Source organism: Amblyomma maculatum, chromosome 9 (genome assembly GCF_055883805.1).
Source record: "Amblyomma maculatum isolate TAMU_Amacu chromosome 9, ASM5588380v1, whole genome shotgun sequence".
In the NCBI taxonomy this organism is placed as follows: domain Eukaryota; kingdom Metazoa; phylum Arthropoda; class Arachnida; order Ixodida; family Ixodidae; genus Amblyomma; species Amblyomma maculatum.
The window spans coordinates 18,854,652-18,907,470 of NC_139352.1; the positions used below are offsets into that span (position 1 = coordinate 18,854,652).

General features: G+C 43.9%; 1 protein-coding gene across 1 annotated transcript; it reads right to left on the reverse strand.

Moving 5' to 3' along the window:
* Nucleotides 1-14,742: 14,742 nt before the first annotated feature.
* Nucleotides 14,743-51,185, reverse strand: LOC146178498 (salivary peroxidase/catechol oxidase-like). Its single transcript, XM_084579986.1, has 16 exons — nucleotides 51,061-51,185; nucleotides 48,996-49,316; nucleotides 44,769-44,932; nucleotides 42,481-42,613; nucleotides 40,846-41,075; nucleotides 38,620-38,817; nucleotides 34,615-34,770; nucleotides 32,778-32,879; nucleotides 30,618-30,731; nucleotides 29,990-30,125; nucleotides 27,471-27,680; nucleotides 24,266-24,394; nucleotides 21,329-21,547; nucleotides 19,182-19,351; nucleotides 17,044-17,165; nucleotides 14,743-14,967 (listed from the first exon to the last, which is right to left on the reverse strand). The coding sequence occupies exons 1-16, from the start codon at nucleotides 51,183-51,185 to the stop codon at nucleotides 14,743-14,745; spliced, it is 2,754 nt and encodes a 917-aa protein (XP_084436112.1).
* Between the last annotated feature and the right edge of the window lie 1,634 nt (nucleotides 51,186-52,819).

Below are 52,819 nucleotides of genomic sequence, written 5' to 3' on the forward strand. Positions count from 1 at the left end.
GGTGGATTTGCGCATGGTTGAGGGGATTATGACACTTCTCGACAAACGCTATTTCTACGTTTCTACGGGCCAACTAAACACAGGAATATGAAGAGAGGAGGGTGGTGAGGGCAGCCAAAAATATGAACTCTCACATTTAAAGCAGGCGGAAGTAGACGACAAAGATAAAGGCTAGGCACAAACAGAAGCGCTAAATCAAGTTCAGAACCAAGAGCTCCGAGGGGCATTCGCGCCCCTTTGTGCCTGCTAGGCGGCCGGTGGAGCCGTTTAGTGGCTATTTCAGCCTTTCGAATCAGCTACTTTGGGCAGTCTCTGGGCGTGGTGAATTGGCAAAGTGCTCAATAGTTCCTCCTTTTCTATTTCGAAATCGCCTACTACTCCCATCCGCAGATTCATGGTCGTGTGCGAGAGTTTGCCCTTGAAGCAAGGAAAAAGCACATGACAGCTGCTGGAAATAAAGACTAAGCGCCGTTTTGGCCCGAGCCAGCACGCTCGCGCATGTGCTCTGGCAGATGATTGGGTCATCGCTGAAGAGGTAGCAATTGCACTAGCCTGCGTCGGAACAAAAGCCAAAGTGATTATAAATGACAGCAAAACAGCCATTTGGAACTTCACGATAGAAAGAGTATCAGCCGCGGCTAAGAAAATTCTGGAATCCAGGGAGATCTCAGGAGGGTCAAATAAAATGGACCCCAGGCAACGAATCGGTGTCTGAAAACGAAGCCGCTCACGCGCTCGTCCCAGGTATCTACCACCGGACGAACATCGAGCAGGTTGATAACTCATAACCCGAGGAGAGGTTAAACACCTACCGCGAGAACTGTGAATACCAAAAACTCAACAGAAAGACATTCTCGACTCAATATAAGGAGCTAAAAAACGAAAAGGCAAAAAGTCTTCGCACACTACAAGCCGGAAGTCACCTCAACCAAGTATGGCTGCACCACTTAAAAATAGAGGACAGACAATATGAAAACTGTAAACACTGCGGACACAGAAGTACACTAGACCCCATAATTTGGAAACGCACCTTTTCGCCTGGGGCAATGGCCAACATTCAAGACCCGGAAGCTTGGGAGTCCCTTCTAGAAAGCAAAAACCTTGAGACCCCAAAAAACAAGTCGACCGCCTGGCGGCTGAGGCCACGAAAAATCACTCTATTCTTGCGCGCTTCTAGTCGCGGAGTACCAGCCCTCTATTCGGGTCTGCGTACTTGAGTGGAAGAATATGGGAAGCTCCTATATTGGTGGCAATAAAGTTTTCAAATAAATAAATAAATAAATAAATAAATAAATAAATAAATAAATAAATAAATAAATAAATAAATAAATAAATAAATAAATAAATAAATAAATAAATAAATAAATAAGTGACGTAGGCCAGATGGCTGATTACGTTCTTTTTCGATTGCGCCACAGCAGCTATAAGGTCATTCAGCCGCCGTCGCCGGTATAGAATATTCTAGGCATTATAACCGAGGTAACTGCGCGCTCGCCTCTTCCTATTCACGTCACAACCATAACGCCACTCAACCGCAGCTACGCTGTAGGCGTGGCGCTCGCTCTCCGCTGCCTCTTAGCCGGTGCCAACGGACCGCCGCTTTCGTTTTGAATTTTTGTTTAGCAGGGTTAAACCATTGCTTAATTTAATTTTTTTTTTATTGTACGTGCTCGTGCTAGCATTCGCACGCATGCATACTGTCAACGTGGGAAACATGATGCCAGCTCTTTGTCTTCCATATTTATGAACAATGGAAAAGCTGAAATATGCTAAAAAATAAGCACAATCATGCAGCATCCTCTCTTACTGGACTCACCAGATAAAAAAGAGGGACATTTGAGCTCTTCCATTAACGATATGACACTTTTTTTATTGGAGATGTTTGCCATTAGGAATAGTAAGAAACGGAGTGAGATATAGGGGGAAAAATGAGTGTAGACTGGTCTGGCCTAAAAATTTGCAAATGCTCCCGATAAAGCGATTATCCAGTGTTCACTTGCGATAGCCGCATTCGAAGTCCCATCACAGGCCCGCCTTCCTGATCAAGCGTGTCTCACAGAAGTTTTAATGGAGCAAGTCCACAATAAGGGCTTCACATCACAATGTTCCAGCGAAGTGTCACAATGGGGGCATTGTCATTCACTCGCAAACGCCTATCCCACCATCGTTAGAGGTCCTTATAGCGGCAGATTGCTGGCATTAGCTACAAAGTTCGCAGCGATTAGCGAAATCAGCTGCGTTAGCTGGTTTACGTCGGTTTAGATACATCCACTTGATTTTAAAGGAAAGCTAATAACGTTTGGCAAACCGATACTTTGTTGCGATTAATTTTTGAAAAAAAAAATAAAGTAGTTGCCAAGACTACTTCTTTCCTCAGTTCTACCATGGCCCGCCAGTTTTTATGCTTTCATTTATTATCACACCTCTGAAATTCACATTTGCGAGTTCAAAACAGGCTTCAGTCAAGTGCAGAGTGTCCGAGGAAAATAATTCCTCTTAAACGAACTGCGTCACGTTTGGAGTTGCGACGATTTGCAAATTTACAAAGTATCATGAGGTGTACGTAAACGATATTTTGCAGCATAAGAAGAGATTCCAACAACTGCATGTCTGGACAAGCGCGTTGTGTACACGGGCGGACAAAAACAAAACGGAGGCTTTAAACTCTCTGTGCGTTCAATGAAATTCGTAATTGGGAAACCACTGGCACATACCGCGTCCGAAAGATCGTATCTGCGATGTTTCAGTGCATGCGCAGATGAACGCGTGAGCTAGAATGCCGTAACATGCAAAACCGCGCTTATATATTCATGAGCCAAATGTAAAAGCACGTAATGCAATCCGAAACCATATATATCAGAAAGAGTGTGTTAAGGCAGCGGATCCTTGTTCTGAGCAGTTAAGTTTAAGCGACACACAGAAACCCGAACCTTTCCTGACCCTTAGTCAATATCCTTTTATTGCCGCAAATTTTGAGCAAGGCTGAATTTATCTCGAGGCGCATGTAGTAAGTGCATGTAATTGCTTTCCTGCAACACACACTTAGCGACACAGAAACATCGCTATTCTGCTTGTTCCACATTATGCACATCATGCAGGGTGTTTCGCATATCTTGAAACAAGGATTAAAAAAAAAAAAAGCGGTGCAGTGAGGCTTTGTGAAACCAACGGCATATCGTTTGCCGTCATGTAGCGCTCCTCAGATTAATTTTAAATTCTGTTCAATTAGTTCATTAACGAAAATAGATACTGCAAAATCTTTATTATTCATTTTGGGGCCAAGCGGGTTTCATCATATTGTGGCGGAGGGGGGGGGGGGGGGTGGAAACAATCTATCCAGTTTTTTCCATCAATGTACTTACGACATGGCCGATTTTTACGGCATTTGAAGAAAGCCCGCGATATAGGGGGGAAAAAAGTCACGTGACCGCGCTCGTGCGTTAGCACTGGTTATAATATTGTATCGCTCCCAGCAACGTTTGGACGAACGAAAAATACGCGGTGACTGCCCAAGTAAGTGGCCACCGCTGATTTCGACGGGCAGCACCCCGACAAAAAAAAAAGCGAGCTTGTCTTGAATTAGGCGACTTCAGTGCACTTTCTTCCTCTTTTGTTTGGTCACTGTGATACCTCGACAAAAGTTTCGTGATTGTCGGTTGTCGGTGGCCTGCCCATCTCTTATCGCTGTTCGTGGTTCAGGCTTTCTGTGCTTCGACACAATGTGCTCACACTGTTTCGATTCTATGCTGACAGTGGCGTCAGCCGCTCAATGTTTACGGCGAGTGTGCACGCTTCGTTTATTCAAAAAGGGTTTGACAGAGCTGCAATACGGTAGCGCAAGATCGCACTTGAGTGGTATTTTTTTATATTTCGCGGGCTTGCTTCAAATGCTGAAAAAAAATGATGCCGTAGGGGGTACGCTAGTAGCAAAAACTGGGTCTGTTTTACATTAACCCTCTCTCAGGTTAATGTAGGCCACTTGGCCCTAAAGCCAATAACAACGATTTTGCATAATTCATCTTAGTTAATTACTTAGTTCAGGGGAATGCAGGAAACCTGAATATAAAATATTTCGAGGAGCACTTCATGACGACAAAAAAAAAAAAAATAACGTTGGTTTTAGCCAACTACAGTGCTACGGTGTTTTATCCTTGATTCAAGTTACGTGAAACACCCTGCATATATCAATCGCTCTGACGGTCTCATCATTTGTGAGGTCTCTGATTAGCATCGAGGTTAAAAATTCTCAGTGGTTGCCAGTGTTCATGTAGGAACTAGTTGGGGTTACAATGGTTAATAACTCACTTCAAGCCACTACCAAATGTGCATCTTGCATTGACTGCATCATTGCACGATACGTTGCCACATGCCGTTAGTCGATGTCTTACCCGCGGCAGCACAGAACACAGGCGACATTAAAACTACGTTTCCACAAAATATTTACTTTGTGGTAACAGAACACGCATGCATTCCAGCTGTGAAATAATCTAGGCGCTCCATGGATGAGACTGCAATCCTTTTTTCCCCTTTCATCTGCACATGAGAGTACTTGAGGCAGTTTTCACTGTAGCTGGGTTTCCAGATACTGAGAGGCGGAGTTTTCGACACAGCCGCACGTCAGGAATTCAACGCAACATCTTAGTGTATCTCACATATTTAAGGATGATGAGCGCACAACAATCTGTTGTTATTTTCGTACGATAGGTGAAGCTGTGAATATGGATTCGATCAGTGTGTATCACAGAAGTAAATATTAAACCAATAGCTGTATACTCACTGAGTGAGGAAATGAGTGATGTCAACCACGAGCTTCCAAAGGCGACTAACTTGTCATTCGACGGACTTAAGTAAATATTGTCAGTGCGAAACAAGGTAGCCATTAAAATGTCACGAACACCCAACTTAAAGCACTCATGGTGAACTGACAGAACGCTTGAGGAATCGTTTCCGAGAAGGTGTTGTGGCAACACCGCATGCAGATGGTTATAAGCCACATGTCGCTTTATTTGGAGCATCCACGGAGAACGAAGCGCCCTGCCCTTTCCTTCTTGTGTTTTGTGTCGTCTATTTTGCGTTTAAATAACACCGAGCATGAACAACTATACACTCCCCCCACTACTCATATTACTAGAACAAAGTGAAAGCATGCTTTCTGTAGGGCCTCTGCGGTTTCTGCTCCGGAAATTGGAATACAAAGGCAGCAAAGACATGGTGGTATACGGTGCTACAGTGTCAGGTCAGCTGTCTTTTAATGGCTTAGGGTTAACATCGCAGCCTCGAAGACCAGAAGGATTTCAGTCCACCTCTTATAGCGCCTATAAGAGCAGGTTGTTGTTGTTGTGGCTGTAGGAAGAAGGAAAAGAAAATGCACGGGCCTGCTACTGGCTCTGTAGCTGAGCCACCTCCATTGCCTCATGCAGACAGAAGAGAAAATAGAGGAGTAAGAAAAGGAAGAGGGAGAGAAAGACGCGCGCCGCAACAACAGCCGTCGTCCACCACCGAAGCGGTGACGGGTGCAATGACGGCCTACAACAGATAAAAATTCGATGGCAGGCTAGCCCCCGCCGCAAGCGGCGGTGACCTCAGCCTCAGCCCCAGCCTCATAAGAGCAGGCGGCACAGCACGGAACAAATTACTCAGTGGGGCATGTGACGTAACAAGTACATATAACATGGTCGAGTCGGAAGGAGCTGCCAACCCTGGCAGTTCTTTTCGCCTATACGGGTGAGATAGGCAACCGTATACTTCGCGATAATTTGCCCCCTCGTTTCATGCTTCGGTTTCTACACAAGCACCTTTCAAAAACGATAAATACGTTAGTGCTCAGTTGTCTGGTTATTACGGTTTCATTGATGTTGAAATCATCAGAACAATAAAGGTAGCGGCTACTCGACGCCCCATAAGATCCGTTGACTAAAAATTGCCAGAGTGAAATAAATTATTCAGACATGAGCATTGCTGTCTTTGCCAGTACTTCACATACGCGGTAACTTAACATGCTGTAGATAAGTTACGCTCACTCATATAGACCCTGTACAGAAAGAAGTTCCACCCTCTCCAACAGGTGACACAGCTAAGACAGCCGTCATTTCTGGCTTTCGAAACGCAACGTTGCGCAGTGCGGTCTGCTGATGCGCAGCTTGTGTAAGAAGGAATACCGACTGACTTTTAAACACTACATAAGTGCGGGTGCCATCTGTTTAAGGCGAAAACCTTTAATGGTTTATGCTCGCGGCCACAATCGTGTCCGTCCGTAACGCTTTAGTATGATGACGTCATTAGTGGTGTAGTATGCCATACCTTGAAATAAATGATGACGTCATCAGTGGTGTGGTATGTCGTACCTTGAAATAACTGATGACGTCATCAGCGTCCGTTAGAAGCCGAAACGTAGACACTGCTAAAGAAGTTGCGATAGCACTCACTTGCGTTGGAACGGAAGCCAGCATAGTTATTAGTGACAGCAAAACGGCTGTCTGGAACTTTGGAAAAGGAAGGGTCTCGAAGGATGCAGCTGAGAAAGGAAAGCTAGAAAGGACTGTAATTATTTGGGCCCCCGCGCACGAATCCGTCTCCGGCAACGAGGCGGCGAACGAGCTAGCCCAAGCTCTCTACTTCCGGGCAGCCGTAGAGCCGCCTGATTAAGATGGAATGAACGAGAGGCTTCAAGCGTATAAGTAAATTTTAGAACACTACAAACTGAGCAGAAGGTCCCTGTCACCACCGGACCGAACGCTAAGTAACAATGAGGCCATCGCTTGGCGGCACCTGCAAGCTTGGAATTTTACAAGTCCCGTCTGGCTTTTACACATGCAAGTGGAAAAGAATGCGGACGATAAATGCGAAACCTGCGGAGAAAGGGGTACTCTGGATTATATAATCTGGCAATGCCTTGATTCCCCTAAAAACAAATAGTAGAGATGCCTGGGAACTGCTACTGCGGAGTGAGTCCCCCGCCAATCAGCTGCAAGCTATCCGCCTGGTGGCTGAATCCGCGAAGAAACACTGTCGCTTCGCCTGTCTTTAGTCGCGGAGGCCCCTGCCTCCGTTTCATAGGCCTGCGTTCAAGGGGAGGGGGGTAGGGGGCCTCGCACATCGGTGCAAAAATAAAGCTGTTAGCAACAACAACAACACGAAACTGACCCTGCTGGGTGTGCGATCCAGGCGTCCGTGCGGCACCTTTCACTTGGCGTTTCCTCGAACTCCGCACCACACAGCAGACGCTGTACAGCAGGCATCAGCGGCGTTTCAAATTGGTTTACAGGAAAGAAAAGGCGCAGTATCTGTCAGAATTCTCCGCGGACACTGAGCCGTAAGGAAAAGCAGGAAGGTGGAAGTGAAAAAAATTACCGACGATTACGTTACTTCCTAATGCGAAATTTGAGCGCAGCAAATAAGCTGTTTCACCTTTTCGATAGATTGAGGCAAAAAAATCGAGCAACACATGTATGCGTGACATGATAGAAAAACAGCGCAAAAGACGTGCACGGAGGAGAAGAACGGACAGGACGAGCGCTGAACTCACAACTGAAGTTTATTGAAAAAAACACAGATATATAGCCCAGCCAGGCAGCACCAAACCGCACATTAAACAAGAGAATCATGATAACCCCCCACACACACCATGTTCAAGAAATTCAACCTCATTATCTGTCAAAGCGATTGACGGTTCACTAACGCAATTTGCACCCAATCGTATGATATGCCTGGCCTCAATGATTTCCCAATGATAACGCAAATTGCGTTAGTGAACCGTCAATCGCTTTGACAGATAATGAGGTTGAATTTCTTGAACATGGTGTGTGTGGGGGGTTATCATGATTCTCTTGTTTAATGTGCGGTTTGGTGCTGCCTGGCTGGGCTATATATCTGTGTTTTTTTCAATAAACTTCAGTTGTGAGTTCAGCGCTCGTCCTGTCCGTTCTTCTCCTCCGTGCACGTCTTTTGCGCTGTTTTTCTATCATGTCACCATACCAACTCGCCCAGATGTCTCTTCTTTTACATGTATGCGCTATCACAGAATTTTTTTTTATTTTTCACACGTATTCCTTTAACAAAGACTCCCTTCTCGGAGGCGGCGATGAGCTTCTGCTTCAGCCTCGCTTACTGCTCTGGATTCTGGCGGCGACGGCGCTGGGCTTCTGCTCTGGTAGCTCGTTTAGCAGCAGCAGCAGCAGCAGACGGAGGACTTCCACCGGTCATCTCGCTCATGGTTCAGAAAGAACTGGCAGATAATTTCGCAGTGGCGAACGGCAGCGGCAATTTCGGCTCGGGCGGTGCACATATACAGATCCGCCGCCACCGATCTGGCTCTCTGATTGCCACCGCACAGGGGTTGCATTGGAGGAGGAGCGAAGAAAGGAATTAAGTTCGAGCCGGCGCTTTGAGAACCGGAGACTCGCAGGAAGAGGGGGGAGGGGGGCGGCGTGTAAACCCAGCGGCAAACGATGGGGGCAGAAGCGCGCGCAGCAAGCGGACAACGCAATAAAGGGAGGAGGGAAGAGATAGCAGCGACTGACTGATGCTGCTGACGCCGATAGTGAGTCAACCCCAGCTGCGGAGTTGGTTTCAGGGACAACGCCGCCGATGCCGACGCAAACAATATGATACCCTCGCTTCCGCAGCGCCAAGAACCAGGTCTAGCCGTGGGAAGGTGGTCACGTATTCGTCGACGTGCCGGGGCCTACGTGAAATAACCGGCGCGTCGGTAACTGAAGAGCACCCTATCCGCCACACAGGAACAGGAGGCGGGGGGGACCCTCCCCTCCTCTTTCTGCATGGCGGCGACGGTGTTCTATTCAGTCACGTTATCTTGACTCTCTAGCGGCGTCAGCGGCATCCAGCGGTATCAGTCGGTCGCTGCTAGCGCTGGGGGGATGAAAGGGGGGCGTTACGAGGCCGACGACGACGCTGACGCCGACGCCGACACGAAACCCAGGAACGGACGCCAAAGAGCTGCGCTTTAAAAAAGAAAGAGGTGCCGTAGAGGAGGGCTTCGGCCCCACCGCGAAACAGATGCCTTCACCTCATCGCACTTTACTGGTTCAAAGTGCCCCTAGAATTTTTTGTTGAAGCAATCTAGTGGGATGTGGAGCTAATGACCATGCGGTTTATGTGCAGAAAAATACACGACGCTTTTTACATACGGTGAACATTATGGCCTATAGACCGCCGTTCTTCTCAGAGGTGTACCACGACTTGATATTCCTTTCTAGGGAGAAGGCAGCGTCTCTGAGTTGTTGGGAAATGACTATCATAAATCTCACGGACCAGCTCATATCAGCACCGACAGAGCGGGGGAAATGCGAGAACAACCATAATGTTTACATAGGAGTTATATATTGCGTCTTCGTACTGCTGTCGTGTATTTTTAGTAACATATTAAAAAGTGCCTTGGTGTGGCTATTATTGCCGGTATGAAAAACAACTGAACAAGGGTAAATGGGGTACGCCTCAGTTCGCAGATGAGCCAACGTTTTGACAAGTGGACTTTTCTTTGTCTGGGCATAGCGATCATCGGCACAGCGATTATGGGCATAGCGATCATTACCGGCGCATCCATGATGAATACATTGTGCAGAGAGAAAATATCAGCATGTGTATTTCCGTGATTCTGCTTACTTCAGGCAAGCACTAATGCAATACATGTAATAACTACTGCTTTCATCAAACTAATGCACGGACCAATGTTGAAATTCGGCATGATAAATTTCTTTTTTTTATATATATATATTTCAGATTGTTCTGGCTGGCTACATCGGCGGGTGTTGAACTCTGTTGTAGTTTCCGGTCGTATTTTCTCCCGAGCGCTGGTGGGCACCTCCTGACGCGGTCTTTGAGGAAGCTTAATAGTTTTTGTGTTTTTTTTTTGAAGCCAGGACGTTTACGGGAGGCAAAATAGTATCTGGCCAATTGTCGGAGGATTGCATGCGTGTCCATATTCCGCGGTAAATATTGTGCACAATACTGAACAGTGAACAGTTTTAATACGTCTCACCAGCCCAGCCTGAGCACGCTTTCGCCTTTAGACAAGAATACTGAAAAGTAAGGTTTCAGGCGAAACTGAGTTGAACTCTATTCAGTTCGACAGTAAAATATATGTTGTCCGCAGAGAGCGTTGGATATGGAGTTGATTTTATTTTAAAAGATCGCGCGCCAATGGCTGACGGGTTTCTCGACCCGTAGCCAATGCAGGAACTCAGAAAGACGCAGTAAATGAACTAGGTGGTTAAATTGAATATTTTGTAACACCTACACATTATGCGCATTCACATCAATTTCAGTGTTATCTACCACCTTGCCACCCAGCGTTGCTAGTTTGATAGAAGATCGGCGTGCCCTGTTCAACGAATTACTAGCGAAAATTGGTGTTCCCTGAATTCGCTACATACAACACCATCCAATTTAACGGGATATGAACGAGGGAGGACTTGTACTACAGGAGCGACAGCTCCTTTAAGACGGTAGCAATTAAAGTAGCACGTGTCGGCAGGTTTGCTTCTTAAGCCGAACACGTGCTGTTTACAATGGTACGCATTGATCGAAATGTTCTAAACCGAAATATAAAAACAATTCTCAGAAGCTTCGAAGCTAAGCTGCCTAAGCGTATAGGGTCAAACGATCAATAGTTTTAGCAAGGATCATTCCTGAAAGCATTTGTTGCAGATGTTCTAAAACATATTTCTTAATTTATTTTTCTTCTTTTTTGAAGACAATCCTGCCATGTAACTCATAAAGACTCAACAAAAATCTTGCTCATTTATTATCGTTGAGTTAGCACAATAAGTCTGAAAATAGCGCACATTGATTGAACAAACGTTATAAATTTCTTCGTGCCGTTTAAAGATGTCAAAGGGCAAAGAAGCAAACATTTTCATTTTGCTGACGCCCACTCGGGAAGCAGATAGAATAGATTATGCGAAGCTTGGTTTTTGTTGAATAGTAGTATATGAACCTGCTGAATAGGGTCAGCGACGGCCACAATAACTCTCGGTAGTTGTCAAGATCTGAATCGTCTAGCTTAATTGTTTGCCTTTATCGTGCACAAGATGAGGTAATTTCTCAAAACAAAAGATTAAATGACGTAAAATTCCTCCCACTTGATTGTAAATCTTGAAGAACTTTCTAGCAAGGTGTAAAAGGCTAATACAGAAGTACTTGGCTCAGCCAGTGAAGAACAAAAATAAAGACCACCTGGTGCGTGCGAGCAAAACCTTCGATGGTGTATGTGTAGGCACAATAGAGTTAGTGTCACTAACTCTATTTTTTAATAACGTTGGTCATTGCCTCAGGGTACAAAAGATTATATAAAAAGAAAATTAAAAGGGGTGCTCTTTTTACATATTTCTTAGTACCCTGAGGCAATAAACAACGTTATTAAAAAATAGAGTTAGTGGCACTACCCTTGATTAAAGAAAGCATGCTGGCCACTTTCTCGTCGATGATGTGACGTTCGGTCGAGGAAACGCGATAAGGCCATTGCCGCAGTGGTGAGTGGCTACCAGTGTCCGTCCGCTGGGTAACCGACGTGCGGCTTAAACAATGAAATGACGATTCAAAGAAGGAACGGAACTGTTTAAGCAGGGCAGGGAGCTGGGTCCGTTGAGTCGGCGTGAACCTGTCATTAGAGCAGGCAAAGATGTCTACTCGCGATGTATCAGCAGGAGTAACGGTAAGCACCGCTTCCGGTATGTGTCAAGGGTTATCATCTGACTTCTCGCGTTCAGACACGGAGGCGATAGGATGAACCAGTTCCAGAAAGAGACAAGATAAGTGACAAATGAATGCATTGATCACGGCCATGGCGCCGCGTCCAACTTCAACAGTAAGCCTGACAAACGGCAGGGGTATAGCTGTGGAGAAGACGGGCCTATCATGAACGATTCGAAGATTACAAGCCCGTCGGAAAGATGGTCGGATAAAACACAGAAGGATGGCAGAGCATGGCGGGATCGAAACATCTTCAGCCACAGTGAGTTTGGCATACGTGGTAGGGGTATGGGTCGTCGTGGTTTCACAGAAGGGAAACAGTCATACTTCAGCACGAGTACAGTCGATGACGGCCTGATTTTGGGACAGAAAGTCCCAGCCCAAAATCACGTCGCGAGTGCATGATGAAAGTACGATGAATACAATGATGTAGAGAGCACCCGGAATACAAACTGCCGCTGTACGGGTGGCCACATGATAGATGAGCGGAGAATCTGAAGCACAAAGAAAACCATATAGTGGCGTCGTCACTTTGCGCGTCTGGCGGCACGATTTCTAGCATAACACGGACACAACAGCACTGGTATCAGCAAGGGCAAGGTCATCGATGCCCTCCTTCAAGAAAACATTTATCAAATTCGGCAGCAAAATCGAGGACTTAGATCGTTCGACGAAAACGTAGTTCTTGCTTCCGGAGCTACTATCACTTGTTTTCCTGCAGCGGGGTCGAACGCCGGTGCATGGGAGAAACCGAGCGGCGACGCGGAGATGGAGAGTGGCGACCGACAGATGGACCGTATTCAGAGTCGATGTCCGGGTGAAAATGCCGAGGGAAAGTCAAGGTTCGGGTAAAATGTCGACGAGGGTTGTAAGCGTATGCTCTGTGGTCGGCTTCGTCAAAAGAGGTCACAACGCGGCTGTTACGCATCGCATGTCCAGCCATTCCCCATGCGTAGTAAATCGACAAGTTGTTTGGTGTTCGCCGCGGTTGGAATCGTTGGCATGCGTTTTTCTTTGCACATAGTAATTTGTGGTTCTAGTGACTGATGATTGACTGGTGGGTGACATACGATGACGAATTATTGGGATAATTGTGATCAATTCAGTAATTGATGGAATAAAGAAATGAAAAAAAATAAAGAATGGGAAAAAGTTCGATTTAAATGTATCAAAATGCTCAGAACGAAAAGCAAATTCTTAATGATGGTAACTAAACTTCAGGGTGTGTAATTGCTGAGTGAAATAATTGAAAAAAAGGTGGACAATAAAAATTACAAAAAGGAGGCTTCAAAGGTCAAAACGCCTACAATTAAAACCGAGTGCTTCCTGATGCTGATTAAGAAAACATAAGGAGTGTAACTGATCACTACTAAACCAATCAAAACGACACTTTGACTTTGCGTGCACCAACTAGCCCACAATTGGTTTTACTTGAAAGAAAATAACATTCGTAGGATCTGTACCTGTCAAAATCAATATAAAAACTGTTAGTAAAGGTGGGAATCGCATTTATGCTCTTTTTGCATTCAGAGCAAGGTTTGCAGTTACAAGCAAATATCGTGATTGGTTTCCTGTATTTTCCTCAGGGGAGGGAATTTCAAAATAGGGGTTGAGAAATGCATGGACGTGTAATTGCGACTTCACTGACAAGGTTTCAAGCAATAACTATACTGCAGCTCCTCTTAAAAGCAGTAAACAAGAAGTGCGGCGTGCAGAGAAAAAAAAAAGTTTCTTAAAATAAGGTGGCGCCGTACCCGTGCACACTGCACAGCAAGGCTTTTTTCAGCACATGTTTACGCAAAACTTCCTTCCATGAGAGGTTTCCAGCTGCTGCTATGTGTGTGCTTTCGTCAATTTGTACTGCCAGCAAATCGTGCTTCTTGTGTCGCAAGTCGTGTTTACGACGCGACTAGTAGCGCCCATCAGCGATATTTGTGTTTGTTAGGTCGCGGCACGTAAACATGTGAAGCATCGCTGCAGCCCGCATGCTTTTCCACTCTAACATTTGACAAAACAAACGCAGCAGGTCTTCTGGCAGCAATAGCAGACTAGACCCGATAGCATTACTCCCGTAGAGGCTGGGGTGCCCGTAGCTCGCCATCTGGTGGTAGCGCCGTCTGTCGATGCAAAGCAGAATATGCCACCTTTGCCGTTTCGGTCAGGACACTAGGTATATAAGCATTCTAGCATCTAAAGTATAGGTGTAAATACAGCTCGGAACTCGGAACATAACTGTGGCCGACAATTCCGGTGGCGGCTTGATGCCCTTCAGTGCGCAGCTGCGCCTCTAGCGGCCAGCGCTGGCCTATATGAGACTCCAACAGGACTTTCCTGGCCAGAAGGAGCATAGGCGCCACCACTATCGCTGATTTGTTAAATATCTCCTTCCTCATGATGGGTTAGAATAATTGTCTGAAGCTAGCTTTGGTAACTGATGGCAAACTAAAGAAATGAAGCCTCAATATGTCTGTACTTACCGCCTGCCACATTACGTCGCCCAGAACAAAAATTAGAATCTTGCTGCATGCTGTCCGAATGTGATGCTCCCGAAAAAAAATCGTTGCCAGAGTTTCTTTGTTGGAACACTGTCTAAAGAGCAGTGTGTATCGAGGTTGTTTCGTATGTCGTAGCTGATGTTTGTGTACAAGATGGAATGGTTTGTCCTGGAAACAGAAGAGTTCCGAGTGTGCTAGAACCATGATATTATTCGCCTCGTTTCTTCACAGATAAGCAAGTGTGTTATCTACATGCGTGCACGCGTGACTTTATCAAAGCTTTTATTACTACGTTGACGCCGACCTTAAAGGCTAGATCCCATTATCCGCACAGCTGGGGCACATTCTAGGCGATGCCTACTTGGCGGTTAACATTTGAAAGAGCCGCATTGAGAGCTCACACATAAAGTCCAATATGGAAAATCCTAATCCTAGTTATTTAGAGGCAGCCACTCACCACCACACTTAGGAGCGTAAAGAAAAGCACGCCGTACACGGCAAACATGCGTAAACTGTACTGCAGAACGTAGTTTTAAAGTCACAGTCTAATTTCACAAGTTGATCCAGGCGTCGTCCAGGGGATGAAATGACATGATGGGCAGGACGCCGCATATTGATACTGTGCAATCACTTGACACATTCTTAAGATGTGAAAAGTAGTAATTTCTGTCCTCAAGTTCATGAATATAAAGTCAGGTGTCGTCTTCATGCCCAGAGCCTCACGTTTGTGTCGGCCAGTAGGAAGCAAAACGTTTGCAGATTTCTGAAAAAAAAAAAAAAAAGAGAGAACATAGGTATATCAACGTGCCAATTTGTGCCCACAAATGCACGAAATGGTTTGCTAATCAGATTCTTTGTCGAATACGCCTACTATAATGACGATTTGGCTGCGTTTAATCGCTGTTGATCGTCGTCTCTCGACTTATGACAGACACGAAACAGTTTGATGAGCGTTTATCTACTGTAACCATCACAATCGCAAACCAATCATAATCTTGTGAGTTTGGTTTCGGTTACCCGCTGTCGGTCACACTTAAAACTAAAGTTGTTCTTGATTACTGCTAACATGGTAGCGTTCTTTCTATGTCTACTGCGTGATGGGTCCTCGAATTTTATGCTATAGTGGAATAGCGGGAGAAGCGATGAAAATGACTAGTATGGATGGCAAACTCTTTCGCCCCTTATCTTAGAATGGGTGAGACCAATCGCAGTAAAACGGAAATGGCTCCCACTTTCACAGTTTTGAGGCGTTGTAATAACTCAAAGGAGGACAAGAAGAAAATGAGAGGGAAGCGCGAACAGCAGCAATGCGCCATAATGATTCTTCAGAATGTAGGGACATTTTTATTAATATAAAAAACTTTTTTTATTATATTAAGCAGCTATTTTGTCCCCCTCTGTGAAAGCACGTTCCCTGTTTTGACGGTAATTTTTACTTTACAGGCGGCTAATATATTGTTACGAAAAATCATACGGATTTAGCCCTGGCTACACCCAAGGTTGATCGATAGCTTTACAATATATATTTTCACATTATATTAAAGGAAAGAGTCGCTTCCTGTGTCTGTACCTGGAGCAGTACAGCTGTCGTCTAACAAACGTCTGAACTCAAAGAACGCCTGAGAAATGGCACCACATTTAAGCAAGTTCGCTTCCATACGTCTGTGTGAAGGAAATGATTTTAGTTTCCCTGGGACGGTTGTGTGTGCTCTGGTGCCCAAGTATGGAATTCTGTTGGCTTTGCAAGGCCCTATTTTTGTTCACCATTACTTTGTTACCCAACTAACTCACTAAATGCGTGAAAGTAAACCATTGTTTGGAAATTATTTTGTTATCCCAAAGTGTGCCGCCATGAAAATCCCAAGTGGACTTAAAGAACAAGGCAAAGAGAGGCGGTCTGTATGTTCGCATGGTAGGGACGAAAAGGTCCCGGGATCGCGACGGCGGAATGCCAGCACACTTGTACTGGAATAATGCTATCACTCTAGCCTGGCTTCACTCGGTTTATCACTTTTTGATCATTAAGCAGCCCAATCGACTCCATATGCACACCATCGCAGAAACTGCTTCTCTTTGTGCCAGATGATGCTTGTGAGGTGAAAACGGAGACAGATGATCGCATCATCCCACATCCGAACTTCGTTTAATTATGTATTCCCATTATCGGCACTTCCGCTATATAAATTCGGAAACCACCCATCTGATGAAAGGAGTGCGATTGCTCTCCCTCCACCCACAATTCTTGAACCCGGAGACTGCCAGGAGGAGGAGGGGGGGGGGGGGGGGGGGGAGGGGGTATGCGTGGTACTGCGCTTATTTCAGACTGGAACCCACCTCGCATGGATGTGTGACTGCGCATTATGTCACTGATAATGATAATGTACTGAGAGCGTAAGTGGCGGTGTCTGTGTTAACGATTCCTCATGTTTAAAACACTACGTTTCAGCTATTGAGATTAGACTGTAGTTCCGAGGTCTCTTTGTGTCCCATGATTCGCCAGTTCTAACTCTTGAACAATCCCACGCCCACCACCAACAATACCCACCAACAATACAACACCAACAATACCACCAACAATACCTCCAATAATACCACCGACAATACCCCCAACAATGCATTTTTGTTCGAGCTTGCACATAGCACGGCGCTGACTTAATCGACCAGCGGAGCTGCTTCGCATGACACCGAAGTGCGTAAGGAACTCTCTCGCCAGCAGTGCCGTAGCAATTTGCTCAACCGATTTTGCTCTGGGTCCGTTTTGACATAAAACTAATATTAATTACTGCATTCAGTGTGTACGTAGGCTACGTGAATTAGCAACAAATACTATTTAAAATACAAAATATATAAATTTATACCCTGGCCCATTGGGTCGGAACACGTTTGGAGAAACCAAATCTACACCCGTGTTCTCGCAGATGATCTTGGCCATAGTGATACGCCGGATTTCGCGTAGCTGGTCTGGAACGAAAAAATAAAAATAACCGCATATTACAACAGAAGTTCTGTGTTTTTCTGTCGCCATATAGTACCAATTAAATTTTGATTATCCATTAAATGATTACAAGCTACCTATATGATGATGAAATGATAATACAGCTCTACCATAGCGGTGGTGGCATTGTGATTTGAGCATCTGAATCTCATGCAGCAGGACCAGGATCGGTCCGTCAGTGGCATTGATCACGCCCAGGGGTTTTTCCATCGTTATATACAAGCTTCACCCTGGCTTGACGTTGAGGCTATGAAGGATAAAACACGTAGATACTTGGCTCCGCCTCACAGAGAAAAGACATGCCATACTCGGTGAAGACCTGGAGTGTTTTCTTTGTGTCACTGAAAGCGTAACAAATCATCAAATTATAAACTTCATTGCCACTATCATTCGCTTGCAGTCGGGTAGCGATGGCGAATATGTTGCTCCTGACAACGTAAATAATACTCCCATAAAATACAGTACGCTTCCAGAAATGTCTTCAACAGCCCCTCAACCTCCTCTTTTGCACCTCTCTGCCACGTCACAAAGAATCTGGCATATGTATGCTCCGTCCAAACTTAGCCTCTGGCAGAATATATTAAGAATCTAACGAAATTCTACGGAAGCGAAAGAACAGGAAATTTCAGAATAGCCGCTTACCACGTAGCCCCTGCAGTGTACTCGTATCCTAAGTAAGTTTGGCATGTGGCACCTTATCAAAGCAAAAATTTCCTCTAGCACAACATTTGTATCTTTGCGGCGACACTGAATTACTGTGGTCTTGATTAATTAAAAGCAACGGACCTCAACTCAATAACTAACTGAGAGTACTGTTTTAAAATGCTAGTCGGGTGCAAATATGTACACTGGCACAAGCTAAAGCAAGAGCTCTCGCAGAAGAGTTCGTTGAACTGACTGTAACTAGTTTTGGCCTCGAAAGCTAAGATGGTGGCGTCGAACATTAATTGTGCATGTGCTTTACGTTATCGAATGCCTAGCACTGGTCTTTCTTCCATACGTTTGTTGTCTTTGCCCCTGCACCGTAGGGACCCTTAAAGGAGAATGAATAAGCATTATTCGGCAACTAATAACGAGTGTAATACCTGGGGACAACAGGACACGGTATCCCAGTAGCCTTCGTGCTGCCATTCGTTAGTTTCATTGCTGCCCGCACAGTTTCATGTATTCCCTGCGTATTATTCCATTTATCATTATTTTCTGTCTCTGATCTTTGCATATGGCTTTCGGCATCAAAGAATTACTTTTTAAAATGATACCATTTAAAATGATAGGCCTAAATTCCGACGCCAGTCTTTTCGGCGTCGCGTCATTGCAGTGAGCGCAAAATCCCAAACGTGGTTCAGGTTGTTAGTAGGTGGCAGGTAGCCATTGACTATCTGGTCGTCAGGTTGTGTGACCTCACAAGACCGCATGACATCACCTAAATCCTAAGGCTTTGCCTCTGTGAACGGAGGAGGACATGAGAATCAAACCTTTCCATGTATCCATGCTTAGCATGCTGTCTTCATGAAATGGAGTCACGTTCACACGGTTTGGCTACAGCGAGGATTCTTATATATGTGGGGTGACCTTTTATATAATACAGCATTTAAGACTGTATACGATTGAGTACCTGTAGAACAATAAAGACACAAGCAAAATATTACTATTTAAGCGATAACGTGAATGAACGCGAGCAAGAACCCGCCATGGCAGCCAGTCAATGGCAGCCACTAACGGTGTCGCGTGCACACTTAAAGTCTGAAGTGTCAACGCCATTTCTTGCCTGGCTGTTTATTTGCTGCGGATTTCCTTATTTAAACATAACGCTATTTTGTGTACAAGAGCGCGTGTGGGCGGTGAGCTAATGTGCTTGCATCTGTTAGAGGAACACTGGAAATTCGCGTCTTTAGACTTCAGAAGCGGGGGACAATTCAAGCACATTTGTGTCCTGTGGGAAATCTTGTCCATTTACCAAAACAATTAAACGATATACTCACCTGCTGTGAGTGATCCAGCCTGGCCTTGGTGTTCGTAGTAGAAACGATCACCGTACTTGAGCCGCTGGAACATGTGGCCCAGAATGCACGAGAACGTGGGACCCACAATACCGTTGGGCACTGAGAACTCGGAAATGCCGGCGGTGAATAGGTCAATGTCGCGGACATTGCTGCAAAAACAAATACAAGATGATCATAAATCTGATGTGGCAATTCTGCGAAAACATTTCAATACGCTCTCGATGAGTAATGGCTGGATACCAAGCACTTACTATAATTAATATTTTAGGTCGATGTTTCACATATGTGACAGGATTTATTTAGAGGGTCGATGTGGACGAAGGTTGAGTGGCTAGAATTCTATCTGCACTTTAGAAGTGCAGCTGTTCGTGTTGGTTACGGAGGGCGGTTGGCTTTGATACTTCGTCTTTGAACTCGATTTGATCTCAGTTTTTTTGGACTGCTTTTACATTGATTTCTAAGTGGGTGTAGGTGGATGGTAAGAGTTGGGTTGAGGGTGGGAGAGTACTCTTCTAGATTTGAGTGAATGGATAGGGTGAATTCGTGGAGGAGGCAGGTTGGCGGAGTTGGCTTGCATGTTTTGGTGGATACAGGGTGGTGATGGGCGGGCTGCCTACTAGCTAGGGTGGATGGTATAAAGGGGTAGCTGGTCCGCTTTGCTTCTGGACAGAGAACGTAGAAGCACTTTTCATCAAAAGTGAAGGGAGGGCGGCTTCAATTCTACAGACGGCTTAAGATTACTTAGGGCGCTGCTTTCGCTGCAGGATAGAATCAACATGAATACGTCTCATTTATACCGTTCTGTGTCGCAGCTACAATCAGCATCAACCGTGTGACTCCCACTTCAGCGGGCTTAATTTTCGTCTTTTTTATTGCTGCTACACTATCGCCTTACAGAAGGAAGTTCTTAAACCGTACAGTCCTAAACTGTACCACATTTCCAGCCCTTTGTTTTTTACCTTCTTTTGGCAGCCACCATCTCCGACTAGTCGGATATTGCATATTTCTTAATCCCCCTGTATCGAGCTTCTATTATATAAATATATGTTTGTTCGACGCTTCGCCCTATACGCTGTCTTTTTCCCATTACAATGTTTTTTGTGTGTAACACATAGGATCCGCAATTCAAGTATATTACATTATAGTTCTTGTGAACTGCAACGATGCATCCTGAGTGAGTACTGCAAGAGGATAAAACTTAAACCAGTAAATCATGCCTTAAGGGGTTGAGGGTTGCCTGATGCTGGCGAGTACTGCTCGTCTCCATTTAGGCTGCGTTGTGCAAAGCCACACATTCAAGCGGCTAGAAAGCCCCAATAAGCAGTAGAAAAACCTCTGGTTCACCAAAACCGAAATTACCCCAGTGGCGCATCTCATCGGCATCGCACCCGGCAAGCAAGAGTGTGCTTTCATTGTACAAAATCTTCTTCCGGCAGCCATTTCAGTGATGAAGCATTCGCCGCTGCTAATTAGTGCGCCTGGTTGTACCAAAATCTGGCCTTCTGCCCGTTCTTGATACAGTTGGCGACATTAAAAGGCTTGAGGTTCGCAGAATCACTGACAGCAATACCTCAGCAATCTCCTACGTCATAGGGACAAGTTATCTCCCAATGACCTACGGGTATGCGCTTTTTGCAAGCTAATAAAGACTCCCTGTATAGCAACCTTCCTTCCTTTGGCAACTTTGGACTCTACTTATGTTCCTCCTGCCCATGTGCGTTTTCTCTCTGGAGCGACGCTACAAAAGTGCGATGTGCATGGTTAACGATTGATTAATGATTACTGGCTTCAGGAAGGTAATCAGGGCTGAATTCTAATCACGGAGATGACGCTTTGTTTCAGATATTGTTCAGTATACTTACGGAGCTACCCGTAAGGGAAGACAGGAGCACGGGGTGCTTGAACCATATCTATGATGTGATCATGCTGTCCAGGCTAGGTGCTAACGGATGTATTATAAGGCAAGCAAAGTGTTCCTGTTTAGTGTGGCCTATCCTGTACCTAGCAAGATGGTCCATATGCCCCCAGATCTCTTCACCTCTTTTGTTTCTTCACCAGTATCACCGATAATCGGAGGTTTCTTATTCGTGTCACGATTGTTACCACCAAGATGAGCAGGCGCTCACCTGTATAGCGTCTTGTACAATTCGACGACATCGTTGTCCACGTACTGCTTGAGAGCGTCGAACGACGTTAGGTTGACGCCTGTGCAGAAGTAGAAGTAGTCCACGTAGGGCCGCACGCCGTGCTCACGTGCCCGCTGTAGGTTCAACGCTACGAGGTCCAAACCGAAGCTCTCATTCCGGAGTCGGTACAGGTGGTTCGTGACGCCATCAGTGACGTCTCTGTTGAAGCAAAGTTGGGAGCATACGTGTGTCAAGTTTTGCCCTAATTTGTAAAGCTGGTTGCAGCCGGTCGGGATTTAGACATGGGAAACAGCCGTGCACAAGTGATATACAGCGGTGTGTACAACCCCATACCGTCAGACGCATGTCATGCCTAAAACATATGCGAGCTTTGAGCTATCTGCGGTGGTTGTTGTGGTGATTTATTTGCTCAGAGAGAAAAAAACAAAATATTTACTACAATGTCCACGCCATAAGCAGTAATTCTAATGGTGCAATTATTGTGAGTTGTAGAAAAGGATCATAAATGATCATAAATGAGCTGATCATAAATGAGGGAGTCATCCAAAGGAAATGGTAGTGCTAAATTTAGGAGGGAGATGTGAAGACAGTAGAGTGGCTTAGGCGACAATCAGGTTGAAGTTATCAGAGTAGAAATCAAGAACAGAAAATGGGTGTGCCATGTGCTGAGGCAAGAAGGTAATCGATGGTATCTTGGGTTTACGTAAATGCCTACAAGTGAAGACAAACTAACTCAGAATGTGGCAGCACAGTCGGACCGGTAGATTACGTCAGAAGTTCGCGAAGGTAAAGCGACTGCAGCTAATCGCAGGAGGAAATTAAGCGGAGTTCAGTAGCGGACTGATTTGACCTGCATTGAAACATTTTATTACATATTTTCTTTCGCATTTAAATTTTTAAATTCTTTTAAAACTCTTCTCTCTGCATCGGGCAGAGATAGCGGCCCAGTTATTTCATCGCGGTGTGTAAGGACGGATGAACATGCAATCTGGGCTGAAAATGTTGCCCTTTACTTCATTCCTCTATTAATATTCTGGTCTGAGTTTCGCTGTAGTGTGGTAATACCGGCTGCTGCTGCTGCTGCTGCTAACATTATGACGGCTGCATTTGCTTATCACTATATACTGCCAATAATATCCTCCACACTCCAAACATTAAAAGGTAGACCTGTCACCTTCTTATAGGAAATGTCCACACGATATCGGCGAAAGCATTTAAAGCGGAATGAGATATAGTTTAATATTTAAAATAACTTATTATGTTCTCCATTTCAAAGATAGAATATTTCTTTAGCTTATATAGAACATATTTCGTATATTCAAGTGTAATATTTTTTAAATTAATATTAGCATAACATTCAGCTGGCGAAGGGTAAGATGTTTGGAAAATGCGATTCGCTTGTCTTTTCTTTTGCAAAAAATCTCAGTTTTTATACTTGGCAACATTCTATTGAAGTATATTCATTTTTTTAGAAACCGAAAAGCATTTTTAAATTACAAATGCGAAGGTGTATACACCTTCGCATTTGTAATTTAAAAATGCTTTTCTGATAATGTTTTAAGATCATACCGAGCAGTAAACTTCTAATCTTCAGAGGATTTGTCTACACTCTTAAACAGAATATTTGGAATTTAATCTACATTTTTATCAGCAATTAAAACGCGCAACCAAGGTTCTCTAAACAATTTAATGTACTGAGACTTACATATCTTCAACATTCATATCTTAAGGCAGATTGAATGTTGACAAACGAAGACAAGAAACAATCATGACTGGCATTCTAGCAGCACCGAAATTGAAATGAAAATATAACATATCTACGTTTCTAGTATTAGATCTACTTTTTAAATCTAAGGCATCAAAAATATTCAATACAATACCGAACAATTCAGACAGAATCTGGCTGTCCATTTCTTTTGTAATGACTATAACACGTATATTAATGTTTCAAATGAACTACAAAACACACTACAGAAATTCAGGAAAATTCACCGCGTAAAGTTGTTTTAAATATTTTCCATTTAAGCACAGGCATTGGCCGGGCTATGCATTATTAACGACGACTACATATCATTACAAAGAGATCATTCATTCAGGCCAAAGAGTAAAAGTGATGCACTTGTCTCTTTAAAATGTATTTCTTTCCAAAAACTCTTTCCGACTGGAATACGTTGCCAGAAGTAGTGGTGTCCTTAATATCCAATGAGGTTTTTCATCGCAAATATTTATGAATGATATTACTCAGTTCAGTTCAGTCGTTCAGTCGTGTCCAAATCTTCGTGACCCTATTGACCATGTCACGCCACGCTTTCCGGTCTCTCACTATCTTCCTAACATCACATAACTTCATCTGCAGTGCCTCGAGGATGCCATCTAACCATCGCGTTCGCTGCCTATCCCTTCTCCGGCGACCCTCAACCTTTCCCAACATCAAATCTTTCTCCAGCGAGTCCTCTCTTCTCATCAGATGACCAATATTACTACTTTGAACCTAATCAAATATTTCTGTTTTTGTTTTCCATCTGCAGACGTCTTGCTTTTTCTTTTCTTTACCACTCAACTGTAATGCCGTATAATGATGTCGTGGCTACTGTGATATAGTTTCGACTTCCATGGAAAGCTGCGCAAAAGATTGCGAACAAATTTCTTACGAATTTATTATAATACAGCTACTGCACATATAATTTTCCAAAAGCATCTTCCCTGTCTTTTTTCCCTTAAGATGAAGTGCCATGGCTCTTTACAATTAATATCAGCCTTGGTCGACCTCAGCTCATTCTAAATGCGTTTGCATGACAGCTATTGGTGCAATGGCGTTATTGGAATGGAAACACTGGTGTGACACTTCACACATTTGTTTCAAATTTGTCGAAGCTGAATGCAGTGGTGATACAGGCGAATTCGCGTATACTTCACCTGTCGAATGTCTGGGCCCGCTGTTGCATGAGACCCCGAATAACGGGCTCCAGAAAGCCATTGTAGAACTCGAACGGGAAGAAGTAGTTGTTCTGCAGCTCGAATGTGCTGCTTGTCAGGAGTCTATCGCTGAAACGGCAAGTGTGAGGGATGCCTATTAGCGACGGTTTCGCAGTTTTAATAATCAGTCGCTTCAAACGTAGCCATTTGAAGAGACCGAGCAGGCGAGTGTAGATTAATGAGGAGGAAATGGGACCAAAAGTCAACAAAACGAAGCAAAGCAGGTGGAATTTTCTCTAATTTGCGGTGTTACTGCACAATATTAGTGTAAACATTTTATAGTCAAATGCTGTTAACTAGATAATTAAATGTTAATAATTAGAATGTTGAACAAAAGCACCACATGCAGAGGGTGGGATCCGAACAAACGACCTCCTTATTTGTCGCTTGGTGGGGCGCCAGGTCAGCTACAGCGGGGCTGTTGAATCTTCTGCATTCTTGAGTATTTATATTGGTTGCAGCCTAACCTTGAGAGAGCCCCGCCGTGCTGTTGCCGAGGTAAGGACGCTCGACTGTTGTTCCCAAGGATGGGAGATCGAATCCCGGCCGCGTCTGCCGCCTTTTGATGGAGATTAAAAGGAAGTCGCCCGCGTGCTGTGCGATGTCAGTTCACATTAAAGAACCCGAGGCGGTCGACATTTCCGGAGCCCTCCACTGCGATGTCTCCCGTAGCCTGATTCGGTTTGGGACGTTAAACAACATCAACCAAACCTAACCTGACCTTGAGAGCCCAACCAGCGCCATGATTGTCTGTGGCGGCGAACGTAGTATGTCCTGTATTATCGTGAGTCTCTCATGGAATATCATCTAACAGAGAGGGCAGGAGCTTTGCTGCAACCATTTTATGTGTTTATGCTACCTACAATATCAAGACCTAAAACCAGGCTTTTAACCTATTCAGCAAGCAAGTGCAACTAACTCAGTGGCTCGTTATGACATGTATGTGAAGGTAGCTAACAGTAATTGAAGCCAGGGAAAAGATAGGACAGAGTTTTATTTTTAATTCGTCATGTTCCTAGAAAATAAGAGAGTAGATATTTTGCCGCCGGAATATTACGACAAGAAAGTAGAGGAAGATAGATGACGAAAGTACACATTGAGTTTGCGTATCGGACCCTTTTCTATCCATACAAGAGTGTGTAAGTTATAGAAAGTTATTTGTTATCCAGGCTATAAAATGGAGCAACCCGAGAACGGCTGCATAAGAAGGCATCAAGACATTACACTCTGCTTCAGGCACTACTGGAAGCAATGTCCTGCAAACCTGAACCAGGTGGTATATTATATTGCCACCGTATGTGATTCTTAAATTAAAATTACGCACTAAGCACCAGATATGAAGCCAATTGTGTTTCACTGCAAACACAGAATGGCACGGTTCTTTCATGGAGTAAAAGTAAAACTGAACACTTCGAAGGAGCTTCACGCTGGTTCAGGCTTGTAGTTCCATGCTTTTCACAAGTCGCACCAGAAACGGTAGGACATCTGACAAATGCGAAAATTTATAAAGCCGTCCTAAGTCAAAACCTGTCGCGACATCTTGTGGACACCCATGTGGCTACGGAGGTGGGCTATAGAACAATGCGCCTAAGGGGCAGAAGGAACACGAATATTGTCTTTGGCACTGTGTGCTGAAAACCACACGTTAGAGGTGCACGCGTAGATATTTACCATACTAGACTTACGGTATGACATTATGAGGTGCATCACCTGAGATGTTTTACCAACTAGACTTAGGGCATGACTTTTTGCGGTGGATCACATAAACTGCTAACAGACTCTCGTAGATGAAGATCGCACAGTACGTACGGGCTTTGAATAGGTAGGCATACTTGATCCGCTACAGTAACATTTATGTACCAATGCGTGCTATTATGTCGAGAGTATGAGAGCTTGATGCAGGCTTGTTCACTATGCACTTACAGATATTTGAAAAAGAAGGCAAAGAGCAAAACAAGTTATTAACCTGAATTTAAAATCGAGACCCGTTCTTATAAAACCCCTTTCCTTTTTTCAATTTCAAGTTTCTGTAATTTGAGTCAATTCCGCGCTACGTATTTTTTTACCCAAACATTAGACGAAATTTAAACAATAAAGCTAGATTTAAAGGCATGCAGAGCCAGCATTTTCATCACACAGCTCACTCGTATCCTGGGACACCCATATCGACACTGAGTAAGCTCCCTTTCTTTTGGAGTGAGCTTCAAAGGAATTCGGCACTACAGAAGGCCTAAATAGTGGGTCTAAATCACCACCGCACTGCGTAGCGAATACAGCAATGCTGTATATTTTACCCTGTAATTCATGCATTGCACTTGTGGGTCAGATGTGTCTCTGCTAAATGTATCAGGTGTGGAACATTCCGAAATATGTATCCTTCGAGCAGTTTTTAAATAGCCGGGAAGTGACTAGGAAACTATGGCCAGTTAGTACTGAAAGAACGGTTGGTAACAAAAACTATTCTTGAAGTTATAGACAGGTGAATAGTGGATTTAACTGATTATTTCTTATTTCGTTTTTGTGGATAACCACTAAACAAGCCTGCATCATCATTGCATACTATCGACGTGACGAGGCCAACTGTAGAGAATGCTTATTCAATTAGCGTGAAAAGCAATTTTAGGTTTAAGCGCTCCCTCCTTTTTTAGTACGCAGAATTCTACTGTCGCGTTCAGATGTCTCAGTTTTCACTCTCAGCTTTAGTTGAAGGCAAGGGTTAGCACCGCGATCTGATGGTAATAGCGAGACGGTTAATTCTGGAAGAAGCATTTCGAAACAGCCTTAACTGAACGGTGGGCAGAAGATATTGTAAAGACAGAAGAGAATGAGCGCAACTGGCTGCGAATAAGCGCAATAAATTGTTTTCACCCCCTTGATGCGTGTATGCACAACTGGATTCTTACTAAGATTCCCGCAGTCTACTGAGCGCAAAGCGGAGAAAACTCGCAAAAGAAGAAACTAATCGTCTCGCTTGTTGATGTTTATATTCACTTTTGGCTTAGCGCGCAGATTTCGCGAAAATTCCTTAACACTCTTGTATTTAACCAGAACAAAAAAGACAACAAATCTTTCCAAATCAATGCATATCAGAGAGAGAAATAGACCAGTCTTTACACAATAAAGTGAGAAATAGGACATGACATACGCTCGAAAGGTTCCGTCGATCAGGGTGTGTCCAAGGCGGAATGCAGCGGCTGCGAACTCATTCAGCATGGTCGCGTCTATGCTCGAATTGTATGTGGTGAAGCCGCTACTCAGGGGCGTTAGGCCGAATTTACTCATGGTATTCGGTCCCACAACGATGGGCAGCCATTCCGAGAAGACGATGTGCTGGAACTGGCATTCTACGATGCGCCTGCAGGCAGAACATTGGATAAAGAACTGAGGATCGGGCAAGTTGGTGGTGATCTAGCGTTTAAAAACCAGCGCTTGCGACACAGAGGACGAGACGAAACAAACAGAAGGCGCTAAATTGTTTGGCTTGTGATTTTAAATGGTCGCTAAAAGTAATGGCTGGCGAGTGTTCTTCGCCACATGTGTGCGAGTTTTGTGTACAGTCAGCTAATTTCTGATCACTAAACCGGCTAAATTAAGCAATGAGCGAGTAATTACTTATACTGCAGGCTGCAGGCTTATACTGCAGCTTAGGACGGCATATGAGTGACGAAGTTTTAGGGTTACCAAAATCTAGCACATGCTGTCGGCATAAAACTCTAACATTTGGGCGAACGGTCTCTCAGCGTTAAATTAATAGTTAGTCGGTAAGCCGAAGCCAGCGGGCTCGAAAATTGGTGCCAAGTAAACAGAGCTTGTAAATCCTAAAATTGCAATCAGGAAACTGGCATCAAAACCTTTAATGGTCCAATTGCTGTTAAGATATGAATGTGACTCTTCCCTGGGTACTTTTTCTAGTTGCAGGAACACACGCAAAGCTCGAAAAGAGCTCAAGGTATAACGTCAGCTCGAGCACGGGACTCAACAGCGATGCGGCCGGACGGTTGCTGTTGAATTGCAATGGGCCTTGTGCAGGCTCTAGCAGGACCGTGATGCCTTAAATAGGTACTCCTGCTGGAAACTTCTTATCACAGTCCCGCCCTTTCGTCACCATGCAAAAGAGCGATTTCGTTATAATGAAGACATTATAAAATTTCCCTGTTCATTGTATTTTTGGTGTCTTGCTAATCCCTACTTTGGCTTTAATAAAAATTCTAATATATTTTCTCTTCTTATAGACATTACATTTTTTTTTTTGCCGAGACACATCTTAAAAATATATTTGTAGATATGTAGACCTCCCGCATTTCTTAAAAATAATATGGGTGTTTCAAGAACTTACATACTAAGTTAAGCGCACTGCCCAATTCTAACTCAGAGTTTGGCTTGATTCTAAACAGAATTCGTCTATTCTCAGTTATTCTTTTAAATTTCATTCCCAAGTTGTGTTCGCAACAAAATATCAGCGGGAGTGTCCTCTAGTAAGAAGAACTCAACGTACCAGACAGAGCTTTCTAAGCGTGCCGTGCAACAGGGTGACGCCGACCTGACTTTTTTTTTTCTTTTTCTTTTGGCTTGGAAGCATGATTCCTATTTTTAGACAAGAAATGGCTCCACCATTCATTTTAGCAAGATTTCGAAATGGGCCGAAGAACCCGATTTCCTAAAAATAACGGCAGGCGGTTCGAACGAAAACATTAAAATGCGGCGGCAACAAACGTGCACACCGTTCCCCAAGGAATTATAGTGGACTCATTTGTGCATCAAAATTCAAATACGGTGAATCAAAGTAATGATCCTACTGCCTTTAGGCAACTGTCAATATTGCTATTTATACTTTATTCTATCATCTATTGCCCGCTTTTGCTTTTATGTTCCTAACCTTACGTGGGTTAATGTTTATTTGTTTTCATTTCGTTCATGATGACGGAGGCAGCTTTTTTTCCAAGCCGGGAGAGGTTACGTGAATGACTTTTTTCACCGCTCAAACATGAATACATCAATGAATTCAACAAAAAAGGATGGCGGACTGTTACATTGATTGATGAGATTTGAACGAAGTGATTTGTGAAACAATGTGGTGAGGGAATGATACGAAGCACAGCCTTCGAATAAATCAGAGGTGACGGTTTTTTCATCGAGGAAGCAAATATTTATCATTTTTAAACCTGTTTTTTGACAGCAGACTATGTATAACAATTTAAAAATTTCCCCTGTATCAGCTTACTATGCTGCTACAGACAGAAAGGACATTAGACTATTCAAACTTCGAAACAAAATCAAAGACTGATCACTGCACTGGTGTCAGCAGCAAATATGACATTCGACTCTCTTGTCTCGACTAGCCATCGTTGCCGTTCTAAATGATTCCCACTGCGTCATACTTGCAAATAGCACAGGTGCCTACCGAAGGAATTTTTTTTTTTCTCTATCAGCGACGCTTTCAGTAAATATATTTGACATTGCACACTGAAGCTAATTTCGTGCCTAATGGCCAAAACGCCTATCTTAAATTTCTGGACATAAGATAACGTATGTGTGTTCGTTATCTTGTCTGCTCCTTAGAGCTTCATTGTTAGCCCTCTGCGAATACTCTGCAGGTTGCACAATTCTATTGTCGATCTATTGCACTTTCATGCACTCAACGTATTGGGGTTGATGGTGTCTCACTTGGTTCTCTGGAATAGCTGCTCGTCGCTGAGGAAAATATTGGCGAACCATAAACTTTCTGCGATGCGGTTGTGTTGGCGGAGGAACGTTGTGTGCATGGCCGTCAAGCCTGGGTGCTCGTTGGCACGCTCATCGCCTGCAAAATGTGAGTGGAGTATTAACCTCCTCGCTCTCAGAGAATGAGAAGGGCACATCCCAGTCGAAAAAAAACAACTACAGAACTGTGTCAAAAATACGACAAAATATCCTGTAGTTCTGTCGTAACCATGAAAATTTTCTGTAGTTCTGTAGTTTTTCTGTAGTATATTTGTGTTTTCTGTAGTTCTGTAGCACTTTTCTGTTGTAACTACAGATATTTCTGATGTTACTACAGAATGTTCTGTTGTCACAACAGGTTTCCTGTCAAAAACCGCACAGAAATTTTGTCGTAACATCAGAAAATTTTCTGTAGTTTTTTTCCGACTGGGATATCAGTTCTTTTCTGCATATTATAACTTTGATAAGAACGCAGAGTTACATGGCGTATATAATAGTAAAATGAAAAGATAAAGCCATTATGTTAGAAACCTACCAAGTATAGCGTAGACAACCACAAGGATGGCGCTTAATAGTTCTACACGCAACCCACCTGCTCTGAAGCAGTACTGTCCCTTGGAAGGATTGCTGCAGCGGTCCTCGTTGACGTGGAAACTACGCGGCAGCAGTTCTCCAGAGGATAAGTCGAACTGGTTCTTCATGCGTCCTAAAAATATACATGTAACGTTCAGAAACTTTCCTGAAATGGTAAGCACTAATTTTCCCCTCTTTTATTCTACTCGCACCTGAAAAAACAGCAGCTAGAATGCAATGTTCGATTTGCTCAATTTCGTACTGGCAAGGATTGTCTAAACGTGATAGTACCTGAAGGCAAATCAATATCGCCAGTGCTGTTGATAAAATATGATTGAAAGCTTTCGAAGAAGGCAACACCATATTTGCACTAATCTAGGCCAACCTCGGTTCAAAGCCAACGCCCAAAAGTTGAAGAATAGAAAAAAAAAAAAAACAAGAACTTTTTACGTATGCTATCCAAAAACAACAACAACAACAACAAAAAAGGCTAGGGTAAGGCTCAAGCTTCGTCTTATGACGCAATAGCACCTTTCAAACTGTGTGTTTTCGTTCGGGGAATATTTGATTTTTTTGTTTCAGATTGTTTTTTTTTTTTTTTAGGAAGACAATGTGCAGTAACTGTCTCACTTCGCAGTGGACACTAACACTTCTCAAAGGTGCACTTGTTTTCGGTTAGAATCCCTGTCGCGAACTAGCCTCCAGCTTGACTATAGCAGATGGATGCTAAAGGGGATGCGAAATAATATGACGTCACCCTGATTGCGGCGCAGAGAACGGTTGCACCACAATTCTGGTACGAAATCACGTGCGCATGTTTTTTTCCGACACGCTTTCTCAAATTGATTTACGGCAACGGCGATGCCTTTTCGGCCAAAGGAGTTGTATTCGCTTCTCTTATGAAAACTTAGGAGACGCTTAAACTCAGCCTTAAAGCAGTATGGACATCAAATTTTGGTGGCATTTTTTTTTTTCTTGGCAATAATGCGCAAGACATTCCTGTGTATGGATCTCTATGCGAGGTTCGCCTGCGACCGCTAAACAAATTTAAATCAAAACTTTTTTTCTCACCGGTTTCTGTTTCGATTTCAGCAGCCTGGAGTTGTCTGGCGATATTCGTATGCAGTATTGTTTCACGCATCATTTCAAAAAATAAAGCACGAACCCAGAAATTAGGTTCCATACTCTTTTAAGAGTGGCACGCAATAGCGTTAGCGGACATCATCACCGCCTTTCTTGCCTCTCGACCGCTACCAAACTGCTTGTGCGATTGAATCGGACAACGACTAGGTTTGATCTATATATTCCTTTCTTTTTTTTTTCTTTATTGAGAAAGGCATTTGCTTTTGTTAATATCTACACTTCATCATCCCCTACCTCCTAATAACATACTCTTAGTTAAAGTTCGCGTGTTTCTTTCGCAAATTAAATACATTCCTCCCCGACATCCGACACCCTTATTACCACCCATCCCATATAAAAACTGCTCGTCAAGAAAAAGATTTAAGTTCTGAACTCAGAGACGATCCAAATAGGATCATTTGCGTCAATTGCGTCATTTGCGTCATTTGCGGATTTGGATCATTTATTAAAAATAAAAGATGAGCAGTCTTCCGCGATGCGGACGCTGCGAAATTTATTCTGGTGGCGTGACATCTTTAACATATCATTTTTTTCAGCATTAGACATTTCTTTCTTTGCCGGACGAGCAGCTACACATCAAAAAGAAGCGACATAATGAATTCTTACCAGGAGTAACAATTCGATAGGGAGCTGTTTAGTATCGTGCAATCAATATACTAAAGTAAAACAACGGTGTCTCTTAATCTTCAGGGAAGATACGTATTGCTTATGTAGGCCGCCCGCCAACGGTATCCCATTTTAAGAAACAGTTTATTCTTATTTTTCTTATTGATAAAACAGCCGTACAAGCAGATAACCACGAAACCGCACAGTATAATCCGCAATAATTCTTGGCTATTGTGTGCATACGTGCTTACCCTGCTAAGCAAAGTATAGTTTATTCCTAATTTGCCCATCAGTATCTTAATCATCGGGCCAAATATACACACAGTGTAGGACAGCGGGCTTCACCACATCCCTAAATGTAACACTGCATTAGTCTATAACTCGTGTTACAGAAATACACGAACTCTTCCGTTTCGTAAGGAGAACTTACCCCCGGTCATTTGTCGGAGTCTGAGAGTATCCGCCAGTGAGCTTCCATATATTTGAGACGTGTCTATGTAGGACGTGAGAATGTCTTGCTGTTGTCGTTGCCCTGCGGAACAGTAAACAGAATTATGGCGTTTTTATCGGGGCCCGAGGATGGGCATATAAATTGCAGCATCGGTACTTTTCAAACGGTTTTTCGTTAAACGATGAAGATGCTTACAATAGTCCTACATTTCGACTAGCAGAAATATAAACGAATCAGTGTGCTGCTTTAGGTCTAAGTTGAGCACGTAGCCGAATTGACAAATAAGAGCACAGTATTATTGCTTTTTTGCGGCACTTTGTTCATATCGTCATAAAATCTTCGTTCTGCACGAAGAAAGCCAAAACAATTAGGAACCAGTTCTTTATTAAAGTCGAAATGTTGCCTTTAATATCGCGCATTGAGAATTTTGAAATAACTGCCTTCTTGCACTACACGCATGAAGGCTACACATTGACCTTAGCGCGATTATAGCAGTCAAACTTCAAGTCGCGAGCATTGCCAGAACGATCTTGCTAACCATGAAGGCAGCCGTGATGCTCACACCGCTTTATATTCTACCCGTTCCATGAACAGAAACAGGTGCGGCGTGCAAGGAGGAAACACTACATATCTTGTGACACGTGACGTGACAATAAATATTAAAGTTCAATATCATAACTTTTAGGTGCTGTAAAAAATGTTTTCCTTAAGAGAGAAAAAAAATGTTTATCTTTAGCATCTGCACGTTTCACCGGCGGTGTACCGTTCTTGCTCTCCCTTTTTCTGTGTACGCAACAATTTGAGCTCGGAAAAGGAGAACCTGTGCTCCACTGTCCAAATACGACGGTGCTCTTGGCATGGACGATCCATTTAAAGGTACGATTTTGATAAATAAATAAGTGGCCATGCAGACAAAGCATCATGAACCCCATGAGCTGTATGTTTACTGAATAGGCCGACCAACGGTCGCTGCACCCTTTTTCCACACCTGTCCATTGGCGCCAGCATTTTAATGTTCAGGTATCGCGTTTCGACTGGCCACTTCCATCGAGGCTAGTGTTAAGCCCATGTGATGTCAAGTACGCATGCTGCGAAGTAGTATAGCAAGACGAAACCCCTCCCTGTAGATGCTGTCGCATATTTCACAGTACTCTGAATGATGAGATTGGCACAGATCGCTATATATTTCTCCAAGAAACAATCATACAAAAAGAGTTCCGAAATGAGAAGCTGCACGTATGTTTTATCATTAGAAACTGAAGGAGTTAAAATGCTTCCATAACCTATTTTCTGTGTGCCATTTTTTACCTAATTTTGTTGAGCTCTGCATGTTGCCTGTTGCCGTTTTGTACCATGCTATCTTTTCCACGTTGTTACGCACGAAGGGTTTGCTCAGGAATGATGCAAATGAATAGACGAGTAAATAAATGTCTAAACTGTGATTCCGGTACCTTGCTTACAGCAAAGGAAAATGCGATCCCTAGTTAATTGTCCCCATAGCTATAGATTTTTTCAGCTCAACATGTGTTTAAAATGGAATGTCTTTACCGACGCCGCAGTAACTTGAAATAAATAAACAGGCGAAAATAAATAACGCCTTAAACATAACTATAATCTAAAACAAGACGCTGAGCTTGGCTGGTTGATATAGATTCTTGATGTAAAGGCCCCCCCTCCCCCCCCCCCCCCAAAAAAAAAAAAAAGCATCAATGGACAGCGCCTGTCTTAGTTAAATGTCAACCGATTATAGTTAAATGTCAACTGCGTTAGTCGCGTCTTCAACACGGATCGGTGAACGGGGACCTTTTATACTTGCCAAGTGTGCAACGAGTGCATGCAGCCGAGCGTGGAAGGTTCATGCAGGTCTGCCCGAACTGGCCGAAGAATGGGTCATCCGGGAACAAGTCGATCGAGAAGCAGTTCGAGGCGTTACGCCTCCCTGGCGAACAGCAGTCGATGACGTTGTTGGGGTCTGCACGAGGTCGCGATAAGCAGTTAAGCATGGTCACAGCTCTATACGTTTCTTTTCTGAAAACAGATGGACAGAGACCAATACTCCTCACGTCGTTTTGCGCATATTGACCCATTATCTTCCACAGCAATTCGATCAGAACTAAATTATATACTTCGTGCACTTAGTGCCTAAAGAAAGCTTATGCTCCAATTCATTACCTCCGGCCTCACCTACCGATGGAGCACAAAATATCTGGATTGTAGACATGCCAATATCAAGCTCAATAAGCTATCCAGGCGATGCTGAGTTCACTTAAATTGTCTTGGTTCAGAAACAAGCCATACTTCTTGTCGCGCATTCATCATTAGCTGATCACTCATAACTAATTCCTCCATTCCCCGCTCGTTGTCTCTTTTTTCGTCTCTTTCTGAAGGTGAAGGAAACATCTTGTTTCCTTTGCCCACTATGGTGTGAGGAACCAAAAACTATCCACCGGGTAACCTCTGTGGCCTTCTTTATTCCATGTTTTGTCATAGCTAGTAACGTCAAAAGTGGTAAGGGGCCCTTGATCCCATTTAATATTTGTGGCTACCACATGAACCACAATATCCCGGATTTTCGTCATTTGCGGCGCTGCAACTGTAACAATTTGAGCATACGGCACGCGTGTCTTGCCGGTGGTGTCACATCATCATCATCATCAGCCTGACTATACCCACTGCAGGGCGAAGGCCTCTCCCATATTTCTCCACTTAACCCGGTTCTGTGCTAGCTGCATCCACTTGACCCCTGCGAACTTCTTGACCTCATCCGCCCACCTGACTTTCTGAAGCACCCTGCTACGCTTTCCTTCCCTTGGAATCCAGTTTGTCACCCTGTGGTATCCCACAGTAGTCCGAAATGAGAACACTCTTTCAAGCAAACATATTTCTTTTTTGAGTAACTTTTTATGTAGCAGGTGAACCCAGGGGTCGTTTCACATGATTGCTTCGTTTTCTTCATGTTTGTTGTTATCTGGGCCTTGGAGTAAAGGCTTAGGCTGAGTTGCGAGTCAGCGCTTGTATTGTGGCTTCCTCGTATATTGTCCTGTTCGCGCTGTTTAAATAAACAATGACTGCCTACTGAGCCGCACTGAAGGGAATTGCTGCCGGAATGGTCTCAGTGCAACGGTACAGTTTTTTTTGTGCTGAAAGGAAAAAGAAAACAAAATGATTTAAGCTACGCATAAAGATACGGAGCGTTTACCCCGCCGTTTTGTTAACCAAGCATTGATAACAGGGACTTGATACTCATACGTTTTATTTATTGGTATTGCAGCGCTTTCATTAAGCTGAACTGCACAATCAAGTATAGCCCAGAGGTAATAAGGTTCCAAGGTTCCATAGAAGTAAGTTTTCTTTTGATGGGCTGATTCGACATTGACGAAAATGTGGGAGCAAGGCTACCTCAGATGGCCATATATGAGCGGAGTATCTGCAGTACGCAATACCGAGTAGGCACTCTTGGCGTCCGGCGGATGGGGAGGTGGGACGTGGGGAGGGGTGGGGAGTGAGGGAGACATTAGGCCGGCATAACCCGCGTCCGGTATCTCCTCCCTAAGAATATCCCACAGTACCTATAAGAAGAATACGGCGTTTTGTTCTTGTAGTCCTTCTGCCACACTTTTCATGGTTGCATCACAAGGACATGTTCAGAATATAGATGTATGTGAAAGCATACACTATGATCTCGGTCTTCAATTTTTGTGAAAATGCGTAAAACAGAGGCCATTCTAATATTTACCGGCCTGGTACCTTACACCTGTGTGAGGCCTTCCTTGTTGCTATGGCTGATGGAATTTCCCCTTATTGATGGAATTTCCCCTTAGTTTCTCTGAATCCTCCTTGTTATATTAAGTGGATAAAGTCGCCAAGACTAGAACTAGTCATTGGCGCTGCTTAGCCAAGAAAAGCTAATTATTTATAATTCAGTTCAGTTCAGGCATTCAGTCGTGTCCGACTCTTCGTGACCCTATGGACCATGTCACGCCACGCTTTCCGGTCTCTCACTATCTTCTTAACATCACATAGCTTCATCTGCAATGCCTCGAGAATGGCATCTAATCATCGCGTTCGCTGCCTACCCCTTCTCCGGCGACCCTCAACCTTTCCCAACATCAAATCTTTCTCCAGCGACTCCTCTCTTCTCATCAGATGACCAAAGTAGCTGAGCTTTAACTTTAGAATTTGACACTCCAATGAGCAGTCAGGGTTTATGGTCGACAATATCGACTGATTTGATCTTCTGGCAGTCCAAGGAACTCTTAAAAGTCTTCGCCAGCACCACAATTCAAACGCGTCAATTCTTCGGTGGTCAGCCTTTTTCACAGTCCAACTCTCGCATCCATACATCACAACTGGAAAGACCATAGCACGGGTTATACGGATCTTGGTTGGCAGACTAATGTCTCTGCTCTTTACTAGGCGGTCAAGGCTAACCATTGCTCTCTTTCCCAGAAGCAGGCGTCTCCTAATTTCATGGCTGCAGTCTCCTTCCGAGGTAATCTTGGCGCCCAAGAACAGAAAATCTGTCACAGCTTCCACTTCTTGTCCATTGATGCTCCAGGACTTGATAGGGCAAGACGCCATGATCTTCGTCTTTTTAATGTTCAGTTTAAGCCCAAACTTCTCACTCTCTTCTTGTACGCGCATCAGAAGTCTCTTGAGATCCACTTCACTTTCTGCCATTAAAGTGGTATCATCCGCATATCTAAGGTTGTTGATGCGTTTTCCAGCGATCTTCACTCCAGCTGAAGACTCGTCCTGACCGGCCTTCCTCATGATGAACTCTGCATATAGGTTAAATAGGCAGGGCGACAGTATGCAGCCTTGCCTCACCCCTTTCTGAATCGGAAACCAATCAGTAAGACTATTTATAATTAAGCCCTATTTATTAAGCTCTGTCTTCATTTAAACAAAAAAAAAGGCTACAAACTGCGCTAAAGTCAGCAAAGGAGCGGGTATGACGAAAGCCACTTTACACGACTGTTTTTGTCAATGTCATCAGTACTATCATCATCACTATCGCTATCTAATCATTATCATCATAAACTAAATGCATCGTCATTGTTATCGGTGCTATCATAACTGTCATTACAACTAACTCCAGCGTCGCTGTCAGCACTACTCTCATCATTATTACTGTCACTAACTGCAGCATCATTTTCATCGCTATTTGCATCCTTACGCTAGACAAGGAGAACTACGCTCTATTTCACACGAGCCCGGCGTAGAGTAGTGGTTTGCGCGCTCTGTTGGGAATCGGCGGGATAGTGGTTTTAAGGCGAAAGCCTTTAATGGCTCATGCTGTCGTGGATAAAATGTGTCCCGCTTTTTCGGCGGCTCTCATTGGCCGAGGCGGGATGACGTCATAGAAGTCTCGACAAATCACAGAGCACCACTACAGTATGCGTGAATGCATGCCTTATACGGTCATATGGCAATCAATGGTCAATCACTAATCAATGACTAATTAGGCATTTCATTAATTTGTTAATAATGACTAAATATTTTAAGTAAGTAATCAATTACCTATCTAATTAGTAATTAATTGATTATAATTGGCTAAACAATTACTCACTAGTGTCAGTTGTGTAGCAGAATGCGGCACTCAGGCTTTCGTCTTTCGCTGCTTTATTCGTTAAAGTCCCTCGTAATTTGTCGGCCGAGACGACAGATTTATTTTCTCTTAAGTGGCAGGATGGACGTTTTCTCGTCACCCTATCTGTACACGGCATGCATGAGCCAAGAGAGGCTTTCGCCTTAAAATGGTAATCTCTTTAGCAGTTCGCATTGGTAGAAGCCCTTGTGCACAGATAACGTCACTCACTTCCTAGGTTGATGATCTCCCCCGGGTCAGGCATGAGCGGCGCCAGGGCAAAGTCATGGTCCAGAAACTGGCCGAACTGCATCACGAAGTGCGTGATGTTTGTCGCCGGGTGGCTCACATTTGGGTGGATGATGTAAGATATCCTGCGCGCGTTTGGAAGCGCGCTGCCATTGGCGGCGACCCGCGGCGAGCTCACTCCTGTGTGCAGTAAGGCAGCGTTATGTAAGAGACGACCATGCAAAATTGGATGCAAGAAACACAAGTATCTATGTGAAATTATGTTAGGTCTTATAAGGAAATACGTTTCTAAAATAGAAAGGTCTGATATCGAAAAAGTCGTACACAGGGTATATTTATACATACCAGTTTTGAGAAGCCTTGTAATATTGGCAAGATGAACTATCAATCAAATGAATCAGCAGCAGAAAAAAAAAAAAAAAAACGAGACGCTGAGGTAACATCTGTAAATTTTCCATCTACGGTGCCTCGAAACCAATAATAGCCATGGAAACCACGTGGATGGAATCTCAGTTAGATTAGAAAGGACTTCGATGAGCTAAATTTTCAGAAGAATATGTTTGCTGGTAGGTCCCCTGTTTGGGTCCTGTAGGATGACAATTTTTATGGGGAAGGGGTAGTTTTGCGCAGGGTGGCTTGGCTGTCGGGTCGGTTGCCTGTACGAGTCGAGTTATGTTGTTGATTTTATATAAATGACGGACAGGAGAAGGCCATCGTAGGTCAGTTATATTTATATATTCATACTGTATTTGAGGAGGGCGTTATACATGTTTCGCTCTCCTGATAATTACTAAAGATCCTACCTTAAAGGAAACGTTGTGTGACTAATTGTAACCACGAATTGAAATAGCCTATTCTGACCTACAATTCACGAAAGAACGAGAAGTGCGATCGTATGTCTCTTTATTATTCTGTCTGTATCAACCCTACACCAAGCTCTCCACCCAAAGTAAGAGAGCCATCGCGCATTTTCCTGTATCTATAAATATGACGTGAGCATTCATGCGACAAAGAAACGCCTTTCGACATGTTTTGTAACTACGCATCGTTTCAGGTATCGACAAAGGCCGCATCTGCTTCGTGCAGAAGGTGGCGACGGCACCCTAACTGCGATGAGAAACCTCACACTGTACTCTCGTTAACTTTTCTTCTATGGCCATACGCTATCATGGGATAATAATAGCAAACAATTTCATACAAATTTTCTTTATAATTATTGTTTACAGACAGGACTAATTAGAGAAGACAAATCTATGCTCTGTTCCACAAGCTCTTAGCAGCATTACGTCGTTAAGTGGGGTGCGTGCCAATAAAAAACGGCGCGCACTATAATGATGTGCTCCTACACGCCTGTCACATCCTGGAGAGCGTAGCATCGGATGAGAAGCAACAATGTATGTCTCCGTTTATAACACGATTTATAAAGCATATTTCTTTTCTGAGTAGATAAACCAAATACTTGCAATCATGTTTTCTTCGGGCAAATGATAAAGTCGACATTAGTTTTCATGAATTACTGCGTGTATTCGCCCGCAGCCATTAAACAATTATTATTTAATTTTCGTCACTCCGCTTCTGTTTTCAGGAAATGAACGATAACTCTGACGTCAAGTTAGAATTAGGTGACTAGAGATACGAGCAAAGCGGCAATGTAACTGCTAATGCGGCCTTATGCTGCCACTCCAACCAGTGAAACAGCCTTGCTTATGTCTTGTAGGGAATTAAAAGTCTTCGAGTATAGCGAAGGGTCTTCGTGCCTCATTGGGCGCAAGCATCGACTACACGTCACAGCCCTGCATAAAATGTTGAAAACTAATTCGAAACGGCATAAAACAACAAATTTAATTATGAAGTGCTTATAGGTCTTACGTGGATTTTACGTGGGGATCCATGAAATGATTTGAATAATGAAACGTGAAATGAAAATTGGGGTCTAGATCGGTTTAAAGCGATTGCAAGTGTATCACATATGCACACTTTTTTTTTTTGCTAAAATATAGTCAGCAGCGGGATATGAACACTTGAAGTAACACTCGTCATATTGGCCCTTTAGTCCTTAGTCGTGATTACACAAGCCGTTTCACGAAGTATCCGCTGCACGTGCCGCGCTTCTGAACTGCCAGCCAATGTTCAAGCTTGCGGGAGCTGTGACATTTAGAAGATTTACTGTATCGCCCTGTCGACTGGAAACAGGGTTAGCCCGCTTACCGTCCTGATAAGCTGCGGGAAGCAACCGGTTCATGCAGGAACCAGCCGATCCCCATCCAGGGTTCTGCAGATTGTTGCACCTGCCGTCGGCTTCACGATACTTCCTAGTTGCGTTGCACGTGACGTTCGTCAGCGGACAGAAGCCGGACAGAGCGGTAGTGCTGAGGTTCGCTGCTTCCAGTCTCTCAACCTCCTCCTCCCTCCAGGATTCCTCGTTCGAGTCGCCGAGACTGCAGTTCATAACCTCATTGTTCGTAAAAATGCAGTGCTTTTTTATTAGCCGCCGCTTGCAACTACACGCTGCCTCTTATAGGGCATCATTGTTAGAAGGGCCGTATAGACTTCATTTTGTGATATCTTGTGCACTCTTCCACGGATCTGCGCGCGTTTTAAATTAACGGCAATATGAGTAGAGCGAGTAGCGCAACACTATATCATCATTGCGGCAGTTGATCTGATGCTTTAGTCAAACGTTCACATAACCAACAGCCTGTCTTTCTGCACACTGTATTCACCGCGCCATTTCATCGGGTAACAGCCCCGAAAACATATTTTGAGTTGAACCGAGATCGGTCAAAACTATGTTTATGTCAATTTACTATATAGCCGGGAATTGCGGGCATGTTGGAGAAGCGTTATTGAGCATTTCTTTGTTTATTCCAAGTCTGATTGCTAACAATCGGTATAGCCACAGATACTCTTTGGATATCTTTGTAGTCTTCTGATATTTATTTTCAAGAACACAGTCATCGGTTTTCTTTAGTATTCTTTAACTACTCATTGTAAGACAGGACAAAGTTAAGAAGCAAAATTTTTCTATGCTCTGGAAGATTTTTTAATATGCTCAGGGCAGCAGCGTGCAATATTATGCAGTTTTTTTTCACAATTATCGTAAAAAAAAAGGAACGGATCTACTTGCCATCATATAGCAACTCCAGCTGCTCGGTATAAACGATTTCTAAAGAAAAATTCTGCTACTCACGGGTAGTTCAGACCAATCTAATGAGCATCTGCATAGAATCACTCTGCAAAGTTTAATTGCTATCTCAAAACTAGGATGTGTCTCAGAAAACCGTACTTAAGGACTCCACGGACTTCTCGGCGTTGCCTCGTAATTGCAGTTGGTTATTAAAGTTATGCAAATTTAATAATGCCGTAAGGACTACCCTCCTAATTACTATATTGCGTTAGCATCGTCCACAGTAAAGGCTTTGAAAAGCCATTCGATTTGTGTGTCCAATCTACCTATTCCGTATATATGATTTCTTCCAGCACTTGCTGTTATTGGGTCCTAATATTAAGTACAAAATAATAAAGAAACCGCCAGTAAAACGAAAGGCTCAGGTTCACTTTGAGGAAACCGTGACGCATGATCCTTGAACACGCTCACCGCTAAAGCAAACAACCGGGACGCGCTGTGAACATGAACGAGCATCTGCAGCGACGTACATGGATATTAATAATGACGCTCAAGTAATGATTGGACCATGCACTATCTGCAGCCTATATTCCTGACCGCCACTTCTTGCGTGCATTTGACATTTTAGCGAAAGTAAAAAAAGAGTCGCAGCTACGATCGTTTAGATTTCCGTGAAAGAACCGACAGCAGAACCTCAAAGTGTATCGTCAGGATACCTTCTGAGCAGCTCCCTAGTGGTCTCCTCGAAGAGTCTGGCGACCTCGGAGTGTTCGGCTGCTTCTTTGGTGGCTCGGCGGCTGTGCTGGTGACGCATCGAAGCATAGGGGCAGCCTGCTGCTCGACCTCCTTCTGAAAGTTTCACGTCACGCAGGACGTCGTTACGATTTCAATTTCAACCCACCAGCACATTTTACGAGGGCAACAAAATTTGGAGGATTCTTAAGCAGTTCAGAGTACGACGCGACAAAGTTAATGGCTCCGGTTTGCGACTCCCATTGCGAATCGTCATTCGCTTGCAAGCACTTTCCTGCTAGTTTCAAGACTAATCGAGTAATTTGTTTTTCTATTATTTCACGTTTATGCGCTTCCACATTATGTGAAATACCACATGCCACATGTATAAAGCCACACTTCGATCAAGCCGTACAAGCGTACTCACGTGGCCTAGGTTATCATGTCTGACTCGGTATCCAAGGGACCCAAGAGTTGCGGTTGTCATCTACTGCACCCATCTCAAAAGTTGCTGTCCGAGCTGGTAGCTCCTGAGAACTTGGTTATTTCATGTGCTCTCGTGACTGCAAATCTCTCATGACGTCAGACAAACCGTCGACCAATCAGTGCTTCAGCATGTCACCAACCATCTGACATTGGCATGCTTACGAGTTTTTAATTACTGCGTCGACGCCAGATTTTTCTGCATTATGGAGCCTTTTGCGAGGCCACGTTAAAGGTATAGAAAATTAGATTTGTCACGATATCTTGGGAGAATAACTTACCTCCAGTGCCGCGAAACACGTCATCACGAAAGACGTTATAGACACGGCAGAAGAATTGTTCACTGTGAATAGGCTAATTATGCCCATTCTTTTAACTTTTTCGGCTCACTGACAGGACTTTGTGCCGCCATGTATCACAATAACCTGCACCAACTACAGCCGATGAGAGAAACCGTTCGTAGATGTCAAATGAAGACGTATACTTGCCCTGAGAGAAGAGTGACGTGATAAGAAGCTTGGGGGGAATAATTGGAAGTTCAGGAAAGAGATACGATCTCTTCGTGGCATTCTAGATTACTTTTACCCGTGCACTTGCTCTCGCCAGAAAGTTGTCTCAAAAAGCCCTATACTTTCGAGTGTTGGTAATGCCAGCTCACATGATACGTGGCTGAAGAATCTATGATGGACGTTCAGGTGAGCACAGAGCCCAAACTGCGTCTCCTCTCTTGATGTCACTCTACTCGACACTACGTCATGTCCACATTTCATTTCCATATGCCTTAGTGTTTTTGACAGCGGCACTAAAGCTTATTTTCGTTCTTCTCTACGTTTTCTACATTATTCATGAGCTATTCATTAATGCTTCTAGAGGCCTCAGTGCTCTTATTGTTTTATTTTATTAATTACTTTAGGCAGACGTTGATGTATTCTTTCTGGCAGCCATTCGTGATAATCTCGCCAAATATTTTACGAAATTTTATTCTTTTAGGAACCTGTCAGTAATACTGTCATGGGTACTACAACGCTGACTGGAATGGTAATCTTCGTAGTGCTGATTTCAATTCGGCAACATTTGCATATACCATGCAAAAAATGAGAAGACTATTTTTCACGAAGAGTTAAAGCACTTGCCAAGCCCGTGTATAATACCCAGATGTTTCCCTTTGTTTTTGTTGCTCGACCCTGAGACGGAGTTGTGATAACCCTCCAATTTAAAATCTTTTAAAATCAAGGAAACGTAACAAAATAGAGGGTTCGGAAGTGTGGTAGGGATCTCAAAGAGAAGCCTGTATCAGCTGCATCTTTCTGCACGTGACCAGTATCGCCGACGTAATCGCGTTCATTGTGCTCATTGCCTGCAATGTCAACATCACTCAACTTTCTTTTTGACCCTTGATTACGTGCTCTATGCACTGGCAAACGTTTTGAAAAAAAAAAAAAAACGGATCTTTTCCAAGATACTTTGTTGGGCGAGTTGGTACACATTCATTATTAATTTAACCAGCGCGAACAAGAAGATAAAGGACAAGATAAAAGGAAGCCACAGTACAAGCGCTTGTACTGTGGCTTCCTTTTAGCTTGTCCTTTGTCTTCTTGTTCGCGCTGGGTAAATTAAAAACGGACCCTTTTCCTTCTTTTTTTAAGGTTCTGGATCTTCACTGCAGCCCGAAGAACACTGCCACGGTACTCAAAACGTGAATGATGTCCCAAAGGCTTGACATCCATATTTACATCCACAGATCAGACAACAGTATGCGGAATGTTTTGTCGCTGTCTGTGAAGCTTACCGGAAACATCTCTACGGCTGCGTGCCGCGTGCAGTAAGGCAGCTCTCTCTGCTCGAAGTGTTTCGTGAGCTCTTTCCATGGCGGCGTCCACATCTCTGGCACTGAAGTCTGATGCCGCAGATGACACAACAACCAGAAGCGCGGCCAGCAAGATGATGAACGTCCTGAAACCGCATAGAGGACCAATATGCCTTATAGGAACTTCGTGCCAGTTAATGTAAACGCATGCCAGAAGAATAATAATGTGAAATTGGATACCATTTCAAGGCAGAGGTAAATGCATGCAATCATTCTTGCATTTCGTTATATAGTGTACGAAAGGTGATATTAAGAGACGCCTTATTTGCTTGCTAAAAGTTTTTGTATTGTTCTTGGCAGAGTCAATATACAGGATTGAAAGTTGGTACTGTTATATGGGAAGTCGGGCAAAGAAACGAATCCATCTGGCATTATTCGCTACTCCCCTGCAATTTCGCGAGGATTGCAAATAGTTGAGGCATGTAAAAGGGTTCATGAAGAGCACTCATTGTTTTAGGCCTCTTCTATTTCATCGTTTATTAATGAACTGTTCAGTAAGTCTTCCCAGAGCTTCTGTGGCTAGTTTTCACATGTAATATTACAGGCGTTGGCATGAACTAAAACCACTTGATATCTTCGCACTTGGTATCTTTCCAGGTTTGGCGAACCGGTGAACGATGATGCCATGTAGCTGTGTAGTTACTAAAAAAATTCGGCGTTCAACAAGGAACAAATCAGAGCGGCCTAATAAAGTAAGACACGGTGTATTACCGAATAACTCTTTAGAAAGGTATATGGCGAATGATATTTCTGCGTTGCTAGAAACTACCTTCAAGTTTCAGCTAGTTTTTTGTTTCTTGTTCACGCAGAAACATATTGAGAAGTCTGACGGAAAGTTTTCCTTAAAGTGGTCATGAATTTTAAATGAAAAATACCTTTTCGTGGCATTACAGTGGACCTAACGCTTTGAGATTTAATTCGAGCCGCATGACTGTTTTAACACACTAGCAGAGCTCGTGCACAATCTGCTGATAAGGACTGGTCGAAATATCACTGCAATCTAGTTTACATAATTAGGGGATAAATATACAAAACAAGCAAGAGTTAACACAGGCTACATCTACTCTATTTGCTGAAATTTTTTCGTTCTGTGGTGCCATGATCACTGGTATTGTTTTGTGCACTGTCGCTCTCTTGCTTAAAATTACCTATATGTCTGAGTATATCACACCTAAATTAATAACTAATAAATTGGCTCTCTAACAAAAACCAAAATATTCGTTTAGGGTTAGTCTCGATCCTCCTGCTGGCGCGAAATAATGCACGCTGCTTTTGTAAGGAGGCATGAAGGGGCGGCGCGAGCTCAGATAACCGATTTAGGTCCGTATCCTGCCCTTTGTTTTTGATACTGTAGTAAGCGTACATAATACGAATAAATACGTAGCCACCCATTCGGCTGGAACGAGAGACAAGCTTCAAAGGCCGTTAGACAGTAGCCGAGATACGTTACAGTCGGTCGGTTAGGGTTATAAAGAGCAGAGAATCGGTAACTGTTAGTAGGAACATATCTTTCAAGTAGCTGCAGCCAACGCTTAAGTTCAAGTTCGTAGTATATAGCTTGTGGAGAGCTCGAAATAGCGAGTTCACATTAATATGCAGCGAATAACCCTGAGCGTGAATGCATGAACGCTTAACTCCTACGATCAATGCGCAATTCTGTATAGGATACCCCGCTCCCTTAGCAGCCCAATCAAAGGATTCCGTTTTAAATCCCCAACTTATTTCAAGTGTATCTGGCTTAGAACATTACGGATGAGTATATGTGGCAATCAAAAACTTATACCACCCTTCTGCAATTGCTTGATGTTTAGCTTGTTCATTGGCGTTAGGAAAAATGCCGTCGTTACCACTGTTCAATAATAACTGAACTTCAGACTTCAACTGGTTAACTCAAATGGCGCGTTAATGCAGTTTTGCAATATATCGTGGAAACGTGCTCGTGTATGGTCCTTAGTGCTTCTAAACACTAGTTAGAGAGCCCAAGAAAATAACCCATTTTTGGGCCGTTCAATTCTGCTTCCGGTGATTATACATTTTGTAAATGTTTTTAAGCAGTGAAAAACGCACCAAAAGTTTTGAGATTTAGGTCACAGACGATTTACGATGTGCATATGCTGGTTAGTTTGAATGGGAAACGAAACTCTGAATGGGAACATGGATTCTACACCTGCGCGCTAAGCTGAAAGAAATAAGGGCGTTTTCACATGGGAAGATTGATTCCTGCTTTTGGATCTCAACGTCAGTGCCAGTGCACTTTTATGCGGGCGGATAGGCTTTGCAACTGCATAACGGCCAGGATTTCAGCCTCATTACGATAACTTAATGCAGCGGAGACGACACAATGCAGCGGAGACGACACGACGACATCCACTTCTCGAAGCTTGGTTTAGCTAAGGTCATGTTTTTCTTTAGTTTAGGACGTTCAGAAATAACGAAATATGTTGGCCGCAAAGGAGATGGCAGGGCTGACGTAACTTTGCGAGCCATTTAATAAAATAGGGCACTTCTGCCGCTGAAGACGAGCTTGCACTGCTTAGGACGAGATTATAAAAAATACCAGCGAAATTGTGCAGTTTGCTTCTAGTTGTAGATTGTATCTTGAAGTTGTCTAGCTAGATCACTTTATTTCAGACAACAAACAAATGTTATGTACTCAGCAGGAAGTAGCCTAAATATTCGAGTCCCTATCTATGTTTACAGGAAAAAAGAAAGGATGCGGTCAGCGCTTGCCATGTGCCATCCTTCTCTTTTGTGCTTGTCTTCTGAATATCTTATATTGCTTCCCGTAGTTATGAGCTATTAATCCACTGCAATTCCTGGTCGACCAAAACGCTGCTGTGCAACCCGTTGCCAATGATCTTGCAATAATACCACTTGCTTTTATTTGTACGCGACGCCCACTCATCAGTAAGCTGCCCAGCTCATTAATGTGCCCAATGTTACAGCTACTAGTGCATTGCTTACTTGTTTCCGTAAGCTCGGAATTAGGAGAAGCCTTCATCAAAGGGAGATTCTCGCTGGAGAATGCATATCAAAATTAGAGGAACACCTAAGTTCCGGCTTCAGCTAAGAACGCGGCAACGTTAAAGGGTCCTCTCAGTGGCCTGGGGTCCTCTATCAATGTTCTTTCGGAAACACACTCTCTCCCTTTTTCTTTATTTTATTTATTGTTTTCTTTACCGCTATCTATGCGGTGAGTTGATCGCCTAAAGACAACATTATTACGAACTGAGTAAACGCTCCACACTGCATGAAGGGAAGTCCGCCCGGATGGGCCATCTTTTTTTTTTTTTCTGCAGAGTTCTTCAAAGCGAAAGCTTTTGCTGCTTCGCTCCGTAGTTTCTTCACAGTGTACGTCATGAGCGTGTGTTTATTAGTGAACCGAGCAGAAAGCACGTGACAGCTATAATGTCACTCAACCACTGCCGCCAAAACCGAGGTAATCAGGCGCTCGCCTCTGCCTAGCCACGCGACAACCATGACGTCACTCAACCGCAGCTACGCTGGAGCGGTGGCTCTCCATCTGTCTAGACAGCCTCCGCTGCCTCTTAACCAGTGCCAGCAACAGGGGAAGGAGGTTGAGATTTGGGGTTCGACAGGGTCTAACGCGACCGGGCCTAGGTCTCCCACGTGGAAACGTCTAGATTTTGTCTCTTCGCCTCTACGGGGGCCTGTTGGATGGCCCAGAATTGGTCTTTGAGGCTGGAGCTGCGCAGAGCGGCGGACAACCTCGACGAGAAAGAGCTTCGAGATTGACACCTGTCAGTTGTGCCTTGCATTCTCAGAGTATGCGCTTAAGTGCTGCTATGTTTGGCTTGCAGACCTTGCATTTGTTGGTGTCATATATTTCGGTGCAAATCCTGTTGTGCTGCAGCGGGTTAGGGTATGCATTTGCTTGTAATTGCCTCCAGACGATGTCCTGAGCTCTGCATAGTTTTCTGCTACGCAGAAGGAAGGTCCCGCGGGCCCCGTAGAAAGCTTTGGTTGTCATTGAAGCTCGCCAGCCTCCATTTCCTCCTTCTTCGTCGTGACCCTCTCGGGCATGGTAAGCGAGACCTCGTGCGACGAAGTGAGCGACTTCGTTGAGGTTGGTAAGATGCGGAGAGACGTTCTCCACATGTGCCGGGAACCACATTAGCTCGAGCTTACTGTCCGATGAGTTTCAGGTCACTGATTATTCGGCAGGCTTCCACGGATATTCTCCCCTTGGCGTAATTCTTTATGGCCATGCGCGAGTAGCTGACAACGTCCCCACAATCGGGACCAGATATGGCAAGTGCGATTGCTAATTCTTGGGCCACTTCGGCGTGTCGAGATTTTACGCTGGCGCTGTGGACAAGCGTTCCGGCAGTGTCCATAACCGCGACAGCGTATTGCCGATCGTCTTGATACTCGGCAGCGTCCACGAAGCGTGATTCCCTCGCTTTTCCTCCGTAGTTCCGCAGCAGGACCACGGCTCTGGCCTGGCTTCTGCATTGATTGTATACGTCGGGTGTACGTTTCTCGGGACTTTTGCGACTCGGATGTCGTCGCTGACGCGCCGCGTGATTATTTCTTTCTCACTGTGTTGACAGTGGCAGCCAATGCCAAGCCGCTTGAGTATGCGTCGTCCAGCTACGGTGGTCGTCACTCTTTCTAGCTGCGATATGTGCTGCGCTTCTGCAAATTCGTCCAACGTGTTGTGGATTCCTAATTGTAGCAGGATCGAGCTCTGTGCTAGTCGAGTCTGGCAGTCCAAGCGCCGTCTTGTGTACCCTGCGTATAATCGCGTTTACTTTATTCTTCTCCTCTCTGTAGTTACCAATTGTGAAAGGCTACCACGTAGGTTTTATGGCATATGACGAAAGAGTGAGTACACGAGCGTATCAGGCTCTCCTCCCTCATGCCACTTCTCATATTAGTGACTCTCTTTAGTGATGTCATTTCTTTGGTAGTCGTGTGTAGGCTTACTGACGTTGACCGTCTCGCCGTTTACGCCGTTGGATTCTATGATCATGCCTAGAACTTTGATTTTTTTCGCGATGGGGCTGGTTCCGTTGTCACTCGTGTTTAACCTGATTTCTTCGTATTCTGTCACCTTTGATCCGCTGGGTGGTCGTCACAATTCTGTGTGGGGCGGTACAGCATGAGCTCCGACTTCTTTAGCGAGCAGTGGAGCCAGGTATTACTCATGCATTTTTCCACGACATTATTAATATAAACAGCGCGAACACGAAGACAAGGGACAAGATACAAGAAAGCTACAGTACAAGCGCTGACTCACAACTAAGCCTAAGCCCTTTACTCCAAGGCCCAGAAAAACAAACATGAAGAAAACGAAACAGTCACGTGAAACAACCCCTGGGTTCACCTGCTGCATAAAAAATTACTTTAAAAAATCACTTAAAAAAGACACCTCTTTGCTTGAAAGAGCAACAGAAGTCTTGCTGACACACTTATTGTCCGTTGAAATAAAATACGATTCCACTATCTCTCTCGTTATCTTCTCTTTGTGGCGATATAAAATCTTAACACTGTCAAACTTAGGAGTGCACTTCTTCTTCTCCTTCTTCATTAATGAAAAAGGAGAATAAGGAGTGCAGAATGAAGATATCGCCACAAAGAGAAGATAACGAGAGAGATAGTGGAATCGTATTTTATTTCAACGGACAATAAGTGTGTCAGCAAGACTTCTCTTGCTCTTTCAAGCAAAGAGGTGTCTTTTTTAAGTGATTTTTTTTAAGTTATTTTTTATGCAGCAGGTGAACCCAGGGGTTGTTTCACGTGACTGTTTCGTTTTCTTCATGTTTGTTTTCCTTGGCCTTGGAGTAAAGGGCTTAGGCTTAGTTGTGAGTCAGCGCTTGTACTGTGGCTTTCTTGTATCTTGTCCCTTGTCTTCGTGTTCGCGCTGTTTATATTAATAATGAATAAGCACCAACTCGCCCAACAAAGTATCTTGGTTTCGACGACATGTCTCGCTTTCTGCAGCGAAGGTTCGAGCTGGCCGTCGCTGCCGCAGTTGACCCAGATCGTAATATCGTCGGCTTACATTGTGTGATTGGCGTTTACTAGTTTTTCGAGATTCGGCGCAAGGCCAATCATTACCAGGTTGAAGAGCATGGGAGAAATAACCACTTCTTGCGGGGTGCTGGTGCATCCCAGAATTTGCTCCTCAAACCTGATGCCTCCCGTTACGAGGAGCGCTTTTCTGTCGTTGAGAAAGTATTTTACTTACTTATAGGCTCTTTCGCCGAGCTTCATGCACAAGATTTCGGCCAGGATCGCGGAATGGGCGACCCTGTCAATGACTTTGGTGGAAATAGTCTTGTCGTCCAGGATCTGATGTTTCAGCTGGAGCATAGCGTCCTGCTTCTAGAGGTGAGGCCGAGGAACAGCTCTCTACAATTTAACGACAGCAGTCGCAGGGATGATCCAGGACAGACGCCTCGTGAACTCTCTGCATCTCAGAAGGCTGCGAAGACGACAGGTCGAATACGATCACTCAGTGCACGTAGCTCGCCGAGATGTTGCCGCACAGAGACGGAGCGAGGCGGGTCGAGCAAGACATGCCGCCGCTCTCAATTTCGCTACTTAGGTTTGACATTGTTATATCTTTGTAATCTGTTTTTATTCAGAGTAACGACATGATTTTTGGGAAATGACGTCAAAACTCTGTATAGTAATGAGGATCTGTGTGGTGAACTCATAAACGTTGACCTGTTTAGAAAGTTGCGATAATGTCTCACTCGCCCGAGGACGTGCGCCTACGATGTCACGCCCTGTCGGCCAAACAAGGCTTTCTCAAACAACGCCAGTTATTTGGCATTGTTTAGTTCTTGATATACTTACCAATATCTACATTCCATATGTATAGTTCTAGCTCGAGGGGGTCAATACATAATTAAATAACTAGAATAATTAATTAACAAACTCCAACACACACGACGCGTTAAAATGATCGTGTCCACCAATGTATGGCATGCCCAGCCCTTTGCGTTGCTGTGGAACAGAAAAGCCCGATAAATAGTCAAACCAAATGAGGTATCTTACGGGACAAATATAAAAGACTGTAGCAGGTGGGCGTTTACGGCAGACAAATTGAATGGCGATAGAGATTATAACTGAATTTCTCATATATTATTGATGATTATTTCTCATGAGGCTGGTATTTATTTGCCCACTGTACATGTGCTGCGACATGCATTCCAAAGTTTAAAAGCTGCCTGTTCCTCTGTTTGGCGTTTCTCGGATAGTTGATGAAGAAATATACCTTGGCAACGGATATGCCGACCAAACAGGTTGCACATGGCACTCTGGAGAAGTTTCCCAGGCACAATTAACAATCAAATCTTAGCCGTCGTAGTCCTTCATTTTTGTAAGAGAAACGATAAGCAGGAAATAAAGTATCACCACACAGGAAGAAGTCACTTTTTTTCCCCAGAGAGAGGATTGCTGGGGACGATAAATTATCAAAAAAGGTGCAAAAAAAAAAATAAAGAACATACTGACGAGATTTCTTTGAAACAAAATGCCGCATGATTTTACGTCACGGCGAGGAGATTTCGGTGCCTTTTAAGCAATACAACAGGTTCACAAACAAATCCATCCCGAAACAAGGATCAGAATTGCTTATTAACTCTGTCTCTCTCTCTCTCTTTGCCCGAAATGCGCAGGAACTTTCAAGACGTTAGCGGACAAATATTGGCTCGACAAACTTTTGCGTAAGATAAGCAGCATTTACATATAGTTTTTAGTCACAGTGCACGTTTTGGGTGACTGAGAGTCGTTTACTCTTATTATTCTATATGTTTCTTAATATGTTCGTAATAGTAGGATCATGTGAGTAGCGAAAACAAAAACCCCTTTCTCAATTAGTCGGTCGAACCCACGCATTTCTAATCTTAATCTTTCTGCTTGAAAGGGTATTGCAACAAACCTTTCTATGAACACTAAAGCTTACCCCGAGAGAGAAGAGCCCATGACAACGGTAGTGC

Bases quoted from the DNA above. Each gene is read 5' to 3' on its own strand.
- LOC146178498 (XM_084579986.1), bottom strand. From the start codon at position 51,185: ATGCTCCAGCTGAAACATCAGATCCTGGACGACAAGACTATTTCCACC. The intron at 42,614-44,768 runs GTAAGCTTCACA...TGAAACTTTCAG, and splicing joins CAGCCGTAGAGATGTTTCCG to AAGGAGGTCGAGCAGCAGGC. The intron at 34,771-38,619 runs GTGAGTGACGTT...GACCTCGTGCAG, and splicing joins GGAGATCATCAACCTAGGAA to ACCCCAACAACGTCATCGAC.